We start from the raw sequence: 72089 nt of genomic DNA, 5'->3' as shown, positions 1-72089 counted from the left end.
ACAAAATTAAACATTGTTTTCAAAACAGCTTTCTGAAAACACCCCGTCTCTTGTTGATCAAACAAGCAGATAGTCCCACCCCCAACTCACACCATTGGTTGAGTAAATGTTGTCTCTCTTGAGATGGGTGGCTCAATAGAAAGAGAGGTATTTTCATAGTGCCATATAGACACAGTGTTTACAGGATTTTTTTATTTAAAAAAAAAAGCTGGATAGGAGAAATAATATTAATGCCGAAGAAGATACATACTTCAGCTTTAAGTAATTAAAATCTTTTAATAAATTAGCATATCTGTCATTAATTCAGCCGCAGTCTGACAGGGTTGGATAGAGGGCTGGAGCAGCATTCCACTTTTTCATGTGACCTTTTGTCTTGGTTCCCGGAGTTGCGGTGATTAGCATGAAAGCACCAAGAGTTTACCAATGACTAGCCAGGCTGGATTCTAACCAGCTGTGAAAATTATTAAGATCTCTGCAACTGGAATGGGATCATTTGGGAGCATGTTAAATGTATATCTCAGCAGGGCTGGCGTGGGCTGCACGGCATTAAGTGTCAGCAGAGGGTGAATGAATGATATTTGTGCCTGAGCCATGGAGGTGAATGTCAAGCGTATCAGGGCCCTGTGCCTTCGCTCCACGCAGCCATCAGTCAAATGTAGCCATCTCCGCTGCACACGGCAAGACATAAATGAGCAAATTCAGGCACACACAGTTACACACGTCACTGCAGTTTGATCGATGGAAGTGAGAAAGCTGGCATTTTCAGCACCTGTTCCCAGTGAAAATTTGTATTGCTTAGAGGTTGCTCTTTCATAGCTCACGGAAGGAATTTAAGTAATGTTTCATTTAAGTGTCAACTTTACCTCAGATGTTTCCTTTAAAATCTCTTAGGAAAAAATTAGACAATTATTAGCATACTGTAAAAGTATACATAGAGCTATACGTTAATATGGAAAGCATAGCCCAGATCACTTGTTTTTGGTTGAATATCATTTTGAAATCTCTGACTTTTGATTGCAGATTTTGGCATGTTGACGTTGTTGAGATATCTTCTGAAACTAAAAAAAGACACGTGTTAGATTACTAGTGTCTTTTTCTCAAAATAAAATTAAGAATGGGATCAAAATACTATAGTTCCCCTCAGCAAAAGTGTCACTTTACTTGTCATTTGATCTCATTGCTCTCCAGGAAAGACAACGGAGATATCTGTGATTTTTCTTTCATATGGGTTTCTGGCTGGTTTTGTGCTTACTTGGATGGGGAGAATTTGTGTGTGTGGGCAGGTTTGGGTGGTTTACGAGGAAATTCTTTTAGGATACAAACTGGCAATTACAAGAATATTATGCTATAAATGTGGTTTATGAGGACGTTTCTAGTGTCTCCATAATTTAAATCGCTCAAAAAAAACATACTAAACAATGTTTTTTTTTGTGGAAAATGTATAAATGCAATAAGTTTTTGTGAACGTTAATCTATAGAACAGTATAAAAATCATTATGTATATGGAGAGTCCAGTGTGTGTGTGTGTGTGTGTGTGTGTGTGTGTGTGATGTGTGTGTGTGTGTGTGTGTGTGTGTGTGTGTGTGTGTATGCAGCTGTGTGTATTCCCATTTGTTGCATATGTTTTGACAAATGTTTTCTTTCTAATTGCTCTGGTCAACTTATAGTTTGTAGAAGCCAGCCAAATGTTTTCGATGCCTCCCCAAATAGACATTATATTTCTATCCCATTCTTAACACACCCTGATCAGCAAAGAAGCCTTTTACTACTGATTAACCAATAATGTAATGTAGAGAGTGAATATGCTGTTCTCTCTCACTCTTTTCAAGGGCTCCCTAATTTTCTTGTTGTTTCCACTCAGAAACTTGAGCTCCAAAGTACGGGGCCCGGGAAGTCACCTGTTGGGGAAAAAAAAACAATCCGTGGCGACGGTTTTGCAATCCATCCGCTCAGTTTATAAACTGTACTCACGAATTCTCAAACTGTTCCCTCGGTTTAACAAATCGTGCTCACGGATTAATAAACCGTACCCACGAGTTCCTAATCCGCGCTCTCAGATTTGTAAACCGTGCATTCAGTTTTTGCAATCTGTACCCACAAATTCATAAACCGTGCCCACGCTTTCGCAATCCGTTCCCACGGGTTTGTAAACTGTACTCTCGGATTTGTGGCTCCTCCCCAGTCTGTGCCGGCAGATTCAACCAGGCCATCTGTTACGGTGCGGGATATATAGTACGGTGTTTATAAACTATATTTTCTAAAAAGATTTCTCAAATCTCAATTAGCGCGTATGGGGTGGAATATACGATTTAATATGAATGACGTGTATCAAAATCTTTTGTTTATTTGTGATAATCTTAGCACTTTATTATTATTGTCTAACCTGTATTATGACTGATATGACGAATTGCTTTGTTCCTTTTTTTGTAAGTTTTGGACAAAAGCGTCTTCTAAATAGCCTATGTAGCCTAAAATTTAATAATGATTATTATTATTAGAGTTTATAACTATAAATGAGCTCACTTAGTAATACAGTAATATGTTTGTCATAAAATAATTTATCAATGCTTTATTTTTATAGGCTATAACCTAACCTTTACGGGTTTGGATAAAATAGGCCTACATTTATTTTTGCTTAAAAATAAAGCATTCATAAATTATTTTATGATAAACATATTACTGTGTTAAGTGAACTCATTTATAGTTATAAACTAATAATAATAATAATTATTATTATTATTAGCCTACATTTTAGGCTACATATTTAGAAGACGCTTTTGTCCAAAACGTACAAAAAGGAACAAAGCAATTCGTCAAATATCAGTCATAATACAGATGAGACAATAATAATAAAGTGCTAAGATTATCACAAATAAACAAAAGATTTTTATGCACGTCATTCATATTAAATCGTATATTCCACCCCATACCCGCTACAATTGAGAATCACTTGAAGCATGCAGACGCAGTTAAGACAATTTTATGTAGGCCTATTACACTTAATACACATATAAAACAATATACAATAAGATTCGTTAACAACGAACGTTAAAAGCTTGTTCTTCGAAAATGAGGGCGAGCCACAAATATGAGAGTACAGTTTACAAACCCGTGGGAACGGATTGCGAAAGCGTGGGCACGGTTTATGAATTTGTGGGTACAGATTGCAAAAACTGAAGGCACGGTTTACAAATCTGAGAGCGCGGATTAGGAACTCGTGGGTACGGTTTATTAATCCGTGAGCACGATTTGTTAAACCGAGGGAACAGTTTGAGAATTCGTGAGTACAGTTTATAAACTGAGCGGACGGATTGCAAAACCGTCGCCACGGATTGTTTTTTTTTTCCCAACAGGTGACTTCCCGGGCTCCGTACTAAAGAGTTCGAATGGAACGAGTGGAAGTCCTGGGCCACTCAAGTACTTACATTACAGGACAAAGGAGAACAGAACATCTATTCAGTTCTGTTTTTGAGGAAGTCAAAGTGGCAAGAGATGGAATGTGTTCAATAAAAAGCCTGAAAGTATTACTCGGTCAAGCTCCTAAACCAGATACCACATCTAAATCGGGGGCTTATTCAAAACCACTCAATGTGGTCAAATATTGTGTCAGACCTTTGACCAAACAGTCCCACGTTCAAATCGACGTTAACGGTAGAGCAAAGAACATATACTTTTAATGCAACACTGAGCATGTTATATTGAACACAGCATAGCAAAGCTATTGGAGAATATCTGTCTATTTTAACGACAGTTTTGAACTCACTTTTCTAGTCAAACTGAAAATTAAGACAGACAAAGACAAAGCAGCCTTTCAGACAAACAGACAGAAAGAAAGAATGAAAGAAAGAAAAGAAAGAAAGAAAGAAAGAAAGAAAGAAAGAAAGAAAGAAAGAAAGAAAGAAATATTTGAGTGGCCAGAAAAGGCCATTGGTGAATCACTTGTTCCTTGTTCTAAACTTCAGGAAATGTCCTTGGAGGTCAGAGTACATCTGCAATGTACACCTGTCCCCACTTAAGCACCGGGAGCGCAGTTTTATGGTGTGTAAGGAAATCAGATCTGGAAAAAAAGGTGAGGTTGTCAGATGTGAGGGTGCAGCCTGTCCTCAGTAAATACAGCCCTGTTGATTCAGCTTTCAGAGCTAATCTCACAGCAGACATATTGGCAGTGGGGAGCCACTAAAACAAAGCTTAGCCTGATGTGAAAATGTCAGCATATCGCTTCTCTTTACGCAAACACATATTCTTCAAGCTACAGTACAAATGTAAGCTCGATTTTCTGAGTTGTTGTGTTCTAAAGTGTGTCAGGCTGCAATTCATAGCACAATGCAAGTAAGACTTGCGTACAGCAACTTCTATAGTTTTTACTTCTCTATCAAGTCAATTACTGTCATGGTGGAGCAACAGTTTGAAGAGAATATTGCAAGTTAGCAAGTCAATCTATTTATAGCAACTTACCTGAGTATTAACAGTTTAACAGAATAATCTAGTTTAATGCCACTGACCTCTGAAGGTAATTCTATAGCCCCCTTGAGTAATGAATGTTTTTACAGCCACATTAATGCAAGAACACGTTTAACTGGACCACACATTGGCCAAGTGCTTGCATCTCAGAATGCGTACTTACGTAAAGTATGTTTCTTGCCTTAGGCCATGTCCACACTAACGCTGTTTAATTTTGAAACCTCCATTTTCAGTTTCCTAATGTCATCATTTTCCAAATTATGTGTTTATGGAGAGCATTTTTGAAAGTCTCCATTTTCAGTGGAGAAAAACGCCATTCCAGGGAGGATGAGAGAGGTAAACATAGCAAAATGAGTGTGGGCATGGCCTTACACTCCCACTTAAATTACAATTCTATTCATATTCAAATCATATGCTATATTCACAACCTTTTAAAATCAAAGCAGACCAGTTTACAGACCAGTCTGTCCTGTGATGTGGCTCATCCTGTCATCTGATGCTTCTGGACAGGGAGCAGACAGCAGTAGGTGTCTCCTATAAAAACAGCCCAGGTTATTTACGAGCCCCATCTCTACGTACACGAGCCATCAAGAGCCACCCTTCCCAAACACCCAGCTGTCCCAATCATGTCATAAAACACCAGGTAAAGATGCTCACTGCCCAAGACAGCAGACACATCCAGGCAATGAGAGGAGAGAGATGAAAGAGAAGGAGATAGATTATGAAGGCCCAACAGCTAAAAGCAATGGCCCACATTTCTCTCACTTATCTGGGACGTGAAAGAAAGAGAGACAGAATGAAAGAAAAAGAGAGAGAGAGAGAGAGAGAGAGAGAGCGAGAGAGAGAGAACAGTTTGGCAGAGGAGGGTGCCAGCACTATGAATAAAATAATGACCTGTCACACAGCAATAGTATGAGTGGCAGACATTTTTGCCCTGTGAAAAAAAAACTAATCTGGATTGACTAATAGTTCCCTTCCCATCTCCCCTCTCCAAGACAACTCTTTTTCTATCAAACCTTTTCCTAATACGACCCAAACACTAAGTACATTGAGTGTATGTGGATTAGCAGATGGAGAAAAGACATGACAAGACTGCTAATACTGTAATGGACCATTTCAGCTATTAAGACTATTAAGGAACTAGATCTAGAGTCAGGATTTAGAGGGTGAAATCTGTTTACGACCAGTGTTGGGGAACATTAAGTTTAAAAGTAACATGCTACATCATTGTGTTACTCCTAAAGAAAGAAGTAGGCCTATCCAATTGTACATTGACACTTTTTTTTACAGAAAGTAATGCTATAGTTACTTATACATTAATTGTTTCACAGGTTTCTTACAGGTTTTCAAATTCATTTAATAAATAAAATAAATAGAAGAGCAATGTTATGTCAAAGCTGTGGCGCAGTGGGATTTGCACATGTAACCAGTAATGCTTGATCAGCTCAGAGCAGGATTCAAACCGGCATCAGCCGGCATTGGAGGCGGGTGCACTAACAAGGAGGCTAAAGGCTACAGCCCATAGCGTCAGTCGCTAATGCGCCTCTTGAGGCCAGGGGAGTGAGGTTTACACATACCGCACAGCTATCACGTACCAGCTGGCTCCCATTACACACATGCTCAGGAAATCTGCTCAAGAAGAGCTGTTGGTTCATAGGGACCCAGGTTTGAGTTCGTCTTGGGTCATGTCAATCATATTCCCTCTCTCACACCAACTTTTCTGTCTACACTTCACTTACCTCTAAAACCCCCAAAATAAAAGGCAAAACCACCAAAAATACAAAATAAATTGTGTAATTTCTTTGAAAAATTGATTCTAAGACAAAGTTACTGTATTCATCACTTCCATAAAAGTAATCTGATTATGTAATTCATATTACTTGTTATATGTTACCCAACACTACACAAAACACTGTATACACGTACAGTAGTATATCACTGATCAGCTGTCAGGAACTATAAAGGTAAAAACAAAACATACCAAAAATACTTCACAATCTCTTAGCTCTGTTGTATGTTTACAAAAAAAAAAAAAAAGAACAGGGTGTTGCTGCAGGCCTTTGGGGCGTGTTGAGCTGAGTTTAGCCAGGCTGTGTTAAGGTGTGGTGTTCAGAGCAGCTGTAGGGGCCTGACCGCAGGGAAAGCAGCAGTCATTCCTAAACTCCCTCTGAGACACATTCAGTCATCACACCCCATGACAAAACAAACAAGATCTGTGATGATTGGAGCACGGCCAGCTTTTAGGTGAAAAAAGAATAAATAAATCTCCCTCCATCAGCCCTCGTCATCCTGCCTAAAAGCTATTAGGCCACAGGGAGTCGCGCACCCAGGCAAATTAAATTAACCTATCAAATGGAGCAGGGTTCGGCTCCAGCCCTTTGGCCTATCAGACGATGTGTCCTTTATACACATAGGCACAACATACAGTTATGTAATTGTTTCCACCTTTCTCCTGAGGATGCAGTGAGACTGTGTCCTGGCTGTCTGCAGTCTCATCTGACTCTGGAAGGGAATGTCATTGAGGTCTGGCCAAGTTTTTCATGCCTTCAGAGAAATTAGGCCTTACAAGAGATTTATAAGTCATGGTTTTGCACAATAAATGTGAAACAGCTGTTCCATATTGGACGAAACTGAAGACATCATAGGGATACCTCAGTGTACTAGATGATATGTCTTCTAAATGTTTATGAACATCACTGAATAGCTATATGTTTGAACACAGTAAATAAGAAATACAGACATCAATAGACAGTAGGAGATAGCCTCTAAAAAAAGAACTGCAGCATCAGACATACACTTGTGACTGGGATAAGTCCATCATCGCATCTCTGACCCAGCCAACGTTACATAATTTATATCATCAGGGAGTTACAGGATATTCTCAGACTGTGGGGTGATATGTGATCATGCAACAACATTCCAGGGTCTGGAAGGTGACGATTAAGAAGCATAAACAGCATTCAATCTTGTATTCTGTGGTTGAGCCTTCCCATCAGTGTCTGGAGAGCATTTCTTTTCTCTTCCATTTTTTCAAAGCTTTTACACAAACGCAGTCCGGACAGTATGGCTGATGGACAGACGGTGAAAGCCACAACAATTATTCCAGCAAAGAAATCAAAAGAACACTGATATGCAGGACTCAAATCAGCAAAATACAGCCCTACTCTAACTGGTTTGGGGAAATCAGTGCTCAACTGCTACTTATTATTTGTCTATTTGAGCTACAGGTGACAGGAATAATAAACTTATAGGTGTGCCTATACTGTGCAATTATCACACATATCCTACAAATTGGTCATTACTGCAGTTATTTTAAGCATGGTCATGTGTTTTTGTAAAGTATGTTTATAAAAGCTAAAGAAAAAAGGCTATATTACTCATTTGAAGGCCCAATTGTGTGCATGCTCCGCATCAACAAGCACAGAAGATGTGGTTGCCATAGTGATTGCACAACATGAAATTAACCCCTGAAAAATGCTTCTTTTTCACGGTGACTGCAAACAGGTCTAAGCACATTAAATGCTTATGCTTTTGGGAAAGTCTCTGAGAGCAAATGTGTGCTCTCAACGAAAAAGTTTAAGCAAAATGTCTGACTCTGACTTGCATTATACTGTAAGTGGTTTGAGGAGTTTAAAGGCAACTTTAGAGTTCCAGAGTATTTAAACTACCATAGAAATGCAGGGTATGGAAAAGGGAGGGGAAGAGAACATTTGCTAAATTATCATCCAAAGGCAATGATCAGTAGACCAGGAACAGGCCTGCAGTAAAAATAAAGAAATACACAGCCATGTATCGCTTAGCCATTCCCCTGGGAGGGCATGGAACGCTACAGTGGGCATTTCACATTTATCCAATATTAGCAGCTGCTGGCTTGCCCTGCACTCCCTTTCACTCCCCTCCCTGTCCCGCTGGGGCATTCAACAGATTTTAATTTCACTTCTAGCTTCTGTTCTGCAGCTTGTGCTTTAGGCGCACAAAAGCCAGAGTTTCAAGTTGAACGTGAGAACCACCTCATCTCCTGAACCCTATTAGCATATGAATCCCCCTGCAAATGATGGAACGGAAAGAGGGATGGGAAGACATAAGAGTGAGACAAAACAAGAGGCAAAGTGTGCCGACCACCAGGTCAAGTTAAAATCTTAGTCAAAGTGCAAAACAGAACAAATAATGTGTTCAATTTTTCAATCTTTTCTTCAAGCTTGGTGCTTTCAAGTGCATTCAAATGTGCAACAGGCTATGCCGATCAATAGAGACACACAAGGCTTTTGAAATGTTCTTTTTCAAATCAAACATTTTCATGCACAAGAGATTGTTGAATATGGCCTCAGTGCACTCACTGTCTGACAGAGTTTAAACTGAAAACCGTGCAGGTAAACAAGATGTGCCCAATTGGACCTTGGAACTAACCGTAGCTTGAAGTGCTCTGAAAGGGTTTTGAAAAACTATTATAACTGCTATTTGGCATGGCTTCATCCTCACAGATGATAATTTATTGTCTGATTTTAGCAGCTAATCTGCTTGCAGACCCAAGATTGATGTCATTCTTCAGGGTTGATCTGATGGGTCTAGCTGGGGTGTTGGTGGGGTATACAACGAAGGAAAGAAATGACAACAGTGGCACTGACCCAATCTGTCTCTCTCAGCATGACAACAAGGGGCCCCTAACTTGTTCTTCTGCCCTCCAGCTGCAGACAGAGAAACACAGCCGTCAGCAGAGCAGAACAGGAGAAATTAGACACAGAACAAATTGCTGTGGAACCCCTTGTGACACTCAAATTCTATATGACTGACAGAATGAATGGTTTAAATTCAAAGTGTGGGTGTACAGTGTCCTTCAAAAATTTACTATGCAGGGCAATATAAATTATAGTCAAGGACATTCAGAAGTAAAAAAAAAAAACCTTGTTATCAAAGCATAAAAAGCATCCTGAAAGTAGTGATTAGCTGTGTCCCAAATAGCATAATTCTGCACTATTCTAAGCCATTTTATAGAGTGAATTCACAAAAACAATGAAACGAACAGAAGAGTACTATGAGTTTCCAGGCGACGTAACTGAAACATTAAGGAGCCAAATCACCAAATCACAGAATTGCTAGATATAGAATTAGCTGTTCAGTAACAAGATAGAAAGCATAAGAAAAGCATGACAGCTGATATCACATTAATCAGAGGTTTAATAAACAGTAAACAGAATATATTTGAGAAGATAAGTTTGCATTCCCTTTTGTCTCATAAATATTCACACCCCTTTCATAATTTATACAAAGAGATAAAAGATTATTTATTTAATACTGTTCTTCACAATCTACATTACATAGATAAATATACTATATAAATATAGTATGCATATAGTAATTTGTTGTCTTCTTGAGCATCAGATAATGTTTGCACCTTGTGTAATAGTTGTGAACAAATCCCTCAATTGTCTTACGCTCTAAAGATTTATTCAGCAATTCATAAGATATCTGACGAAACCACATTTGAACGCACACAACCCAACTGGAACCAGTGGCGACTAGATTTTAAATTATAGCATTTGCGACCATTTTAGTTGCAGGAGCCCTGGTAATTAAAGGCAAATGTGGCAACTAGTGAATCTTGTGTGAAGACAGCACCTTATAAATGTGAGCTGAACTCTTTACCATCAACCTACGCTGTGTGAATATGTACATTATTTGGCTAATGTGCCAAAGCAAGCAGCAACATATCGCATGTATTTAAAGTGTCAATTCCATCAGCTGAAAAGCAGCGAATGCTTCGGTGTAGTAAAGAATTTTTGTGTTTCATTTGAGATGATGCTACACCTTTAAAATGCATGCACTACACGGCTGTGTACAAAAGAGTAAGTGCATAGTGTATTGTGTGTCATTTGGGGCACAGCTCTTAATCGATATATTGGGAAGGTTGATTAATCAGTCCAACCATGACAGTGAAAACTGTAATCATAGTATACTTGTGTAATTTGTGTCACTGACAGTATAAGTATAAAAAATAATAAATACATACAAAAATACAATACGTTTAAGATGTGAAAACAGAGATATGGCTAATATAAGTTCACTGCAATACCCTTAATTATTTTAATATTAACATTTTCTGCCTCAGACAATGCATTAAACTTTGGTAAGGTTAAAATAGTAGACCTACAATAAAAATGTCAACTAAACATGAGGATTCAATATTAGGCATGTCACAATTATTACATCACCTAAACACTAGCTTTTGATTTAACCATGATTATTAAGTGCTTGAAATTCGAATCACATTGTACTATCCAAATGAGGGATTAAGCGAATATAGAAATGGCAGTAAAAAATAAATTATTTGGTGCAACAGTGCATTATGTTAGCACTCCAAATGAACTGAAGATGTCACCAACTGACACCGCAGAGTCGGACCATTTAGAGCAACTCCTGAAAAAAAGATAAATGCTAGCTGTGATGTGCAAGCGCCATTTAAAAGTTTAGACAAGCTTTTGGCAGCGAACACAAATACTCCGGTTTCACTTTAACATTTATGTAATGTAAATGTTTTTGGTTCTTGCGGGGTTAATGCATGCAGGGTTAATGACACGCAGTGACACAGTGGAGACGAGGATATGCTTACTCTTTTACTGTGGAGATGATACAATGGCAGCTGTGCAGTTGGATATGTCTTGACTGCTTTAGTTTTTAGAGCACTTGTCTTGCCGCTGTCAATTTGGAGAAAAGCATTCAGATTACTTCAGATTCACAGTTACATGGAAAAATTTTGGAAATTAAACAATTTTGCAAGCACCAAAAATAATTTGGAGATTGGTTGAATTTACATAACTATTTGCAGTCATAAGATCTCAAATCCCAGGAGGGACTGAATTAATCAACTGATATTTGGCCATTTTGACACTATCAGTATCGTCCAATAACCATGGCCATGTTGTTCTAATTTTCCTATTTTGTGTAATATAAGTACTCTTTTAGTTTAGCAATTTGGTTACAGCTTGTCTTATTTGCCTTCATTTGCACACGTAATAAAATTACATTGCCTTTAAATACGTTATCGGCCACTTTGCTCTCTAGATATCGACTATGGCATCGGCCACTGGAAATCCCATATAGTCAACCACAACCAGAAAAGATCCTGGAATATGTTTAGAGGTGTAGCACATGAATCCAATAAATGTGAAAACACATAAAATTGTTATACCAAGCAGATAGTTGTAAATTTATGATCTGTTTTTTTTTATCACTGGTGGTCTTCTGGACCATTACACTACACAAAGCAGCATCAATCTCCACTTCTGTCTGGGCATTAATGATAATGGTGGCCGCTTCTCCTCTCCCCTCTGGTCACATCAGCTTTTTGTTCTCTCTTATTTTACAATGATGAATGATCGATGTCATCGCAAGCTGAGAGACAGTCCTTTACAAGCATGGATTACCTCTGCACATGACCAAAACTACCAAACTATATGAGGCCAGGAGCATTAGATAATTCTCAAAGCTCGATACTCTGACAGCAGTCTAGATAAGCACAGCACATGTATTGGTATCGCATTTTCTAATGTCTTCTACCGGACATCATTTGTATGGTTTTTCTCCTATCTTTTTCCTCTGTCTGAGTTTGCAGAGAACTCGGAAAGCAGCACTATGAGATGTAAGCGTGGCTCGGAGCAGCTGCCTGTGTCATTATTGCACTGCACAGCTTTTATCATTCCCATAAATCTGGTTCTGCAGAGCCTCACAAAAAGATAACCTCTGGGATAGATTGAGATGGAGAGAAGAGAACCACAGGAGTCATTAACCTGACTAATGGCAAACTCCACTTGTGCAAATGCCAGGGCTGGATTGGTAATCTGGCATACCGGGCATTTTCCTTGTGGGCCGACGAACTTTGGGGCCAATCAGGGGCGGACTGGCCATTGGGAGAACCGGGACCAAGCTGAAATGAGCCACCGCATTATGCAGAACGGGCCAAAAAATGGCGTCACAATATGCAGAAAAGGACAACTTTTGGGCCAGTTTCTATGTTAAATCCCAGGCCGAATCTCTTACCATTATTAGAAATGACTATGACAAACAACCCTACAAAAAAAAATTGTAAGTGCTGACTAGTTTAAAAACACGTCTCTTCAAGTAAATAAATACACTGTAAAAAGGGGTAACCTGACAGGACATTTTGCATATCACTTGGTTTCTATTTCTGCAGTCACTTTGAGTTGTTGCATCCTGCCTGGTTAAGACAAGGAAGATAAATGAGAATTGGTGTAGATCTGTTAATCTCTGTTCCAATGTCTAATCTTAGATCACCAAAAATGTATTTATCTTAAAAACAACATCTGAAGACAACCCAAAAATATCTACAGCAAAACAGCTGCCAGTTGCAGTCCAAACACATACCAGAAGCTTGTATGTGAACAATACCAGTTTCCACTAATGTGGATGCTTATTTTATATATCAGCTGATCTCATTTCACACTCAGCCTTTAAATCCATCACAGGGACAGGTAAGAAAGCTGAGAAAACAAAGAGTTCAAGAATAATATTGTTTCCAAGGGTAACCACAGCGTCCTGCCATTGTGGGAAAGGAAACCCCTCATATAATGTTGGGGACATTCTTGAAAATAGGAAAATAACTGCTTTTCTTCAAGGCTCAGTGGCCCACGGTGTTAACAAGTGAACTCCCTCACCCCACACTCAAAACACAGAACTGATGTCAGTACGATAATGTTGCGTGAGCAATGACGTGAGTCTGCCAGACCAAACAAAATGTCTGACACATATGATGTACTTTGGCCCAAAGCTTTGTGAGCTAAGACATCATAACAACAGGTGGATGTCATCCTGCGGTCTGTTTGTTGCTGTCAAAACAGTCAACAGCTGTTCATTTGCTATACTAAGGTAGCCAAGAAATACAGCTTTTCTCCGAAAGAATAATGAACCAAAATTTTCAAGGTGAAACAGTTCACAGAGTTACTTTGAGCAGTGGCATCCTTTTATCCCTCTCTTATGTTAAAAACAGCTAAACACAGCCTTTGTTGATGAAATCTTGGTCACATCATCACTTAAATTCTGAAGACAAAGGACACTAAAAAGAGGTTTCTCACTCCTCTTCAACAATTGTGGAGGATACTGCCTCCTTCAAAGGAGAAAATTAGCAATTATTTTAGACAACAATAAGTTAATTACTTAAACACAAAAACAGAAAATGTGTTTGCATTGGACAATGAACAAGAAGCGCTAAGGAATCTAACAACCTCATGGCATCAGGCACAAAGGGAGTGATGTATTCTCTGTGAATTCAGTATATAGCATTCAGACTATACTATTCAGTCCAAATATGAAAATGATCTCCCATAGCTGCATGCATCTATTATCAAGAATGGTTAAAGGACCTTCAGCACATTCATTAATTTACTAAATGTTTTTTGGTAGGCTAGTTTTCAATAGTCAATATTAAATCCCAATGTTATAAACGATCAGAATTTTGAAAATATTCCTTCCCATGGAACTACCACTGATTTACCGCACATAGATATTGCTTATAATAAAAGCAAATATAAAAACTGACCCCTGACCAAAAGTGTTCATTAAAAAACTCTCTTTCTTAAGACAACTCGTTTAACTCAATAAATGTGCGTAATTATCAAGTGTTAGAACAAGTATTTAAGAGTCAACAATTTAGAGTACAAACGGTTTTCATATTGAATATGGCACAACAGCTCCTAACAAACAGTGCAAAAGGGTGCAGTGAAAATAAACCATATTAGGGGTTACAGGATTTTCAAATTTACAGCAGTTTAATGTGTTGGAAAAGCTCATCTCTAAAACCTTGCTGGAGAAGAGAGCAACCCATCAGCACAACAGCAGGAAGAATGATTTTGTTTCCCCACTGAACATGCAATAAAATAAAGGAAACGCATTTAATTCAGAAATGAAATGAACAATCACAACAATACAACTATAACATGTTTAATAAATTGCAAGAATAATAATTACTACTGTAGTGTTGATAGTGTGCAAACAGGAATTTTACCACTGAAACTGTGTAAATAATGCTATTGCTGGGACCTGGGTAGCTCAGAGAGTAAAGACGCTGACTACCACCACTGAAGTCGTGAGTTCAAAACAGGGGTGCTGAGTGACTCCAGCCAGGTCTCCTAAGCAACCGAATTGGTAGAGTCACATGGGGTAACCTCCTCGCCATCAGTATAATGATATAGCTGCGGAGAATAGCGTGAAGCTTCTACACGCACTATGTCTCCGCAGTAACACACTCAACAAGCCGTCAGATGCAGAGGCAACTGAGATTCATCCTCTACCACCCGGATTGAGGCGAATCACTATGCCACCATGAGGACTTAAAGCGTATTGGAATTGGGCATTCCAAATTGGAGAGAAAAGTAGATCACTGTGATGAGGAGGAGGGCGAGGCCGGGACTACGCACACCCAGCACCCAATCGGGCTAATCAGACGAGGAGAAGGATAAAAGCAGCCGGTTGCGGCAGCTGTGTGTGGGCTCTCTCTCTCTCTCTCTCTCTCGAACTGCCGCAACTGGCTGCCTTTATCCTTCTCTTCGGCTGATTAGCCCGATTGGGAGCTTGCGATTTAAATCACACACTGCTGATTTACTTGGAGGATTCCACACAGAATACATGAATTAAAATTAGACTTAAATAATGTCTCATTAAAATATTTTTGCACTACTTACACTTTTCAAAGACCAGATACGATGTGATCCTGGTAATAAATGAGCTTTTAAAAAATGGCAGAAATTAACCATCAGAATTAGACATTCAGATCATTGCTGTGTTTCAAAGTATGGATGGTCCATAAATGATGCAAGCCCTTTAAGTCTGCATAAATGTAATTGTCTCATTACTTCCGATGCAGCTCTTTTAAAAACACTTTTTAACACTGTCAATACCCCAAACAGCAAGCAGAACCATTCAAGGCTTCACAAAATAACTTCTAATGCAAAAATCTTTTCATCTTGTGATAAGATTTTCCCAAATTTGTGGAAAGTACACACACAAATTAGCCTGAGGCTTTGGTAAATGCACATGATTAGAAAGTCTACAAATGGCACAAAGCATTTGGAAAAACAACCATGAGAACAGCACAGCGCTTTAGAAAATTATTTGATATCATACCCACGTGGCCGCAGTTGAGACAAATCCCTTCCGTCCTCCCTTCACATCTCAGACAGATACTCTGATTCAGAGCAGTCACACATGGAACAGTGATAAGATGAATATGGAGCAGTTAGGTGAAAGTTAGGTGAGCCCTGTGTCAATGCAGGAGTTCTTAGAAAGTGTCCACGTGTCTTCCCACTTCATTACACAATTCCACACCTCCTAACCCTTTTTGCTAGCATGTAAACAGCACACAAACATCACTTCTCACTTTTCTTTTATAATTCACTAGTTGAAAGAGCTGACCTGAAGAAAACAAGACTTTTCTTTCTATTTGAGCTCCCAAATACTGATAAACACTTCAAACTCTGGAATTCTTTTATCTCCTTACTCAAATTTGTACAGAAACTGCCTTTCTGATAAAGTTTCCATGACGCAGGTCTCGAAAATAGACAGTACAGGGGCAAACACTAGAGCTATGAAAAAGAGCATACACTCATCTTGTTTTGCTTCTTGTTAATGCCATTCAACTTTTTTTTTTCAGTTAAATCCACATTCACCTTTTTCATCCTCTCTAACGGTAGAGCCATATGTGCAGAGGGAGCCATGCAGGGTGGGAGCGAAACATGCACAGAAGAGTGCAACACAAGTGTCATCGCTGTAGGTTCCCCTCCCTCCCGTTCAAATTTGGGAGCTGGATTTCACGGGAGCCGAACGTGCCTCAGTGAGCATGCTCTGAAATGAAAGGCACACTTTTATACGCACATGACAAGCATTTTCCAGCCCCTGGGTCCCTCCTCCCATCCACATCCTCCCTCCCTTCTGCCTCTGAGCTGAACAGAACACAGGAATGCATCTAAGACTAAAGTCTGGCCTTCATCAGGAGGAGGACAGAGTGCCCCCAAATCAATAACACATCCAGCTGCCTGAGGCAAACGCTGACGTTTATCATTCACACACTTTTACTTATTGGGGGCAGGAGGCTGAATGGCAAGAGGTCTGTACCACAATTGGGAGGGTCCAAGTTCCCACTGACACCACTGTTGTTGTGCATGGGAAAAAGGCACCTAACTAACCCCTGACCTTTCATCTGCTCCCGGGTGCACCCCAAATGACTGTCTTTCTCTCTGTTAGTTTTTATACAATGAACATGAATGTGAAAGTTAAAAATACACCAGAGTAGAAGTGATCAACTGGTATAGTAAGGTGTGAAAGTTTTACTCATGTAACTGTTCTCCTCAAGTTCTCTCATAACACAGGTTGACACGCCAGTGACGCGCCTTCCTTAGTTCACCTCCTGACTCCATTTACTGAAATTCGAAATGACATGGCAAAGATCTTACTTAAATTAATACTTTAATTAACCTCACCGCTGACACTGATTTAACTTTAAAGGTAAAAGTGTGATTTTTTGGGATGTTAAAATACTTAATCCTTTATCCTATTACAATTTAGTGAGCTGGATCAACTACAATAAGCCATTCTTAGGTTGATTCCTACAAAAAGTGTAAATAATGTGGCTTTGTTACAATTGTAAACACTGTAATGTGTGGTTCTTTTATTACTTTTATTCATAATTTATCCGGCCACTTTTGGGCATGCATCCTCTCATTCAGCCAGTTAGCAGATCTTCACTCATGAACGATACAACTGATTAATTCAGACTCAAATGACCTGGCTCAGTGAAGGAAGTTTTCGTTCTCTGGGTAAAACCAATGATATGCTCCTTCACAGCCCGCTGTCAAATGCAATTGGCTCATGCTTTAATCAGTCTTTACAAAAATTACAAGCCACTAGAGCAGTCTCACACTTCATTGCTCATTGGCTTTGAAAATTAGTAATGTGAGTCATTGTATGGAGAACTATTTGTCCACTTAAAAGATTAGTTGAATAAGACTAATTTGTTCATAAACAAAACATCACTAAGTGGGTGTGCTCGGGAAACCTGGTTGAAAACAGTAATTGAGTGTGATTATATACTGTACACAGCAATACCATGATTAAAAAAAAAATCAGCTTGTTTAAAAAAACAGACAAATAAGAAACATTAGATCGCGTTTACACTAGATTTAAAATTATCTGGTTATTCTCTGCTTCTGACATCAAAATGTATGCGTGCTTGTTTACAACACTTGCGCACATTGGCCAAGCAAATAAAAATGGCAGTAAATGTATTTACATGCTAATTAGGGTAATTAGCAAAAATGTACATGCACCAATCATTTTTATGCTACAGATATTTATGATGTTACACTGATAAAGGAAAAGCGATTCAGGTGTTTACGTGACCTTTCACGTTGTTGGCTTATTAAGCATAATCAGTGTAAGATTGTGCATGTGTAAATGGGAAAATTGTTCTGTAATTGCTCTATTTGGTGCAGCAAAAGGCATAGAAATTACACACTTCACCTTTCAGTAACTTGTAATTGAGCTTGTTTTGTGCTTGTGTACAAGTTTTGTGTGATTTTAAATTACAGTAAAAACATAAAAACACTAACTAGGACTTGTTCAGACTGCCACTAAAAATCAGATTTTTTGCATATCCAGATTGTATTCAGATGAGTTTTTGATAATCTGGACGCAAAAAAACACATAAAATCAGATTTTTCCTTTCCTTTTTCCTTGAAATCAGATTTTTCTTTTAATCTGATTCAAACCACATCGGGATGTGGTTTCAAATGCAATTGAAATCAGATTTTTTTCAGATGCGTCTCAGTCCAGATGCTCTGGCTGCTCAATTCGGATTTCAAATGATCTTTTGTGTCACTCTTAATGGACACACAACGCTGACGTCAAAAATTGGTGACTGCTGCACAGAACGTCACAAGGGCTGTGTCTAATTTGGAAGGCTGCGTCCTCCGGAGGTCGCATTTGTCAGCCACATACGTCATCGATGCTGCAAAAGCGAGAAGCACACTTTGAATGCAGCCTTCGAATGCAACCTTCTTTCACAGGAATTTGGAGGATGCATGAGGTGTATCCTTCGTGGGCACTCACAACCCACAAATCTTTGCTTCAACAGAAATGTCTAAAAGAAAATAACTTAAATTTGCCCGTAAATATGATGTTCAAACCTAAGTAATGTTCTTTTTAAACGAGACTTGTTTAAAAGGTGTACGCTCGGTATACTGCAGCCTTCAAAGGACACATACTACCTAGCATGCAGCCCTTGAAACGAGACACAGCTAATATTTAACAGTCTCCTCCGTCGCTGAGTTTTTCTTGTGCAACGGAGGAGTTCTGCACTGCGACTTTACAGGGTGCTTATTTGGAGACCAAGATGATGTACCTCAATTTTTCCCACATCTATTTTGAAAGTATCGTCATGTGGGTACTCCTACGTCGTTACCAAAGCAACCCATGCAGATAGGCTGGTTATGTCTGAACATACAAATCTGATATGATCACTTGCAATTAATAGTGTGGACAGTCTGCCTGAAAAGATCTGATTTGAGAAAAAATCTGATTTGCCTGCAGTCTGTACAAAGCCTAAAGCACATAAAATGAGCTCTAATATCATGAGAAACTTGAACAACACCAACATTTTGTAATTCATTTTTCAAATTCCAATACTTTGTGATCTCACTTGGAATTCTAGTATTACACAACACTGCTACCCTATCCTGTATACCATTTCATATTCATGTATATCTACCAGAAAGGGAAGAATGATGTACACCCCCACTGTAATTATCTATGTGTGTGCATGTGTGTTGTGTTTTCACTCTTTTATCTGTGTGCCACTCTCTGCATAACTCTGATAAAAGCCTTTTCACAGCCTACATGCTACTCTATTTACCATTTCACCAATCAACCGGATGAGACTTTTTGTTCGCCAAGTATAGCATAACAAACCTCTGCAATAGTCACACATACACACATACTGTACATACTTAGAGTATCACAGACCTTTCTATCCATCACAGACAACAACACACACGACCCATGGAATCACTGCTCATATTCTCCAGCTCACTCATACAAACACGCTGAGCTGATAAGACTGAAAAGCAAATAGACTCATTCTAGAAAATGTGATTAAACTGGAACAAGCTTATATTCAGAGAACAACAGCATAAACCAAAAGGACTTCTCCTTTTAAACACGTTAAAATACAGATTGGTCATTTATCTTTGCTATTTCAGCTGCTAAACTCTAAAAATGCATACTGTTTATTCACTATTGACCAAAATCACCTCTGATTTAATATATCTGAATTAGGAGGTGTTTTTGAACTGCAAATTTACAGAAGCACAGAACTTTTGAAGGAATCCATATCTGAGAAATGTAAGCTTAGCTGTGCGGGTCGGGTTGTTTCTACCATGGTCTGGTTTTTCTCTCTGCTGCCCTAATTTCTCAGAGAATCTGTCTGTATTCAAATCAGGTTGTACAGTGAGGACATTAGTCCTTAGAGATTCTCTCACCCTCCCTCTAACTCTCTCATCTTTTACAAACTCTCACTTTCTATCCCCCCCCTACTCACTTTTTTTTGTGCCTCTCCCTGATTGCCCACCCCATTCTCCATATTTCCCTTTTATGTCTGTCCATCTTACAATGTCCCTGTAGGCACCAAACAAAAGTTATCTTCTTACATCCACATTCCACATCTATTCTTTTTTATTGTACGAATCTTGAATAGTTGCTATCTAGAACCCTACCTGCATTTCAAATTAAGATCTTGCACCTTGCATTTCATTAACTTTTCCTCACCTTATCTTAAAACACAAAAAATACTTCAAAAATCTAAACTTTTCTAGAAAAAGTGTCTAAAATGGTTAATTCAGTTTAAGAAAATAGTAAATTAATTAGATAATACAAGTTGTTTACACAAAACTTCTATCTTTAGTTTGGTGGGTGTCTACAAAGGGGAGAATTTATTTATTTTTTATCTTTACTCCCTTTTCTCCCAATTTGGAATGCCTAATTCCCACTACTTATTAGGTCCTCATGGTGGCGCGTTTATTCAGCTCAATCCGGGTGGCCGAGGACATGTCTCAGTTGTCTCTGATTCTGAGACATTCAATCCGCACATTTTATCACGTGGCTCGTTGTGCTTGACACCGCGGAGACTCACATGCTACTCTCCGCAATCCATGCACAGCCCCGTTGAGAGCGAGAACCCCTAATCATGATCAAGAGGAGGTTACCCCATGTGACTCTACCCTCCCTAGCAACCAGGCCAATTTGGTTGCTTAGGAGACCTGGATTCGAACTCATGACTCCATGGGTGGTAGTCAGCGTCAATACTCGCTGAGCTTCCCAGGCATCACAAAGGGGAGACTTAAATAGGGGAGGCTCCAGATGATTGCAGATCAGCCAATAAGGTCAAAGGTTATGGGGAAAAAGGAGGTAAAAAGAGCACTCGTGCTGAGGTGAAGGTAGTTGTCTGACTGGGCAAGAACAAAACGGTGCATAGAGGTGCAGAAGTGGGGGAGGAGTATTGTCATTATGGTGAGCACAATAAAAGGCTTGAGCCTGTGACCCTTCAAAGCCAAAATAATGACAATTAAGCTTTAAGAGACCCTGGTGTGGGTTCAGCCAGTGGCTCTTAGCCCTGGCCCTATTGTCAGCTTTAATGGTCACTTTAGCCAGACAAACAGCTCACATTGTCCGTATATAAAAACTACATCAAGAACAAAGTTGGTACATTTACTGCCTTTCTCGAGTCACACCTTACCATAACACACCAGCATTGACCGGAAAGCCACTACACTGACCCTAATCAACTCACCTTAGAGAAAACAAATAAAAATCTACTTTGAGATGCGAGGGCAGCTGCTGCCTGTCCCATTCATGCCAAATAGCATGTAGGAATTGGTTTCATCTCCAAAGAAAAAGAAAAAAAAAACGTATTAATCGCCCCAAAGTTATCTTAAAAACAGCTAAATCTCAATCTCAAAATGGATCTGTATCAATTTATCATGGTAAGCAAAGAAGACCACAATCTCTCCCAGTTTTGTGTGCTACTAACAGAACACTCAAAAGCCTGACCTCAGCTGAAAAGGAAATAAAAGCTTGGAACAAAATTTTGTGTGAACAGCAGCAGCTGACGTACAGGTAAATGGTTTTAAAAACACAAAGAAAGGTGACATATAACACACTTTAAATATTTGCATTTTAGGTTTCCTAAATGACTAAAAGCTGTTCTGCTTCTCATCTAAACAATCCGAGACAGCAGATGGCAGTATTTAAGCATATCACTGTACAAAACTAGATAAAGGCCTCAATATACATCAGTAGTTCTTTTTCGTTCTTCAGTCAGGGGTATTAGGAAGTTATATACAGCCGAGCAATGGTATCCACTTTTTTCCTACGTCCCGTGATGCTTAGCGAGAAATATGGGTGTTACTTCAGTGGTGTTGGGATTTTGAAGAGAGTGTGTATGATTTTGTATGGACATACATCAATCACTATATCAGTGTGTTACTGAATGATAATAAACTGCAAATAAGTCATAGTGACAAAAGCGTGAACAAACCCAGTGTGCTGTTTCTCCCAGAGCAGTTGAGATTTAATCAAAGCACAAACACAACATCTCGGGCAAAATTATCAGTTGTTTTAGTGGAGCACCTGTAGTTCAGCTTCAGATGTGTGTGCTTGTCATCCCGCATGTTAAAATCACACAGACACCTCTTCTATTAAAATTAATGCGAGAAATTGGAAAGCTCAACCAAGGAGCTCTGAGCTCCCAACGGTCAATGGATTTAGAAAGGGAGTCCCGCCTGACAGGTAAAAGAGCCAACTACCTTTTAGATACAGACATCACCTGTCAATCAACTCTACAACGCATGCGCATTAGCTATACAAGAGAGGGAAATTACGTTTTTTAACGTAATAAGAGGTAAAGAAACAAAGAAGCACATTTTTGCTGTTTTAAAATATGTTCTTTGATCGTAATCTTGACCGAACAATCGTTTTTAAAATTTTTGGTCTTTCTCCATTGAAGTAGATAGGAGCTGCACTGGCATGACTGGAAATAGCCTCCAGAGAGCGTCCCAAAGATGGCTGGTAGTGGACTGATTGCGTTTGAGGCTTTTAGAAGTACATTTAAATATGAGGACGCTGACTTTATGTCTCATTCTGAGTACAATTCACATGAGGTCATTAAAATAAGCTGTTTTAACCACTCGATGATGATTTAAAGTAATATGCAGCACAACATTTTTAATTTGTCATTTACATTATGAATTAATGACGCTAATGCGCTATCAAGCTACATGCAGCCATAATACTCTGTTATAGTAATTTATTATGACACTAATACCATTGCAAAGACGATAGTGAAGTGTTTATGTGCAGAACAAATATAAAACAATTATGATTGAGGCATATCTTACTTTAGACAGATGTGTGAATGGCTTTTGCTGCAGATGGCACATGAGTGAATGGGCACTAAAAGATTAAGAACAAAACAAAAGTATTTTTGAACACTTATATAAGATTTGCTTCAACTTTTGCAACTTTTAATTTAAATTTTTACCAAGTACTAAAAAACAAAACCTAAATAAACAAGCATACAAAAACAATTTCCAAACTAATGTGCAAAGTGCTCTCTTAATAAAGCTGCATATTGCCATTTTTCTTCATGATAAGAAATGCATATGGACATATATATATATATATATATATATATATATATATATATATATATATATATATATATATATATATATATATATATATATATATATATATATATATATTGTAACGTATTTGGGTTGATGTTACAATACCTGATGGCCACTAGAGGGCACCCCTGTACTGTTGGTTGTTGATGTTGCAATGTGCCGATTAAAAACCAGTCTATAAACAGTGCAGACGTGTCTCCGGTTTCCCCTCGTGTATACTCTGAAACACAACAGAACAATATATGTTATTATAGCATATCGATGCAGACATAACATATATATATTGTTTAATCATAATATCTATCTATCTATATATATATAGATATTATGATTAAACAAGTTCTAATCGAGCTGCATTAAGCGTCCGCGCTCGAGAGATGAGCGTCCCCGAGGCAGAGTCTCTCTCAGCCGTGTGCAGTTTCAATCTCTCCCCCTTAGATCGGGACATTCACGTAACTCATTGAAGAGGCACCGACCACACAGAGGAATGCCAGTTTCTGAGTTTATAGTTATTACATGATCTGCTTCTGTGTTATTTGAACTTTAATAAAGCTATAACGCATTAAATTTTACTGCATTTAAGATGTAACGCCGGGATGTTTCCTTTAAAGAGCTCCGCCTCCGCTTATTCCACAAAGGTACATGCTTCTGAATGTACTTTTTTTTTTTTTTATTATTCCCTAATACTTTGGGATCTACATAAAATAAACTGTGAAAGTTTAGAGTGCATCTGGACTGTGATCTGTGTAATTCTTCCTCCATCAGGCGTGAAATGCTGCTCTCACGCATCATCGTTACAGTTTATTGTGATTTCATTTTACGTTAAATGAGATCAACGACTATTCAACAACGAAAATTTTTCTCGTCATTTTTGTATTTTCGACGATGTCGATAATTTCAACTAAACATTTCAGCCCTAATGCAAATGATAATATGCTTTTAAACTCACCTGCTTTAGTTGCTTGAATAAATCCAGGTGTCTGTCTTTCAGGTGCTTTATTAAGTTTGATGTTTCCTCTTTTCGTCAGAACATTTCAAAAGCAGCGTTTACAAATAGGTTTTTGCTGATCTATGATGTTTCCCTAACCTATGAATTTCCAAACCTGGCTTTTTCCACTTTTCTTTTCAACAATATTCAGTTGAGACTCCGCAGCAGCAGCAGCTTGTTGTGATCTTTTGCTTGTTGTGAGCATTCGAAAGTTCCCGACTGGGTAGACCCAGTACTCGGTATCTCCAGAAATTCTGGTATCCTAAATAATTTTTTGTTTGAGTACCGACTTGATACCGCAGTACCGGTAATTTTGACAACACTACCTTGCTCTGCTCCCCTCACATACTCTGTCCACACCTGTCATATCACTCCTGAGGATATGGATTAAAACACTGGAGTTATGTGGATTACTTTAATGATACCTTTATGTGCTTTTTGGAACATCACAATTTTGGCACCCATTCCCTTGCATTGTATGATCCTACAGAGCTGAAATATTCTTCTAAAAATCATAATTTGTGTTCTTCAAAACAAAGAAAGTCATACACATCTGGGATGGCATGAGGGTGTCATGATAAGAGAATTTTCATTTTGGGGTGAACTATTTGTTTCAGAGACCATCCAATTGTATCAAGAAGCTCTATTGCCTCCTACTGGAAATAGAATGGAAGTTCTTGAAGACTTTATTTCAGTCAGCATAATTTTGATATTTTCCCCCCTCATTTTTTTTTTACCAAACGTGAAAAAGAAGGAAGAAAACTGCAGGACTAACCTGAAATGTCCTGGACTGCATAAATATTAAACATCTGTCTGTAATTTGCAGAAAATGAAATTCCACTTAAAAGGCTAGCAAAACTCTAAATTTCCTTGAGCATGTTAACAGCCTGTGATAACAAAACATATAACAAGCTAAAACAAAAAACTCCCCTATTCTCTCTGAATTCAAAGTGAACAAGCAAAGAAGACAATAACAAAACAGAAAAGAAAACAGTCCGGTGAGACGTCTGTTGACTAATAATGGGAGAGCCAGAGGCTCAGTGTCTTTACACCCACTGTTGGTGTGTGTGTGTGTGTGTGTAAAAGCCTTTGTCAATGGCATTAGACTAATATATGTCTTGTCTTTAAGAGGGCACTTTCCTTTTTCTCTCTTTTTAACTGGAACCGAATTCAATGGTCATGCAAGTAATGAGAATGTGGATTTGTCAACCAACATCTGGCTAAATACCCAATAAGTTCAATAAGAGCAGTAATGCTGCTGATTGCCTACTATGGTCCCATCAAAACCAGAGCAGACATTTGTACGTTCCAGGTGTTTTACTCTCTCAAGAGGCAATATTGCATATTGGCAAAGAACATCGATGCTCACTCAAACGTCTCACGAGCGGCCTATTGACTCTCCACCGGGGAGCAGAGTCAACCATTTGGAAGTTATAGCTCCTTTCAAGCTGTTTTAAGATAGGAACAACCATTCAGAGCTGGAAAGTGCTGTCTCGATAGGCTCCGTCACCGATAATTAGTGATCAGTCACAAATTAGTTTAAAAGCTTGAAAAGAACACTGAGAGCATTATTAGATTGCAGAGATTCACTGCTCTCCAATAATGACTTGGATTATAGAGAAATGAAACCCTCCAATCGTTTGTCAGTCTCCTCTATTGCCAATCAGGCCCATTAATCAGGGGACAGTTCAACCAGAACAAGTCTGAAAGATCACAGGTGCCAACAAGAAGGGAAGGGAAAAAAGGATGCTTACAGCTTGTGTAATTAGAGTTTAAGGACATTAACACAGATGCAGTCAACTGCTTCAGGTTCATTACAGTGTGATTGCTGCAGTTCAACATCTTTAAGTATGTCATATTAATATGACTTACTTAAGTCTTAGAAATGGCTATTAAAGGCCTCAAAAGATTTACCAGATACATAATTTTAGCACCAAGACAGCAGACTACGTAAATTAAAAGGTATTTGCCCATGTTGGTTTCATATACCACAGTTTGATTTTCAATGCATACCGGTACTTAACCAATTCAAATGTGTTTGTATAGGTTTTAAAGTGTGGTCATCAAATACAGTATTATCGATCAAAGCTGCTTTTATGACCAAACAACTCACTTTCCTTTAAGAATATCTAAGAGTAGCTGGCCTGAAATGACCGGCCCTCTGTAATTGAACAAATGCAAATGCTCATTTCAGGATGCTACTAGAGAACATGTTAACAGAGAAGAACGAATTTGACTAATAGATAAGATTATCCCACAAATCACAGGGCAAAGAAGCAATACAAGAGAGCTTGATTTAAACCAGGGCATAAATGAAAGAGATAAAATATTATTGGCCTCCTGAACCTGACCCCCTTGGCATTTTAGCTGGTGGCTTTATGACCCTAAGTAGTCGGTTTTAATTTAAATCTATAACAAACAAGAACGGTTAAAATTTAATACCCCAGTTGTACTATAACCCAAACTGTTAACCTTTACTATTGAATAATAGACCTCTATTCTTTGATTGATCAGTTGCAAATAATTGGCTCCATTCTAAATATGACTAAGTAGGGGGAAAAGCTGTTTCCTGATAAAGGCGGGAAACAACTGATTGAAAAGATAATGTGCATGATAGTACAACTGACAGAATATGACGCAGTACCAGGTAAAGGCGCGAAATGCACAGACTACAAATTAAAGCTACACTATGTAACTTTTGGCCCTCTGGCAGTTAAAAAATAAAAGTGCATGTGTCTTGTGGAAGGACATTATTTTGGTAATGACGTAAGTTGTGCATCGGCTTTGCTCTGTGCGGATGAATGTTGTTGGAGGCACCGGTGTACACATGAATACAGAACATCTTATCAGAGTGAATAGACAAATAACAAAAGAAAGGAAATGATCGATATCAAAAAACATTTGAGCAGGTAAGTGCCATATCTCGTCACTAAAGTTAGGCAACATTTGTTCACATTAGACACAATGTTTGCTGGTCTGATGAGGTCAAATGTTGTAAAGTTTTTATAACTGGAGGATATTCTGGCCAAATAGACCACGGTAGTAACTCATTTATAGATTGTCATTGTTACCAACCAGTGGTCAACATCATTTCAAGACTCACATGTCCTTGGCAAGCCTAGGACGTTTTATATAAATTGTTACTGTTATAAAGAAAAATACACACGTGTGCTAGCAAGTGAAATGTTCTGCACCAATTACAGTATAATTATTGTATTTTACCCCCTCCCCCCCAACACACACAAAAAAGTTAATATTGTAGCTTTAAGCATGTGTTAATGGCACAAGACATTGCCTGTTTTCTTGGAATTTTACTCCTTTCAATTTACCCAGATAAATTTTACAGGATTATGAACAGTCTCAATTAAATCCACCCAGATTTATTTCAAGGTTAAAGCAGCAATATGTAATATAGTTATTGTACTAATGCATAAAATTATCATAATATATTATCAGAGATTTAGGAAACATGCTAAGCTTAAATACTGGCTTCTCCAAAAACAACGCTACATTGTTCCTTTCCGGGCTGGAATTTCTGTTTGTGTTTTGGTTACGCCCACTGCCCATTTCCCAATAGTATTTCGACACCCCGGGTTGCCAGATTTTAGCAAACACAGCATGCTGCAGTCATTGAAGACAGCAAACAAACTGTATCTGATAACAGATTCTGCCCAACCTAAAAAGCCTTGGCATCTGTCTAAAAAGCTCCATGACCAGAGGTGTAGTAAAACGTGGATAAATATTGGAGATGCATTTGGAAGATTGAGACCGCTTAAAGCCCAGAGAGACTTTAAAACGGATGCTGAGTTCTCAACCTGGCAACCCGTGTGAGCTTTGAATCTGGGGAGACAACTCTCTCCAATATTTTGACTTTGGACTGCAGTACCCATTTTAAACGCTTGATGTCAATGTTACATATTGGTCCTTTAAAGGAGCTATTTGTAATATATGTACTGTACTAAAGCATACAATTATCATAATATGTCATCAGAGATTTAGGAAACATGCTAAGTTGAAATATGGGCTTCTCCATATATGCTACAGCCAGTATATTCTACTTTGAAATGCTTTGAAATTCGACCCTAGTTCCCTATGTGTTCCCTATGTTTACCTTAAGTCAGACATGGTGCAATTTAAAGCATTTTATTTTCTAAATAATTTGTAGTATTCATTACTGGCATCTACTTTTCACATATTCTAGTTTTATCATTTTTTGCCAATGTTCATTTGGTTTTGAGACATTCATATAAATAATGTGACAACAGTATTATTAATTATCCTGATTGTCATCTATCTGTAAAATATTACAAAAGCATTTGAAATTCTTTCAGCAATGCTAAACCAGATATTAAACTTTCTTTCATGCATTCAAGTTAAGTTTGAGAGAGAATTCTGAGAAATGACTGACTGAGTTTAAAATAGATTATGTAATTCTCATTGCATGTACATCATATGTATGCATGGCAAAGCAATATCATATTCATGCTAAGCTGCATTAAGCCACTGTGAATTTTTACCTGCTAAAAGTGATAGCCAGTGCCCTGAGAAAGCCTGCTTAAAGGCTCAGTAAACACTACCACAAATGTTCATTAATCAGTGCAGTCTCCTCAGTCCACCACCTGCAAACAAAACCTTTGCCACATCCCAGATCAATATCTAAGTTACATAATTTGAATGGTACAGACTAGATCTATTTAAAAAGACATTCAGTTGTGTACTTCCAGTGCAGGTAACAGTCTTTTGTGGACAGACCATGCAGATATGGTCAATCTTGCTGTAAGGTCTCTTTCCAGCTGAAGCTGTGGTTGGGCCCATGCATTAGAGGAAGAATTGGGGGGTCCACTAACTGCCAGACTCCTGTGTCACCCTGCTCCTCACAGGCACAGAGACCCAAGTATGGAATCTGGAGGAAAACATCAGCCCCCATGATGCATCATGTTTGAAGGGAAACAGAGGAAAGGTTGATGAAACAGATGAGACAAGGAACATATGAATGACAGAAAAGATTAAACAAACCTTTTGGACTACTTGCACAAAGTCTTTAGGATTCTGTGGAGAGAGGCCCCGGACCGGGCGAATGCAGGCCTCCAATGAAGAAGCGTGTCCCACAAACAGAATGTTGTTTCCTATGGAGACATAGAAGAAATAGAAAAGGAGGACACATGCAAATATCAGCACCAGGAGACATACTACATACAATTACTTAGTTAAAGGAATATTCTGTGTTCTATACTTCTATTAAACTTTGTGTATTATTTGAGCTTAAGGTTTATGGTGTTATGTCATCATTGCAACGAAGTAGTAACATTAAATTAAACTACACAGAAAAGTTTAGTAAGTGATTTTATCACACAAAAGCATCTGAACATTTATGGATTGGCCCCATTAACTTCCTATGTAAAGAATTTTTCTTTTTTTTAAAGAAAAGGAGGGACAAATTGAAATACATTTTTGTGGTAATCAACATTATGCCATAAATGATGTTGACTGAGCTTAACTTTTATTGAACCCTGAATATTCCTTTATTAGTGCACTCATTATTTTTTTAATAAACTTAAATATGATGAACAACCAAAATGTAAGTCTCTATTCACCCAAAAATCAAATTAAATCATTAATTAAATAACCTCATTGGTTCTTCTGTGACTTGAGAACAAATATCTTAAACAAACGAGGCTTCATGTTGTAGAAGTGCCAAGATATTTTAGTTGGGCTCTGTATATAAGAGTTGATCAATAATTTGATTTTTAGAGTAAAAAATGACTTAGCCTAAATGTCGGACTGTTCATCAAACAAAATAATCATATGCCTTCAGTAGAAGATGATCCACTAGTCATACTGACAACTTTTATGACACTTTTTGGTGATATTTTAAGCTGTAAAGTGAGGCAAAATACACTGCTAATGTATGCAATTTGGTGATTGTGACACTCTTTAAAATATCTCATTTTGTGTTCCTCAGAAGAAAGTCATATACAGTATGGGTTTGGAAAAAATTAGGGGTGTGTAAACAATGACAGAATTTTCATTTTCGGACGAACAACTTTTAAGTTAGAAGCATGTTTTATACTCACCTTTATTTTTGCAGTAAGCCAAAATGTCTTTGGTCACCTGGTAACTCCGACTAATGTATGTGTTGTACCTCTCTGAGACTGTTAGTTTGCCAATGGGGATGTGAGGTCTGTGGAAGAGCAACAAACAGGCAACTGTTGCTCAAGGCTGAATATCAGATCCTACACAGCCACAGTATATGATCGCTACTGTTGTTACCTGTATGTTGTGTCTACATTAAGTTTGGCCGCAGCAAGATCTGTAGGAGGTATCCAAGCAGGCAAAGAAGATCCTGGGACCCATTTAGTCCACTCAAAAAGCCCAGGCTCCACTCGGATGCTGATTCTTCCATCCTGCTGCATTCCTTGAAAAAGAGCACATGACATTGGGGTCACACAGTGGGACAGTTCGCCCAGTCACCATTCACTTTCATTACATGTAAACAAATATTAAAGCAATATTCTGGGTTCAATACAAGCTCAATTGACAGTTTTTGGGCATAATGTTGATTACAACAAAAATAATTGAAACTCATCAAAAAAGGCAGTAATGCCATTATTTCCAGTAATGCACTTACAAAGGAAAGTAAATGGGGTATAAATCTATAAACATTCAAATACACAATGTTTCAAAAGTGTATCCCTTAGATATAAACATTATATGTGTAAACATAATTTTAGAGCAGGGGATGGCAACACTTTTGAAATCTAGTATAATTAAAAAGTGTCCTTGTTAATGACTCTCTTACTGTTGCTTGCATGGCAGTGATTACGTGCCATAGGTTGCCACCTCATGCTTTAGAGTAATAAAATCACTTACTAAACTTATCTGTGTAAAGTTATATCCAATTTTACAACTTCACTGATATGATTTAACATGAATTAAGGATGATTGTGATGCAGTTGGCCTTTGCGGACCCAAATTCTCACAAATTAGGTCAAAGAATGTGTCAATTTGGGCCTACTGGGAGATGTGGATATGTTCAATGTAAAAAAAAATTAGGAAACATTATGGCTTTACCCACAGATGCACTTTGGAGCAAGATTTTATTTTATTTACAGAGTGCTAATGCAAAACGTGAAGTAATATTTACAACAAATGCAGACCAAAAACCCAAAGTACCAAAAAAAAAAAAAAAAGTAAATATATAAATATACACATGGGTTTCCACACTACACACTCTTTGAAGTTGCTCATGGCACTACTACTGCACGCTCGCCTGGTTCACTCAAAAAGCCCCTATACTGAGTCTGGGCTCCCCTCTTATAGCCTCAGACTCCTCCCCCTCAGAAGCATACCACCGATCAGGTAAGTATCATTCAACGTAAGTACTGCATATACTTAATTAGATACACAGAAACAATCAACTTCAGATTTCTTCATTATCAGATCAACTGCTGACATCAAACATAACAATAAACAATATACCTTTTTAACAAACCCCCTTGTTGAGGAGTCACGTGACGCCATGCAAGGTTCAGACGTGTGAACATGAGCTCTGCGCTCATTAATGCCATAAACCGGTGAGATTCGATACGCTCTGTTCCATAACCATTCCATAACCATTCTAAGAGGACAATATGTCAAACAATTCAAAATCCTCGGGATCTGGAGACATTAAAAGACACTTACGTGTTCCAGCTGACACCCCCGCGAAGGCCTTGAGCCCAGGAGTCGATTTGGTTAGAGAGTTTTGGGAAATTCGGCGAGAAATGTTGAACATGTCGGCAATGCTCACGAAGGTCATTGCTGACTTGGAGGATCTCGATTATCTGGAGAGGGAATTATCTGCTAATCTGCTAGCAACCAAGGTGGATTTGGAGCGTCTCTGGGAGATGTTGGAGGACATGGATAACCGGAGCAACAGAATAACATTAGTTTTGTCGGAATTCCTTAGGCCGAAGAAGGACAGGATATAGTGAAATTCCTATATGGGCTCCTTCTGAATCTGCTCGACATAGCAGGACACAAGCTAGAAATTGAGCAAGCTCATAGGGTTCCAGCTTGTCGATCTGCTGAGGGAGACAGGCCCCGTTCAATTCTGGCCAAATTTCTGAGGTCATCCAATAAAGATATTGTGTTACATGAGGTGAGGAATAAAGGAAGGCTTTCTTGTATGAGCCACAACATTTTATTTTTCCCAGACTTTGCAAATTCGACATGAGAGAAACGAGATCAATTCAATGAATGCAAGAAACTCTTAAATTAACGGAAGGTCGCTTTTCCACTTGTTCCCGGCCAAATTAAGAATAGATGTTAAGGATGGCCATAAACATTAACATGTCCCCAGCAAGCGCTGTCCTTCATAAAGAAAATGGAGTACGTTATTTTGTGGTACACATGTTGCAGCCAAATGGACTGACTCTCTGAACATTCACTTGACTGTCCAAGGAAACAGAGTGCCTTTGTTTTTCTTTTTGTGCTGGTTCCACCTAGCAGCTGGAGTTTGATTTATGGAGAATTTCTTGCAAATTATTGGAATGATTAGGTCAGTTGTTGCACTTATGTAACAGCTGAATGGTCCAGCTCACTGAACATTCGTTTGACAGTGCAAGGAATCTGAGCTGATTTTTTTTAGTGCTTGTTCCGCCTAGTTGATGGAGTTTGTTTTGCGGAGGAACACTCCTTTGGGACAGTTATGTGGATGAATCTACATGTTCTTGTGTTTAATCCGCCTCTTGGCAGGAGTTTGTTTTATCGATTATATTCTGTTGTGTAATTCTGTCTCACACAATTTGTATAGAAACACCAGACTTGAGCAATCCAACAGCAAAGTTGTTGCAGGGGTTCTTGTAGGTGTACATGGACTGTTTGAGTTTAGAGGGATGGACACCAGTTGGCGCTGTCATGCATGGTGTTAATGTGCACATTTTTCTTTTTTCTGTTTGTTTGGTTCGGCCGGAAGTTTGGGGTTTGATTGTTGTACTAATGTTGGAATGTGGTCACACAATGTATGTTTTCTAAATATGTCAAAATTTGAAATGTTAATATGAGTCTCTCTCCACGTGGAATGTAAATGGGTTGGGGCACCCCATAACAAGAAGGAAGGTTATTTCTCTTCTTAAGTGTAACAAATATGATATAGTGTTTCTTCAAGAAACTCATCTGTCCCCGCAGGAAGCTGAAAAATTTGGGAAGATATGGGGTGGACATGTTTTCTATAGTGCTGGCTCAAGTAAGAGCAGAGAAATCATTACACTGATTAGTAAGCATCTTCAATTCAAATGTCTCAAACAGATTAAAGATAAATTAGAAAGAGTCATTATTGTTTCAGCAGAAATTCAGGCGCAAGTCATATTTTGGCTAATATTTACGCAACTAACGCTGATGATTGGGGCTTTTTTATAGATCTTGAAGGGATGTTGCAAGCTTCTTGCACCCGTCATGATATAATATTGGGAGGAGATTTTAATCTATTGATAGACTCATTAATCATAGTGAAGCAAAAGTGTTTAAGCCCCTAAAGCAAAATTGACGCTTTACAGGATGTGTAAAAATCTTGGTCATTTGAACCCATCTGGTAGGAACTATACATTTTTTTCATCAGTCCTTAAGATTTAATCTAGAATAGATTTTTTTTTAAATATCTAAGTCCCTCATTTAATCTGTTGTTGACTGTTCAATTGGAAACATCTTAGTCTCAGATCATGCCCTGGTGATTTAAGGGGTGACGCCACATACAGAGAAAAATAAATGATATAGTTGACACTTTAATGTATACCTTTTGCAAAGTCCTGAATTCCAACAAATGTTAAAGGCTGAAATGAATGTTTATATAGAGTCCAACTGGTCCTCAGTATCCTCTGTGGGCGTGGTTTGAGAGGCACTTAAGGTGGTTCTTAGGGGTTGGATCATACAGTATGCCTCATTCACCCAAAAATCCATAGCACGAGAACTCGTGGAATTTTAAGGGAGTATTAAAAGTTAGAGGCAGAGCTGAAGCACCTAATGTCGTCTGATGGCCTCAAAGAATTGACCTGATTGAAATACAGATATAATGCTATTTTGTTGTGGAAGGTGGAGTTTTGGCTTTATGAGTCGGGGGACAAAGCAGGGAAGCTTTTGGCTAGATATATAAAGCAGAGAGAGTCTTTTTCTACCATTCCCTCAGTGAAATCTGCTGGTGGTGAAATATTTACCTCGGATACTGATATTAATAATGCTTTTATAGAATTCTGTCTTGATATCTATAGATCCACGTCTTCGTCTACTGATATTAGAAACTTTGTGGAATGATTAGAACACCTTAAACTGATGACTGAGCAAAGGTGACTTTGCCGTAGGATTTTTTAGACCTTATAATACAGAGCTGCGCCACCTACTCTGCATTATTTTTGGGAGTAGCATTCACCCCCCTAAAGCAGCAGATCCTCAGGGAGTGGTGATTACTGCTTTTGGAAAAGGTCATGACACATCAGTCTATTACTGTTTGTTAATTCAGAGTCTGGGGAACGGAGCTTCAACTTCTCTCAAGAGATTATGGGAGAAAGATTTAAACTTGGTATTGAAGAAGGGAGTGTGGGCTAAGATTAGAGATGCAAGGGTGCGCCTGATGCAATTTAAGATTTTACATTGATTCTATTGGCCCCCCTCTAGATTGTATAGTCTTGGTCTTAAAGTCACACCCACCTGCTGGCAATGTCAATCAGAAGATCGGAACACATCGGTGGTTTGTTAAGATCCAAGAATTTCCAAGATAAGGGTTTAGAGCTTTTACGTATTGGACACTAAATTTTCCTTTTGCCCCAGACTCTGTATTTTAGGAGATGGGGTGGTCATTAATAAAGGGGATAGACATATAAAAAGTTTGGTTATGATCGGCAGACAGAGTTATGATCAGCAGACGGATCATTCTCAGGGGATGGAATTCGGCTAGAGCACCCTCATTTCAGGAGTGGTGCAAAGAGAGGTAACATATAGAAGGCTGGGAAAATGGGATTTGTTCAACAGGATGTGGGGTAGAAATGTGGCTTATTGGGGGGGGGTTCTTGGGGAGGGGTAGTGGAGAGGGATTTTTAATTTTAATTCTTATTTTTATTTGAAAGTATACTTTTTTTAATAATTTTTTTATGTTCTTTTTTAGAGCGTGTTTGTGTCGGAGTGGGGGGGGGTAGTGTTTGGGGGGAGGGGCTTAATGTATACAATTTGATTCTGTATTTTTTGTTGTTTAATTATTTTGTAAATGGAATCAATAAAAATTGTTAATAGCAAAAAACAAGCCCCCTTGTTCCCCTTGACAACACAGATGGTTTCATCAGTTTCTGTCTGCACTGCGCCAGCTTGATGCAGTTCAATGCTGTCATAACTTTTCACCATTCAGCCGCTCAGTTTGGCCACTGCAGCTCCACAACACGGTAGACCGACTATACCCACACAAGCCACAAAGACAAGACAGTCACATCAAACAAGACAACATGTGTGTGGGGATGGGGGGATGTGTGTCTGTCTGCGGGAGAGGGAGAGTGGTAAGGCTTGTCACCTAGACTGTGATTATCATTAACACCTGTCTTTTGTAATAGTGATGGTGGAGGGAGACCTGAAAAAGGCTGACAAAGAGCATCAGTTGGCAGAAAGAGAGGGACCAGAGAGAAACTGTGCCTGTATGTGCGAAAAGACTGCTTGACTCGTTTGTGTGTGTTTATTTGGCCATTGAGTGCCCTTTTGTTTGAGTTTTGTGAACTATGCTGAAGAGTACCGGCACATTGGATGCTGACCTCTCGCCTCCAGACCCACGACTGTTGTCCCCCGGCTGGCCGGTTCTGTTGAGTCTAGAGGACGCCTCCGTAGGACCTCCTCCTCAGTCACTAACCATTCGACTTGGTTATGCAATTCAGTTTTTTCAGTTAAGTTAATCATCAAAATATTGTTTATATCACCAGGATTATACACACCCGGTCCCTTATCTGGCTAATTAAGCCTCCGAGAGGGATAAAGGCCGATTGTGGACGGTGGTGCGAGGAGAGAGAGATAATTTACGGACATGTCCGTCATGTGTTTGTGTGTGTGTGTGTGTGTGTGTGTGTGTGTGTGTGTGTCTTTTGTTTAAGTTAATCATTAAAATATTGTTTATATCGCCAGGCCGGTTCTCGCCTCCTCCTTTCCATTGAACTGCTTTACACTGGTGCCGAAATGGAAGAAAACAGTTATTAAGTGTGACATCCCCCACCCAATTCAAGTTGTTCATAGTCTGCTAGTGTAGGGCCAGCTTAATGTTTACATCTTGTGGCTATACTTTTGAAACTGTATTTTAATGTTTATGGAATGTCCCTGTTCACTATCCATATAAGTGCCCTACTGTAACCGCATTTTGGACATTTTGTTTTAAAAACGAGGGATGAGTCAAAGTTACTTTTTGGTGGTAATGCTGTGGATTGAGCTTAACTTGTATTGAACCTGGAACATTCCTTTAAATGGAAGTGAATGGAGAATGAGGCTTTCATTCTGCCTAACATTCCCTTTTACGTTGCACAGTGAAAACAGGGAGTGTGAGTGAATGATGACCATATTAGACAAAAGGGAGTGAAAATATCCCTAATTTCATGGAACTATATTGTAAAATGTAATAGCAAATTATGGAACTACATTGTAAAAAAAAAAAAATTGATTATGTTGTAACATCTACATTTACTGGTTACATATTTTTATTTTTATTTATTTTGAATAAATGAACTCAACAAATTAGGTTACACCAACAAAAGTATTTTTTTTAAAGCAGAATCAAGTAGAAATACATTCTTGTGATAACAATTGCAGTTTACCGAGTTTCAGCATGTAGTGTCAGGGCAAAAGGTATGATCATTCAAACCATCAGTCGTCTGATACAATGTTATCCCCATCCGTTTCCTAGATAACCCAGTAGGAACACTTTGCTTACTCGGGTGGAGTCTTCATCCATTGCACTACTGCTGCCTACATATTTCAAACACAAGTTCTGAGTTCTTGACTGCAGTACATACCTTTGAGGATTTCATGAGCTGTCTGGACACAGCGGAGGCTGGGTGAGCAGTACACAAAATCTATAGTGGTATTACTTTCCAGCAGAGCCTCACCTTGAAGTCAGACAGATTCACATAAGTAAGAGCATGATGGACAAATCACCAATTGAATTGCAGGACACAGCAAAACACTGAATAAACAACATACCCACTATCCTGGCCTGTGTAGATCCAACCATTGTGATTGGAGTATCCATTTCATAGTCCTTCTGTGCTCCACCCCAGGCAGGTAGTTCAGAAGGCATATTCAGGTTACTCCTCACATACCTGCCTACAGAGACACAAATGGAGTTTGTAAACTTACTGTAGTGTTTAAGGGAGAAGCCATGATCCATTTTTGATTGACAGTCATTTGAGATTACCTTTAGAGTCTGAACACTGTGAGAACCAGTGTTTTCCAAACACAACATCCATTCTCTCTCCATGCCGACATACAAACAGGGTCCTTTTAGGAGGCAGAGACATGATGTTGGACCGAAGCACCTGTCATCAACAGCACAAACGTTCTTGAGTAAATGACAAAAAAAAAAAGAAAAAGATTTAATTGCTGTAATGTGATTCCTGGATAAGGCACCTGTATAGGTTGGTAAATTACACTCAAGACTGCAGAATCTCCCAGCTTTGAGTTATCCAAACAACGAATGTTGAGCAACCCATCCAATGATTTGCTCTCTTTGCAGCCCTTTTCTGGAGGAGAGGTACAAAAGAAGGACTGTGACCTGTGTAAGGAGCATGAGAAGAGTTAAATGCATTGCAAAACTATTTTTGGTTACTTAATATCATTAAATTAACAATTAAAGCTTATGTAATTTCTGCACCACCAAAGGGAATAGCAAAAAAAAACTTTGTTTTCAAAAAAAGCTTTCTGAATACTCCCCCCAAAGAGCAAGTCCCTCAAAACATGCGGGTCACTCAAAACAAAAAGAGCAAGTTTCATAGCACCCAGAAACAAAGTGCAATTAAGAGAAAATTAACCTATGAATGGCTTCCAAATAGTTGTCTTTGCATATTAGGCTGGGAGAGGAGAAAGTATTTTAACACAGAAAAAGGTACATACTTCAGCTTTGACACTTCATTAAGATGGATGTGCGAATGAGATTAAAAAGATAACTAGAGATTTCTAAATTTTCTGAAGAAAATTTGAGTTGTGCTTGCCCATGCCAAAGATGCTTCCATTATGCTAGGGTGTTCTGGGTGATGCTTTGCAGTTGCTAAGGTGTTATGAGTGTTAATTTTTTTAATGTTTTTAGAATGTTGCTATGTAGTTGCCAGTTCAAAAGCGCCCAACCCCAAGTCTCTATTATATTCTGCTTTAATCCATGCTTTGATATACATTAATTATTCATGTCAGTAGTACGAACAATACTTGATGAGTTACATGAAGTTTAATACTTGAGCAATTGTAACAGTGATGCTTGCTTTCAAATGCACTCCAATGAGTCTTGCTGAGAACTGATCATCTTCTACATCACAGCATTCGAGAGCTTACCCATGGAAGACCCATGTGTCAGACTCATCAGCAGGGCTGACATAGTTCTCAGGCAGCAGTCCAGAGATGCCTGTACCCAGAGATGTACCATAAACCCAGCCCTCACTAGTGCTCATTTGTTCCACTGTAGATGAGAAGATAAAATCTCCTGGCACAAGCTCCAACTCATCATAATTCTGAGGAGTGTAGGGGTACATCACTCGCAAAGTCTGACAATGAAAAAGAGGCTTGATTGCATTATACAGTGCACGTCAACAATTAAATAGCAAAACAAAAGACAATATTTTCATTTTTTCTAAATGACAGCAAGCTGAAAATGGGCTTCACCTCATGATTCGCAAATCGTAAGTCCCGTGAGAAGAGAACAGCAAGCCAATCACATCCTAATTGGACCTCGATCCCTTTAGCCAACTTGTCCAAGGAAGAAAAATGACTGGTTGGAAAGTGATAGGCTAGAGTCAAATGAAGCTGCTTTTTATGGGGTTCCACATGAACATCTATAAAATAAGGAGGAAACCCTGTATCATGATCACATCTAAATATGTTAGAATAGATTACTTCTGAAATCCAATCTGGTACTAATGACAAATTACTTTACAAATTGTAATCAGAAACAATCTTTTAGATTACAATTTTAGGTAATCATTATTTTAATTGTTATGTTTGGATTACTCATTGCAGGTTTTGATAAATCTATTCAATCATTTTAAATGTAACTCTATATTGTAACATTACTACACATAAAATCAAACAGCAACTAGTTATTTGTCTGTTGCTGAGTAAAACTCAAGGTTGAACAGATAAAATATCCATTAGACTTAAATTAAAGTACTAATCTTTGAAAATTCCAGTCCTAACACCAAGAGGGAAAATTAATCTGTGAAAAATGCTCTGATCATCATTCCCCACCAGCTTTAGTGGCAGCCTCAGCTGCAAAGTCGGCTGCAAACTTTTTCAGCGTCTCTGCCACCTGTTCCTCCACAAAGAGGCCTATGAAGTTGGTGGAGGTGTAGAGCTCCAGGGGCAGAGGGCTGGGAAATCGTCCTCTCCACTGATTCACAGCTGACTGCAGAGCTTCACACAGGGCCACCACTTTATTGTCTGGACACTACAAATAATGCAAATGAAGAAAAGAAAAATGTATCCGACCCTTTTTCTATTAACATGTCATTGCACATCAACATAATTAGGTAACACTTTACAATAATGTTGTATCCATTTAAAAATAGTTATAGTAAGCAATAGTTAAAGCTGCACTAGGTAAGATTTATTTGGTTACAATTAACAAAATTGTATTATTCAATGAGTACTGTACACATCAAATCCATGATCAATACACTGTCATCGTCTTACCCTGATTTAGTATGGATAGCCAACTTTTCATTAATAAATTATAATTTTAATTTAGAGCTGTCGGGACGGATTTGGCTGGGATATGTAATTTGTCTTTACGTCATGTTCGTAAGCTCTGAAAGAAAGTCTGGCTGTGAGTGTCTGGTAAGCGGGAAGTGAAAAATATAGAGTCTACAATTGAACTTTTAACTGCCATTTCACGAGTTTCACCTCTTAAATTGATATTTGTAGTAAAGTACAAACACTGATGTGTATTATGTAGTGGATAAAACACTTGAATAAATATATTAAAATATGTAGTTAAGAGTGTTGTTTATCTTCCTCAAATTAAGTAATATTTTAGGTTTAAATATTTAAATGAATAACATATCAATATGAAAATAGCACATCATGACTCCTGCTCTGCTCAAAAATGTGTGTGTGATCACAGGCAAGGCAGGTAACCTCAAACCACTATAATCGTTCGTGCAGAAGAGCAGTGCTGAATCAAAATGTAAAATGTTCCACCGCAAGTTGCTTGCAATTATAGGTTGCAACCACAGATAGAACTAGATAACTCATGACTTCATATCAGTGAAGCCACTGTGTCTCCATATAGACTTTATTCACTCTAGCGCCATCTTTTTTTTTTATGGGAATGACAACGAGGCTGTGAAGGATACATTTATGCCACTTTTCCAATGAACATTACAGTTCGACTCGCTTCAACTCTACTCGCTTTACTTTTCCGTCGGCGCCTCGTTTATTTGACCACGGCGTGGTTTTGCGCACAGCCATTTCTTTTCACAATTCCAAAGTTGCGTGAACAAATGATACTGTTATCGCTGTTGCTAACTTAAAAACTAGTGGGTTGATGTCATGTGTCGGAAATCCATTGACGCTGGTAGTGATGATTCTCCCTGACCAATCAGTGATCTGCAGGATTTTGACATCACATTTAGTATCGGCTTGCATGGAACATCGACCAAGGTGGTAATAAAAAATGTATCAGGTAACAGGTACTATCCACAGTGGTTGAATCGAGTTGTACTGTGCAGTGGAAAAGCCCCAATACAGTCTCTTCATTGGGCTGTACTGCCGTATAAAGTGTTTTTGGATCATTCCGTGGACAAAACATTGCTAAAATATCTGTCCAAGAACATTCACATACAAAGAACTCTACACAGCATGAGTTGTGGAAAATCAGATGTGATCTAGGAGCTTTTTACAGCTTTATACCATGCGTGCCATTGAAGAGAATAACTCTATCCCTCACAGCCTCGTTGTCATTCCCATAAAAATCAAAGATGGTGCCCAAACTTTCCAATGTCCCTATTGACTTCTATCATCTAATTTCAGCAAGTAAACGTCTTGGTTACTGTTGTAACCTCCATTCCCGGATGGAGGGAACGAGACGTTGTGTCAATGTAGTGACACTAGGGGTCTTACTTGGGAGCCCCAAACACCTCTGATATTTGAGAAAAGGCCAATGAGAATTTGCATGCCACTTCCCCTGACATTCGGGTATAAAAGGAGCCGGCTTGCAACCACTCATTCAGGTTTGTGCTGAGGAGCTGAGACAGAGTCCCAGCCATTTCAGCAGGTAGTTCAGTGTTGTGGCAAGTGTGACACAATGTCTCGTTCCCTCCATCAGGGAATGGAGGTTACAACAGTAACCAAGACGTTCCCTATCTGTCACTCACTCGACGCTGTGTCGATGTAGCAACACTAGGGTTCCCTAGACAAAACGCCACAACCAGCTGAACTGTGTTACGTGGATCGGTGGTGCAGATGCAGGCGGGCCACTGTGTGCCTAGTAGCAAGTGCACCGGCCCCATCGTAGCCTTCCCAATGCCCCACGTACGTTGCCAAGGACGCCATATGCCCAAGGAACCTCTGAAATTGTTTCAGTGGGACCGCTGTTTTTCCCCTGAATGACTTCAGGCAATTCAGCACCGACTGAGTGTGCTCGTTCATGAGGCATGCTGTCATAGCACCTTGTCCAACTCCAACCCGAGAAAAGAGATGCTTTGCACTGGGGAGTGCTTGCTTTTTTCCCAGTTGATCTGAAGACCCAATCGGCCGAGGTGTCTGATAGACACAATAGATCTCGAGAGTGAGCTTGTATCATCCAGTCGTCGAGATAATTGAGGAATGCGGGCGCCCACTTCCCATAGCGGGAAAAGGGCTGCCTCTGCGACTTTCGTAAAGATGCGAGGCGACAGGAACAGACTGAAGGGGAGGACCTTGTACTGATATGCCCGGCCCTCGAAGGCAAACCAAAGAACAGTCTGTGTCGAGGTAAAAATCGAGACATGAAAGTACGAAAAGTCCCATTCGGTGGTAAGGACGTGTTGTCACTAAACAAGCAGATATTACAGCTTTTCCTACATGCATTAAAATTTGTGGACAGTTTTCCCACTTCCATTGGTGATTGTTGTGCTGCACTGATAGACAGAACACCGGGCAGGGGAATGCCCTGACATCGCATATATCTTCTCCCTCATAATGAATATTATCCATAACAAGCTAATTAAACATTAAAAATGATTGTCACTAGAGGGTGAAATGACACTGTCGTATCCGCAGGTCGGAGTGAAACGGGTGTGTATTCGACTGTCAGTCATTGATGCTCTATGAGAGTTTGGGCATATTAAAACGGCTGCTCGAACACTTCCGATGGTTTCACCTCCTGCTGGTAGTTTACTGTTGCATGAGGATCCAGTTCTATAAATATATCAGTGGTTGCAACCACAGATGTCGCTAGATAGCACAAAGTCGAAGTGTGTAATTTCTGTACTATGAACGGAATTGAAAGAATAAATGTTTGTGTCAGTATAGATGGGAAACTCAAAACAAACAGGAATTTTTATAGCGCCACACATACAGTGTTTACAGTTTTTAAGAAAAATTAACCTACAAATGGCTTACTTACAGTTGTCTATGCATATTATGCTGAGATAAGAAAAAGTATTTTAACACCGAAAAAGTAGCAATACATTGAACAATACTTGTTTTTGTTCATTTATTAATCTTAGCAAAAGCTAATTTTCTACATATACTAAAACATATGCATATACTCATATAATATTTATTCATATAAATGTGTACATAAATGTATACTTACAGTATATAATGTACATATACTCATGCTTTTTGAGCTAACATGAATAAACAATTGTATATCTATAAATTTGCATTAACAAAGATTAATAAATGCTGTAAAAATAAATTGTTCATTGTAAGTTTATGATACCTACCTAATGCATTAACTAATGTATACAAATTAGAATACAAAGTTTTGCCTAGTGATCAGTAGTTGTGATTAAATCAGCAGTTGTGGCTCACCATAAAGAATTGGCAAAGTGTGATGTGTGGAAAGATATTGTGAGCTTTGTTCTTGCCACATGTCAACCGTGACTGATGCCAGAAATGGGAAAGTTGATTTTGTAAAGGGCCACTGGGGCGCAGATACAGCACATACTCTCTGGGTAAAGGGTCGTCAAGGAAAGGATCATCCAAATGGGAGAAAAGCCTATGAAAATCAACACATGCAAATACTCATAAATTACACTACAGAACGACTAAGCCAGGACATGAAGCATTTGTAATTCTGCAGGTTCTATACTACCAACTTGATTGAAAATGAATCAAAGTAACCACTAGAGGGCATTAACATCCTTTAATAATTACCCATTAGTGCAGATAAGTACAGAGTAATTGTGTGGGTGCACAACAAAATGTAACTTTTTTCATAGTTAAGAAAGCTCACCAGTCGCATGCTAGCTGAACATTTCTGCCTCCAGTTGCTGCCAGAGATTTTAATCTGTAATGACATTACATCTCAGAATTACCAGCAGCTACAAACTTTGCAAAATGGTGATCAAAGAATCAGCCATTTGAAAACAAATAAAAGAATGTAATAGGGTATTTGCCTTAAATATGGCAGTTTTGCTCTTGTTATTTCTATAACCAATTTACAGTCATTAGTCACATTTGTGACATAAGCTTCAATGAAACGCTTAAAGAATATGGCAATGATGATCATCTTGAGCTTATAATGCATGCTGTGGTGTTTGCAGGCCTCTCCAAGTGGTTGCACAACCGAGCCAAGATGTACTTCACAATTCTCTGGTGTACCATGTATTTTTTATCTCAGTGGCTATGTGCTTACACTGTATTACACCATGTTTTGAGGTCAGTAACAGTGGAGAAGTTGTGTAAAAGGAGATGGTTTATAATGTGTTTCTATGAGCCACTGAAGGAACTGATAAAATGCGTGGGTGAGGTGAACATCACACTTTTCTCACGCTTCAGTGTCTCTTGCTCTGTTTTTCAGCATAAATCTAATTTTACAGTAGCTATGACATTTTTGACTACAACAAGTAAAACTTAAGTAACTAAACTGAATCAAAGTAGCCTTTATTGAATGACTCTTTGTAGTGGTTTACTGAATGGTGGAAAAAAAAAAAACTTTAAAAGTGTGAAGCTTTGGGACCTGGGTAGCTCAGCCAGTAAAGACACTGACTACCACCCCTGGAGTCACAAGTTCGATTCCAGGGTGTGTTGAGTGACTCCAGCAAGGTCTCAGAAGTAACCAATTAGGCCCAGTTGCTAGGGAGGGTAGAGTCACATGGGGTAACCTCCTCGTGTTCTAGTGTTCCTCCTAGTGTTTGCTATAATGTGGTTCGCTCTCAGTGGGGCGCATGGTGAAAAATTCTAAAAATTCAGTAAACGGAAACCAAAAACACATCGCATACTAACCTTATCTTTGTACAGTTACATTCAATATTACAAATTCTTGTGATCACGACATCACACCATGACACCAATAAACCCTGCAATCCAAATAAGGGATTTTATCACACAAAAAACATGTTAAATTTATGTTTACGTTTGGTGGCTAAACTTTTATTATAATGTGTGTTTTAACATTTATGGACACAATTTATTACCCCAATCACTTCCATTAAAAATGCATAACTGTAATCATGATTTTTGCTATTATTTTATTTTTTACAAATTCGGGCTGATTTTGTATAATAATTTTCTGTGGCAGGCAACAATATGCCACAAATGCTGTCACTTGAGCTTTAATTGTACTTAAACGGGAACATTCCTTTAATTAATGCTTTGCATAGATACAATTTCCATTTTACTATATGCTTGGTTTAGCTTTGGCGTGATGGTATGTGGCCTCTCCATGCTTGAGCATGCTCAGTAATGAGATAATGCGAGTAGCCGCTTGAACTCTTTAATCAAGTAAGTGTGTCACACCAGAAGCCACAAAAAACAAGCAGAATTATTCAGATCTGCACCTCTGTCCTCAGGTACAGTATCACCTTAATGTTTCCATTTCTCTCAGAAACTACATTGAGAACCAGATGTCACTTGAGGAAGAGGTAGCAAATTAAACAGCATTTGCATATCTGTTCCGTTCAACAATTAAACAAAGAGTGAACTGTGAAATGGTTTCTGTTCTGAAACCACATAAGTGTGAGACAATAACTGCAGTCACATGGGATTGTTGAGTGTGTGGGTCACACAGCCTGTTTGAGCAGGTCAACATAAGACCTCATTTAGCATCATTTCAACAAATACCAAAGAAGCGAAACCTCAGGATATAATAGGACTTCCCCTGAGTTCTTTTCTGCAACTGCCTCAAACAGGAAAGCATTTACTAAACAGCATGGTTAAGTTTGTGGACAACGGTCAGTCTGTATATTTTTACGCTGTGAACCCGACTGGCTGCTCTCTTAGAATAAAAGCTTGTTAATAAACAGAAGCAAAGATATGGCTCACCGCATTTCATAACATGCAAATAAATGATGGTTAATAACAAACTTATCAGTTCAAAGGTTCCATGAGCTGAGTGAAGGTTAAAACAAAATGTTGCAAGATGCACACAGGCCAGCAAACATCTTTAGTCTTTATTTTGAAGCAGGTGTCTCATATTTTAAACAACAGTGTAATAGAATCTTTTAATTATAAAGATTCATTAGAGTATCTCAGCAGATGCTCTAACGTATTAAACTATAAAGCTTTTAATCTAACTTAAACATTCAAACTGTTCGCAGGAGTCTTACACAAATGTTTAGACAACATCTGATATTTTTATAATAAAATGGCCTAGATCAATCATCTCAATCTACTACATACAGTGATACCCGATCACGAATATGCTACTGTGGTAACAAGTCTTAAATGCAAACCACAAACATCCCTATGCATAGTGCACTGTTACAGCACAAATCCTATTTCACGGCAATCTAACTTCATGGAAAAAGCTTTTGACACCATTAAATATTAACAACATGCATATTAAGCATGAAGCTTGGATGCGAACACATCCACCCTTCAAAGTTTAAAGTAGGCCTTAATACTTGAAGTCATATTTTCCAATAAAAAAAAATATGCATCTTAAATCAAGATAGAAGAAATGAACAACCACCCACACACCACACTCGCAGCCTTTCAGGTCTTTATGATGTCCCTTTTTATGCATTACAAGCTATTTCCTATTTGCTACCCCATATTACTCATGTTCATTTTGCTGAAGATACAGAGGGGTGAATCTTGACAAATTCCAGTGACACATGTGCTTAATTATGACTGTTCATATGGAAAGCTGTGATCAGCAAACTCTTCCTCTCTTTTTTTACTTGATTACACATCTACACATATTGTATATAGTTCAATTATAAATGGATAGAAATATCCAATATTCTCCTGGTCTGTGAGACATAAAATAAATATAAAGTAATTGAGAAAAAGGTTGCTTGGATCATTTTGTTTTGAGACTATTTATATATATTTAAAATAAACAAACAACATTAGATTGAGTGTAATCAATAATTTGACCACAAGAGCAAACCCTTTGTGATATGATTTAAAAGGAGATAATATCTGGATATTTACAGTGTCTTGATAAAGCTTTTGGGAAATGCCAAAACAGCATGTAGCAGCAACTTGTAAAATTTACCAAGGTTTACCTTTCAAGATAAAGGGATAGTTCACCCAAAAAGGAAAATTCTTTCATCATTTACTCACCCTGGCATCTTCCCAGATGTGTATGACTTTCTTTCTTCTGCTGAACACAAACAAAGACTTTTAGAAGAATATTCCAGTTCTGTTGATCCTCACAATACAAGTGAATGGTGATTAAAACTTTGAAGCCCAAAAAACACATAAAGGCAGCATAAAAGTAATTAATATGACTTTAGAGCTTAAATCCATGTCTTTTGAAGTGATAATACAGGTATAGGAGAGTAACAGATCAATACTTAAGACCTTTTTTTACTATAAATCTCCACTTTCACATTCTTCATTTGTTTTAAGCAATTCTCATTATTTGTGCATTTTGCCACCTAGTGAGCAGGGAGGAGAATTCATAGTAAAAAGGACTTTGATCCGAGAAGGAATTTATCTGTTTCTCACCCACACCTATCATAACATTTCAAAAGATATTAATTTAACCACTGGAGTCATATGGGTTATTGTTATCCTGCCTTTATGTCCTTTTTGGAGATTCAAAGGTCTGATCACCATTCACATTCATTGAATGGATTTACAAAGCTGAGATATTCTTCTAAAAATCTTTGTTTTTCAGCAGACGAAGGAAAATCATACACATCTGCGCAGTAAATTATGAGAGAAATATAATTTTTGGGTGAACTATCCCTTTAAAGCTGAAGTATGTAACTTTTTAGTGTAAAAATACTTCCTTCTATCCCAGCTTAATCTGTAGAGACAACTATAAGTCATTCAGAGGTAAATTTTTTCAAAAACTGGAAAAGCTTCGTCTCTGTGGCACTATGTCATTTCTGTGTTTGTTTAGAGCGATCCACTTAGACCTGTCCCAATAATGTTACTCAACCAATGGTGTGAGTTGGGGGCAGGACTATCTTGTAGTTTGAACAATAGCAGACAAGAGGCGTATTAAGAAATCTGTTTTGAAAACTTTTTTTTCTTTTTGCAATTCCGTTCGGTTGCGCTAGTGTCGCAGAAATTACATACTTCAGCTTTAAGATTTACTTAACAAAATTAAGATAAACTGCATTGTGGTTCTACAAATTCTGTTCCATTTTTTTATTCCACTGTAATGACGCATCAAACTGATTTCTTTCGACAAATCACTTTTATTTTGTCACACAGCTGACCAAACAGGCGTGAACACACCATCCACTCTGCTCTTTGGGGAAAATCCCACATCTCAGACCCCTGCTTCCTTATATTTCCTGTTTACAGACCTTCCGTTCAGCCTGCTCCTTTGCCAAGAAGCTAGAGAGAGTCATTGCAATCCGATATAACACTGCAAACAACTTCTTTCTACATGGAGATAACTAATGTCTCTGTTGGACGAATAACTATTTAAGTGCTGCACTATTGGCACTCAGCTCATATCAGTTGATCGAGATATGTTTTAATTAACAATTGAGGACAATAGTAATACATTTATAGATTTGTTTCAAATATAATACAAGTATTAAAATTGTGCTGTATTTTTATATCAAACCACGCTTTTATATAATTTACAGAAAAGGTTTGAGGTGAAAGGAAGTGGCAAAAAGGAAGTAGGTTGTGAGGAATATATATATATATATATATATATATATATATATATATATATATATATATATATATATTTAAGTTTATATATCATAGAATCATAGAATTCCTCTAAAGAAATCATCAATGAACAACCAACATAAACTGCCTGATTTACTCAATGACCATGTGTAACCTGGATGAGAGCATGTTAAACATTTTAGGGGCAGGGTTAGCTGTAAAAGTATCAGGCAGGACAAAAACAAAACCTTCATACTTCCTAAATAATAAAATAAGATCCTTCCTGAATTTAAGATCTTATAATAGGCTGAAATAATATTCCTATCTAAATATACAGTATACTGTAAATCAACAACAGCCCAAATGAATGTTATGAAGATAAGAAATAAAAATGCTTTCATGGATCAAAAACAAACTGGACATTATGAGTTTAAGCTGAGGAACATATTGGCCAACAGCCCCCTTCAATGAAACCAACAATCCTGTCAAACTTAAAGGGGAACAAAATATTTAGCATGTTTCTTAATGAAATGTTAACCAAGAATAGTAACATGTGAACTTAAGTTCCCTTTCATCCAAATGACATTTGGCACACTTCTCTGATAATGGGCTTCTCCTCCTCTATCTCTGAGCACGGAGTGCACTATACTGCCATAACAAGAGAAAATAAAGGACAAATTGTACAGCATGATTAAATATATCTACAACTACAATGACCTACAGAAAAGATGGATGAGAATGACATCTCATGATGAACAGTAAACACCTGCAAAGCTGCTACAGTTCAGTGACCTCATGTGCGTTGAGCAATGGATACAGTAATTACGGAGTTACTGTTTAATATTGAGGGCAGATTACAATCATCACAACATAAAAAAAAATACTGTTCACAGTGGTAACAAAGAAACTTTTAGTTTTTGATAATAATGTAATACTTATTTAAAGGGATAGTTCACTCACAAATACAAATTAGGTCATCATTTTCTATTTTCCAAACCTGTATGACTTTCTTCTGTGGATCTGCAAAGGAGAAGTTCAGCATAATATTGAGCTGCTTTTTCCATTCAGCCATAGTGGATGGCAACCAGAGGCCATCATGTGCCGTAAAGTACAAAAAAGCCCCATAAAAACATCATGAAATAGTCCATATATCTTATGCACTACAAGTTGTCTAAAGTCATTTGATAGCTTTGTGTGAGGTGCAGACTGAAATTGTAATTATTCATGGAAGACTTACCTTGAAACCCATAGAATGACTCTCATATAATGAATTTTTCTGTAACATAACGGACTTTTACATGGCACTTTCTACAAATTGCTGCAGTTTCTTGGTAAAAATGAACACTTGAGGCATTACAACAACTGTTCGTTTCATTCACTGTCACACAAATCACGAGTACAACGGCTGATTATGACTTCATAAACACACTCTTTTACTCACACTGCAGTGTTATGATGTCAAAATTATAACGCATTATTTGAAAGACAATACATTTTAACGCTTGTATTACAGACCCACCTACATTTACGCACTTATTCCAGTGTAATTGCCTTCTATGGTCAGGGGCGCTGTAAGTCTCTGGACCCTTATCTTACTGCATCCGTACTTGTTTTTTTTTCATGAAAAGTTATCATCATTAATACTAAACGTGAACGTAATCATGATTGCATGAAAAACTACATTTGAGATTGAAAAGTTCATAAAAATTATGTATATACTAGAAATAACTATACAATAAATGAATGTCATTTTAGTGAGTTGCAACTGTTTATATGATAGAAATATTGGATGTTTTATATTTTAAATGTTGATTCAATCAATTTTAACACTTAATAAAGCACCTAAAAGTGTCCATTCAACTTATGTGTCATATACCAAGTCTTCTGAATCCATACGATCACTTTGTATGATGAACAGACTGAATCTCAAATCAAATCATTAATAAAGTCCATAAACAGAGCTGAAATCCAATATGGCGGCTATGTATAACATCAAACCTTAATTGTTATTGAGTGTATCGTGACCAAACATCATGTTGTCATGTCGCAAGAACCAATTGTGTTCCACAGAAGAAAGTCATAGGGCTTTGGAACAACAAGAGGATGAATAATGACAGAATTTTCATTTTTGGTTCAACTATATTTTTAACATAGCACACAACCTTAAATAAGCCACAACACCTTTCCTAAACAAACATTAACATGGTGGCAAAGGGTGAAGCTGATTCCTCATGTATTTTCCAGAGGTTCAGTCAGAGGTAATGCTACAGCAGCTCCTATTCTGCCAAGTGCACAACCAACACAGATGGTGGACTCACAACTGAGAGACACGCACACACCACCACACACTGATACAACAAGCCCCTTATAAACAGTGGAGGAGTTGATTGGAGAATAGAAGAGTAGACCTTTTAAACAACAGCCTTTGTGGAGCGCACTCTTGTCTAAATGATGTGTCTGCAGAATTATTTATTTTTTTTCCCAGCATAGAGTCACTGTCTCTATTGATGCTATTGTGCTGGCCTACATCTGTTTCCTTAATCCCATCAGACACTGAGGGATCTGAGCCAAAGAGGATAGAAGAAGAAAATTGGGTTGATCTAACTGAAGATCAGCAAGACCAATAAACAGACACTATCCCACAAGCCCAAGTATAGCCCACAAGTACCAGCTGCCATCCCTGCCACACAGGAGACAGGGCAAGGGGGTGCACAGCTGTCAATCCAAAAATATACCCAGCCAACACCTGTAGGCCTATCAACAAATGTGCCATACCCACAGCAAGTGACAGGGACAACTGGCGGCCATTGAAGAGCTAGAGAGGACCACTTGAAAAACATCACATCAGAAATGTCAAATGGATCCACAAGCTGCAAAGGACAACAATGTGGCCTCTCAATACAGAAAACAGTCAGGATCTCTGTATTTATACACCAGATGTACAGAAGGCCATGGTCGCTCTCTCATCTCCTGTGCAGTGTGTCATATTTCAGGAAGGAAGTTGATGACATTTACACAACATGAGCCTGAGTCAAAACCAAATTGATAAAGTGTTTTTAAGTGCACAGACTGACTACTGGTAAATGTTAACTTAAGACAAGGTAGTAACAGTAACAAGTGTCCCTATTATCCCTTTCTTTATACAGTGCTGATATATGGATGAGCAAGAGTGTAAAGATGGCAGAGTGATGAACATATTGGTTTACTCAGACTTAAAGGTCATTTTTTACTCACCCTAATGTCACTCCAAACCTGAATTACTTTATTTCTTCTGTGGAATACAAAAAGTTAATTACAGGGTTTAATTGCCATTTAATGAAATTAAATATGCCGGTTACGTCAATCAAACCTCAATAGGTTCTCACATCTTGTGGCATCATGTCGCAAGAACCATTGAGGTTTAATTTGATTTGTGAGTGAATTATGAATACATTTTTTATTCTGTTTATCAAACAGTAAATGGCTTCAGAAGAATAAGAACATACAGCATTTGTCATTATGGAATCAGAAATGAATGGGGGCTTGGGGCAGAAAATGCCAGAATAATAAGTTCTTATGTGTTTTATCTGATATATTGCTTAATGTGCTATTCTAGGCATAAATATACATATTATTGCATGAAACATTAGAAGACTTTGAAAATTTGTTAATAAATAGGTTCAATTCAACATATTAATGATTAGAAAACATGTGCCCTCATAAAGGTAACAAACAGGTTCCCTGTTAATTATATCCAGAGGGCAAATATTATATATGGAAAAGTTATTTTTTTAACACTGAGACATTTAAATAGCTTTAACTTTAAATTCCACTAAATTTAATTGATTAATCATTAAAAAAGTTAGATTAAATTAAGTTTGTTAAAAATTACAGACTTCAATTTGATGGTAATTTTTGTATGAAAATATTCTTAAAAATACGCTTTTTTTAGTGCGAGTAAATAATGACAGTGAAAATCATTTACAAAACAAATGTTGTCTAATATATTTTTTTAAAGGTGAAATGCACAATATCTCAAATCTCTTCATTGTCACCAAATGAAATTGCAAAAAATATGACGGTTTTTAAGAACTTTACCCAAACACTTCCCCCTCTTTCATTGGTTGGACAAGCAGGTATTAATGCTGAAAATGCCTGCCATTCATTGAGGCAATGTCACGGATTGATCGGGATGCTCAAACAAACAGAGCAATGTTTCAAAAGCAGGACAGAGCCAAAGTGTTTAAAATTTTCAGGAAGTCAAAATACGAATGGGCCAGCTTACTTATAGTTGACTCTGCACATTAAACAAGAATGAGATATAATATTTTTACATTAAACAATTACACACGTAATTGCAAATCTGAGTGCACATCAACTGCATTAGTTCATTTTGAACAGCTGCATAGTTTTTGGTTTTCTCATATATGCACCAAAAGAAGAATAAAAAAAGAAGCACCTTGTGACTTGCAGATCATTCATGCTGTAATGAGCACAGATGTTCTCTCCCACATTACAGGACATATACCATCTCTTTACACTGAATGATGTTCCTATGTGACTGGGTCAGTATGTTGTAGTGTTGTCATGGTACCAAAATTTCAGTAGTCGATACCGATACCAGTGAAATGTTATGGTTCTCGATACCAATTTCGATACCACAGCAAAAAAAAAAGCTAATAAGATAATGTGCTACTGAAAACACCAGTTTAGTTATTTTGAATAATTTAGTAATTATTTTAATAATTATAGTTTTATAATTATTATTATTTTTCAGAACTCCAAGCTTTAAAGTTTAATTTAATTTCATCATCAAAATGCTGTCTAATCAATTAATTCTGAAAACTTTTAATAAGTGAAAATATAACTTTTTAACATTCTTTTTTTTTTTTACTTTTATTCAACAGCTGACATGCTTGTGATATATTGCTTATTATTATTATTAGTAGTAGTATCATTATTACAGTGAATATTACATTTTACTATACAGTGGTAATATATTTTTATTTCATTTATTCAATTTTAGGCAATTAGATTTTATTCTGAATTGTTCTTTTATTATGACGTGTGTTTTTTGCTCGAAGCTTCACTTTTCCGGATAAACAGTTCAGTGTGATCATTGAAGACTTTTAACTCACGTCTGAAATCTCTGTCCTTTGAGTCAAATGTTGGACACAGTTTTGGAGTGTTTGTGTATCAGATTACTGGTGTTTGTGTATGTGGTCATTTTGAAATGTAAGGTTTTAAATTGTATTACTGTGAAGCACTTTGGTCAACTCTGTTGTTTTAAAAGCTTTAAATAAATAAAGCTGAGATTAAAGAGCAAATGCTGTTTTAATTACATAAATATACAACCCCAATTCTGAAAAAGTTGGGACAGTATGATAAATGCTAATAAACACAAAAAGGAGTGATTTGTAAATTATATTCACCCTTTGCTATATTGAAAGTACTACAACTATGCATTATATGATGTCTTTACTTGTGAATGTCATTGTTTTTTAAAAATGCACAGTAATTTCAAATCAGATGATTACAACACACTCCAAAAAGTAGGGACAATCGAGTGTTTACCACTGTGAAACATCAGCATTTCTTCTAATAACACTTATTAAGCATTTGGGCACTGAAGACACAAGTCTTTAAAGTTTAAAAAGCAGAATTTTCCCCTAATCATTCATTATGCAGGTCTTTAGGTGTATAATTATATGTGGTCTTCGTTGCCATATTGTGTGCTTCATAATGCACCAAATATTCTCAATTGGAGATGGTCAGAACTGCAGGAAGGCCAATCTAGCACCCACACGCTCTGCTTACACAGCCATGCACTTGAAATCAGTAGTGGTTTGAACTTGTCCTGCTAGAAAATGCAGGGATGTCCCTGGAAAAACTGTGCTGGATGGCAGTATATGCTGCTCCAGATTTTTTACAGACCTCTCTGCATTCATGGTGTTCCCTCAGATGTCCGAGTTACCATTGCCATGGGCACTGACACACCCCTGGCCCATACAGACACTGGCTAATAACTCACTACTTGACTAAGCTTGACACACACACACATATATATATATATATATATATATATATATATATATATATATATATATATATATATATATATAGAGAGAGAGAGAGAGAGAGAGAGAGAGAGAGAGAGAGAGAGAGAGAGAACAAAAATGTTGAAGCCATCTCAGGATAATTTCTTTTTCTTTTTTTTTTTACAGTAAAAATGACTGAATGTATATGATAAAGGTTATTTACATTAAAAAAAGTTCCATTACAGGTTTGCTCAAAGATATGGCACAACTTTGGGGTGAAAGACTCGTTTCGCACATTGCCGCTATTTAAACCTTGATGATTTGGAAATAGTTGTATTAGATTTAGCCTATATACTGTATAATAGCCCACTTACGCTCTGTGCTGAGGAAATCCCATCAACAGCAGCACGTCCAAATTGGACCCATGTTTGACAGAGCCACAACTGTTCTGTCGAAGTCTGCGCGGAATAATCTTAGAGTAAAGATCCTCCTTTGATGCCATCCTTCACAGTCCCATTAAACGATACTGTCGTATGTGACAATAGTCGAAGACAACGCAGCTATAGGAAACATCTGCTTATTTGACGATTTACACTATGACTAAACCATAAGCGGTCCCTCCTCCCAGACATCGGCGGCGTATATTTGTTTACAGTAGTAGTGTGCATTATAAATATTAACAAGCCTGAAATAATTGCTCAAAACCACGTGAGCCGCCTACCTAGGCAGCATTTTTGGCAATAAAGACGAGTTCCAAGTCAGAACGCGACAGTTTGGACAAAGTAACCTTGATGTCCAAAAATGATGTCTAGGGGGGCGTTCACATCGAACAAGTCCCTTCGCTGAAAGAGAAGAGATGTGTCTCGAGACATGTTTTCAACAGCTGAAGTTCTTTTTAACTTGATAGGACGTCTATAAAAAACGCGGGACACTAAACAGCGAGACGTGGTGCAACGATCGGAGTCGTCCGTCTAGCGCATTTTGGGAAAATACATGAATAAGAGCGCGACGGAAGCATACATGTTTTTGGTGTGAATGGCCCCTAGGTAGGCATGTCACGAGGTTTTTATACACAACTTAAGTTAAAGCTATTCTGGTAAAACCCGTTAACCATTCACTGCTCTCCCATGTTTGCCAACACCACCACACAGTAACTGACCTGTTTTAGCTAGTCTACCTCATTTTCATAAAAGTCGAAGGATGATCAAAGTGTTCATGCTACACATTTTAAATGTAGATAAAAAAAAAATGAACATGGCGATAAAAATAACAATTGTGTAATAACAAGCAGCTCCACAAAATAACCCAGTACACATTATTAATCCAAAAGTGAAAATTCTCCATAATTTATTCCCCTCATGCACTTGTATGAAAGTGTATGTCTTTCTTCTGCAGAACACAAATCAAGTTTTTTTGAAAAATATCTCTGTGGTCCATATATTGCAAGTGAATGGTGGCCAGAAATCTGAAAGTCCAAAAAGCATGAAAAAGGCAGCATAAAAGTAATCCATACGACTCCAGGGGTTTAATCCATATCGTCAGAAACTATTATGTGTGGGTGAAAAACAGAAGTCCTTTTTTTACTCTAAATCTCCACTTTCTCGTTCAGATATGAAAGTGAAACTAAACAGGTACCACATGTGACTTTCAGATGTAAAAGGGAAAGTGGAGATTTGGGTAAAAAGGACTTACATTTATATCACTTCTGAATACATGGATTATTTCTATGTTTCCTTTATGTGATTTTTGGCGCTACAAAGGTTTGATCACCATTCTCTTGCATTGTAAGTGTGTGGGTAAGAAACAGATTGATATTTAAGTCCTTTAATTTTTTACTAAAGTTCCACTTTCACATTCTTTTTTGTTTTTGGTGATTCCGCATCTGAGACCATCAATCCATGCATCTTATCACGCGGCTTGTTACCGCGGAGACATAGCGCGTGTGGAGGCTCCACGCTATTCTCAGCGGCATCAACGCACATTGTGCAAATTGCCACCTATTGAGAAAAAATAGACTTAATCTGTTTCTCACCCATACCCATCATATTGCTTCTGTAGACATACTCTGGTGATCAAAAGTTTGGAATAATGTACAGATTTTGCTCTTATGGAAAGAAATTGGTACTTTTATTCACCAAAGTTGAATCACAATGTATAGTCAGGACATTAATAACTTGAAAAATTACTATTACAATTTGAAAAACTACTTCAAAGAGTTCTCATCAAAAAATCCTCAACATGTAGCAATGACAGTTTTGCAGATCTTTGGCATTCTAGCTGTCAGTTTGTCCAGATACTCAGGTGACATTTCACTCCACACTTCCTGTAGCACTTGCTATAGATGTGTCTTGTCTGACACGTCACACACACCTTACAGTCTAGCTGATCCAACAAAAGCTCAATGGGGTTCAGATCCATAACACTCTTTTCCGATTATATGTTGTCTAATGTCTGTTTCTTTGCCCACTCTCTTTTCTTTTTGTTTTTCTGTTTCAAACGTGTTTTTGCAATTCTTCCCATGAGGCCTCCTGAGCCTTCTCTTTACTGTTGTACATGAAACTGGTGTTGAGCGGGTAAAATTCAATGAAGCGGTCAGCTGAGGTCATGTGAGGCGTCTATTTCTCAAACTACAGACTCTGATGTACTTATCCTCTTGTTTAGTTGTACATCTGGACTTCCACACCTCTTTCTGTCCTTGTTAGAGACAGTTGTCCTTTGACTTTGAAGACTGTAGTGTACTCCTTTGTATGAAATCTTCAGTTTTTTGGCAATTTCAAGCATTGTATAGCCTTCCTTCCTCAAAACAATGATTGACTGATGAGTTTTGAAAGCTGTTTCTTTTTTGCCATTTTTGACCTAATATTGACCTTAAGACATGCCAGTCTATTGCATACTGTGGCAACTCAAAAACAAACACAAAGACAATGTTAAAATTTATTTAATGAACCAAACAGCTTTCAACTGTGTTTGATATAATGGCAAGTGATTTTCTAATACCAAATTAGCAATTTATCATGATTACTCAAGGATAATGTGTTTGAGTGATGGCTGCTGGAAATGGGGCCTTTCTAGATTTGATCAAAAACAACTTTTTTCAAATAGTGGTGCTGTTTTTCACATCAGTAATGTCCTGACTATACGTTGTGATCAGTTGAATGCCACTTTGGTGAATTAAATTACCAATTTCCTTCCAAAACAGCAAAATCTGTACATTATTCCAAACTTTTGAATGCCACTGTATATTTAACCACTTGAGTCGAATGGATTACTTTTACGCTGCCTTTGTGTTCTTTCGGAGCTTCAAAGTTCTTGCCACCATTCACTTGTGTTGATGGGACCTAGAGAAATGAGATATTCTTCTAAAAATCTTTGTTTGTGTTCAGCAGAAGAAAGTCATACACATCTGGGATGGCATGAGGGAAGTAAATTATAAGACAAATAAATGTTTTGGTAAACTATACCTTTAATTTGTACTTACATATGTAATTACAATCTTATATGAACACTTATAAGGCATGACCCAAATTATATATTTGATTTATTCACATTTTAAAAAAAAATCATTAGAAAATTAATAACTTGATAAAATCAGAGATATACATTGTTTGTTATATAACAGTTAATTATTTAGGAAGAACTGAAATGTATAATTAAGATAAAAAAAGCAGCAACAGAAAAAAGGAAAAGAAACACTTTTGCCACCAAAGTTTGCACAAATCTTTTTTACAACATGGGCAGGGCAGGATGGGTGTGAAAGGCTACCATTAAAAGTCAATTGTTTCTCATTTCTATTTCAAATGTACAACAATTGTAGCCCCTCCCACTACCATCTACCTCTAAACAATGATGAAGACCTGTGCTGTGAATTGAGTCAGAAATAGGACACCAATGCCACATTCACTTACAATTAAAAACAATCCAAAAGAGGTATGTCCCTCTCTAGAGTCATCACAGCTTCTTAAACAAATCAGGAAACTCTTTCTTTGTTCAGCGAGTAATCAGTAATGACCTTGCACTGAAGGATCATATGGCATGATAAGACAAAACACACAACCAGCCACTTGAAAAGCTTTCTTCATCTCCACCTAGTGGCAAAATAAGCACAACATGATAAAGAAATGTTTAAGGTACAAAAAAGATTGTGTTCATTATAACTGACAATTTTGGTTTTATAAAATGTCTTTATTTGTTTTTAGTGTTAAAGCATGTTGCAGAATTCAGAAGTTAATTGATAAATCATACTTTCAACACTTTTGCAAAAAATTTATTTGCTGTGAAAATTACAGCAAATTCGACATCTCAAACTTAATTTCAGTTCTTAACTTAAATTTATTCTGGTGGCCCATTCTAAGTTGTTGTTTCGTTATTACAGTAATTCAGACAGGAACCAAATTTATTAACAGACAAACATTAAATTAGAGTCAAAAGACTAGCCATACCAGCCGTTCAGGGTCCATACACAAGCCCACCACAGCGCCACCACTGCCAGGCAATTTCACTGCAGATCCAAACTACACAGACAACAAAGAAAATATGCCTTAAAATGCTGCTTGCTTCATGGATGTTAAATGAATGCATTAGAAGCAAATTTATGGAATCTGTCAAGGAACCAGACCAGTAACATTTAAGAGAGAAGCTTGGTAAATGATGCATCTGTTCTCCTAGTATTCATTTACTAACCTGTCTCGCAAGCTGTACCATTTTCAGATTTCCTGGGCCCAAACAGTCATCAGTATACACGGACCTGATGGGAAAATGGCAAGTTAACCAACTATACCTACAGTATCTTGCTATTTATAAATCACTTCATAACCCACAGATTATGGGCATTATTTGAGAGTCTGATGGATGGACTCAGTAGGCTATTAATATTTAAGTATAAGGGACTTGAAGAGCATACCGCCTAAGCTCAAAGTTTTCATCCATGAGCTGAGAAAGTCTAGGCCAGTCCTTACACTGGAAGGCAGCCCTGCATTCAGTGAGAAAATCATCTTAAAACTTCACCAGTCATTGACCACTAGTTAACCAATACTTGGTGCTATAATATAACACAGACAGGTTGATGTGCTATGCACAAAGATGAACCAACCTGGCTTGATCTGTGAGGTCAGCAAATGACTTCATTGCTTCAACAACAACAGATTCACCTTTTTGGAAAGGAGAAGGTTTACAAAAAGACATGCATATCAGACATAAACCATAGATAACTAGCATTTAAACAGAGTAGATTTTACCATTCAGCCAGCGCTGTCTAACATTACTATGAATCCGTCCAGAATCGCTTGGATCACCCAAGTAGGCCAACCAAAATAAGGGGAGATCGTTCATTTCCAAGGGAATGTAATCTCCTTTGGAAAAGAATGGAGAATTTCAGTCATGTAGCCTTGTGAGCAAAGTTTCAGTAAGCAAAATGCCCTTATCCACTGCAACACATCTTAATAGTAATTCCAAAAATGAAAAATGCAGTTTATTGTGTGCCTCAAAAATACTTTGGTTTAAAAACTGTACCATAACCCCGCTCATCCATAAGCTGTTTGTTGAAGTCCATGTAAACCAAGCCTTCATAAACCTATATTAAAAGTTATAATAGTGAGACAAGAATGTTCCACAAAGTGTGGGTCAGATTAAAGGGATCGTTCACCCAAAAATCTAAATTCTTTTATCAATGTACTCACCCTCATGCCATCTCATGAGGGTGAGTGTATGACATTCTTTCTTCAGCAGAACACAAATATCTCAGCTATGTTGGTCCATACAATGCAAATGAGTGGTGATAGCTCAGCAAATCACATAAAAGGAAACGTAAAAGTAATCCATACGACTCCAGTGTTTAAATCCAAATCTTCAGAAGCAATATAATACACCTATTATTTAACAGAACAATATTTAAATATTTTTTTACTGTAAATCTCCACTATAATTTTCAGACATGAAAGTTAAACTAAACTGACTCCACATGTGACTTTCAGATGTTAAAGTGAAAGTGGAGATTTAGAGTAGACAAAGTACTTCAATCTTGATCTGTTTCTCACCCACACCTATTATATTGCTTCTGAAAAAAAAATATTTAATCACTGGAGTCATATGGATTACTTCTACGTTTCCTTTATGTGATTTTTAGAGCTACAAAAGGTCTGTTCACCATTCACTTGCATTGTGAGGACCTACAGAGCAGAGATATTCTTCTACACATCTTTGTGTTCTGCTGAAAACAAAGTTATACACATCTGGGATCACATGAGGATGAGTAAATGATGAGAGAATTTTCATTTTTGGGTGAACTATACATTTAATATCTGACATACCTGCACAACTCTGTCCTGTAAACCAGCTGTGATGAAGAGCTCATCGGTCTCAACACTGAGGATGAAGTTTGCTCTGACTGGTTTAGGAAGATCCTGAAAAAGGTCAAAGAATGCAAGTAAACAGTTTATTTCAACATAACATAAATGGGCTCTGATTTGTGGTGAATGATGAACATACATTGTCTGTGATGTTGTAAAACTTCATCAGGCACTTCAAGGTGGCCGACACGATTGCACTTAAAACACACAAAATGTGAATATCTATATGTGTCCTTAAAAAGGATAGTTCACCCAAAAATAAAATTTAACATTTATCACCCTCATGCCATCCCAGATGTATATTACTTACTTTCTTCTGCAGAAAACAAATGAAGGTTTAGAAAAATCTCTCAGCTCTGTAGGTCCATACAATAACATGTGAATGGTGATCAGACCTTTGTAGCTCCAAAAATCACAAAGTCAACATAAAAGTAATCCATACAACTCCAGTGGTTTAATTTACATTTATGCATTTGGCAGACACTTTTATACAAAGCAACTTACAGTGCACTTATTACAGGGACAATCCCCCCGGAACAACCTTGCTCAAGGACACAATGGTGGTGGCTGTGGGGATTGAACCAGTGACCTTCTGATTAACAGTTATGTGCTTTAGCCCACTACACCACCACCACCACTCTCTGTCACACCATGTCTTTAATAGGTGTGCATGAGAAACAGACAATATTTAAATAAATTTTTTACTCTAAAATCTCCACTTTCACCACATGACTTTCAGATGTAAAAGTGAAAGAGGAGATTTAGGGGGGGAGGAAAGAACTTACATTGTGATCTTTTTTTCACCTATTATATTGCCTCTGAAGATATGGATTTAACCACTGGAATTTTATGGATTACTTCTATGTTTCCTTTGTGATTTTTGGAGCTACAAAAGGTCTGATCACCATTCACTTATAATGTATGGACCTACAGAGCTGAAATATTCCTTTAAAAATCTTCATGTGTGTTCTACAGAAGAAAGAAAGTCACATGCAGTTCTGTTCAAAAGTTTTAGGCACTTAAGATGTTTCACAAAAACATTTGTCATAAGATAGTTATGTATATCTTCAGCTTTAGTGTGTCAATAGGAAATATAAAATGTTAGACTCTCAAACATTACTTTTGCAAATAGAAAAGCTTAGAATAGAAGAACAGGAAGCCCTGCAACAGATGTCATGGCCCCCACGGAGACCCCCTCTGAACATTGTGTCAGTCTGAGATAACATAGAAGAATTGTGGCATCTTATCAGCCAACCAAGAAAAACTGTGTCCAGGTGTACCTAGGAGAATTGGTGCTGTTTTAAAGGCAAAGGTGTTCACACCGAATATTGATTTAGCTTTTTTTATGTTTACTGGACTTTGTAGGACATAAAGTGATAAATGAAACTATTTTTGAATACATCTTCACTATGCAACATTTTTCAAAAGTACCTAAAAGTTTTCCACAGTACTGTACATCTGGGATGTCATGAGAGTAAATGATGAGAGAATTTGAATTATCTCTTTAAAAATATTTTTGGAAACCAAGCTCCCACTTCCATAATAAAACCCTAAACATAGCTCTAGCATATCAACTTGAATTATGTTTATCACGGTTTTAAAGTCTAAAGACAAAGGCATGAATGAGTTTTGGATTAACTGCTAAATGACTGCCATTTTGCCAGTGTTTGATAATCCAAGTCTACTTACCTACTACCAGCTAAACCCTAGAAACCAGAGAAATACAGTACATTGTTGATTTATCAAGACAACCAATACAGTTCCATTTTTATAATGTTGATTCCAGACAAGCGACTGCAAATATTACTGGTAAAGTCTTACCACTTGCCGAGGAATGTTTGTGTCATACTTCAGAGTAAAATTCTGCTTGGACAGAGCAATGCTGTAAGTATAAAAGGAGAACAGATAGAGTACATAAGTCAGTCTCTTAATCATTTCATTTAAACATAAGTGTACTAGAATTATTCAGTTATGTCTGTTTGCGGAGTATCTCACCCTTGCTCAGAGCAGAACTGGAAAAACTTTTTACAGGTGGCTTGCAGAAGTCTCAGACCTCCCAAGTACCTGGAATTTAAAGATAAATAAATGAATAGAAATAAAGGCAAATTACATCACTCCTAAAAATGCACAAATATGAAGCCATAAAAACCAAAGGCAAACCCTTCTTTACGACTAATCCGAAAAAGATCCTGCATGCTTCCAAACTCTGTTGGGTCGTTCAGAGGATGAGGTAAAAGGACCTTAATGAAACCAGCAATATGAGTGAATAACAGTGCTTACCTCATGACCTTAACAATTGATCTCAATCTTTTTTATTTACCAGAGTCTGGCTTTCCATGAGTGTGACCTCAGCCCAGAAGTTAGCGATGGTCAAAGCAATGGTTTTCCCATTGAAACCATCAGACGGGTTCCCCATGAGTCCAACCCTAAGTCAACAAACAGCGTGGCAATACATAGCCATGTACAGACATCAAAAACAGGAAGGCTACTTTTTTAGTGTGAATGGTTGATATTTCTTTGATATGTGGATAGCTAATGTGTTCTGCCTGACCTGGCATATGAGCGGCATGTAATAGGTTTAGATGGAGATAACTGTTGCTTTGAAGAATAGTGAGCAAGCCATTTCGTGTAATCAGACAGACCCTGTAACAACAGCTGTTAAAATGCTCACTACGCATTAAAACAAAAGTCAGGCATAGAATAATGTAGTATATGAATATTATACAGTATAATTATTATTTATATACTCAGAGTATGTCAAATACATTAAATCATATTAATATATACCTATCACATTATGTTAAATTTACACCCACCACTTGTCCAATTAGTTGAAAACCTGTTGGTAGCTTCATCCCATAAACAGGCACTTTCTCCTCATTTACAAGCCATTCCTAGAATCAAAGAAATCATGACATATTTGAAGTGTAGGTTAAATCATTAGGCGTAACATTTTAAGAGAAGCAAATTCAAGGGCACGAGTTCTCATTAATAAGTTAAAACTACAGTGTGTAATTTCTTCAATTTTCAAATCATTTTTCCTTTCTATGCGGAGTAGGTTAATGTAAGCCAATTGTAGGTCGATTTCATCGAAAAGTGTAAAACTGAGGCACTATCAAAACCTTCCTCTGTAAGTTTGAAACAGCAACATTGGCTTGACCAACTGAGTGAGTTTGGGGTGGGACTGTTTATACAACCAATGGAAGATGAGGGTATTTCTGGAATCTGTTTGAAAACATCAACTAGTCTTGCAATTAAATTTGGTGATGCTAGAGGCAGAGAAATTACACTCTTCAGTTTTAAGCAGAGACAATTTAAACACTGACCCAAAACATGCCAAAGGTTCTATCTTTAACGTCTGGATGATTGCAGAGGAATTCTGAGATGTATGGTAAGGACTCTTTGCGTAGGCAGTAGAATACCACACTGGCAAGGCGAGATGCAGTGACGCCCTCCTGAGGCTTCTCAAGGAAGCGCATGACTCTGGTATGCACATAGTGTGAGACAGAATCCACTTGTTAGACATTTTAGATTTATCAAATGAGCTACTTTTTCCAATGTCACCACAAAAGTTGCTTTCAAACTAAATTAACCACAGTTTTCTGTTTAGAGATCATAAGTGAACACCCTGTTTTGAAAGTTCCACTAAATCTGCTCTGGCAATATCCCTTAATGAAAATTTGTGACTTTGCCTGAAAAGTTCAGTTTTGATGCAATGTGTGAACAACACCTTAAGATTGGAGGTTTGAGCACGACTCGGAACAGAGTGGCAGCAACGGCAGCACTCCCATACATACTGTAAATCTGTGTTTGTTTACATCTGTCATGTGCCTCCTAGAACAAGGGATTGTGTTTCCACTTGAGTTTGTGATCAAATCGACTTGACAGTCGTTTAGTGTGTGATGCCCAGTTTTTGTCTGTAGCCATTTACAGTCAGTAAATGTTTGATACGGAGTAGTTTTAGATTACATTTTAGAAATCCAGCTTGAAGAGAATCTCTTTATCCGAGTAGATGAAGAAATGAGTCGAATGATAAAATAACTACATCTCAGAGTTTAATGGCATTTTGGTATTGATGTGTGAATGGTACCAAAGTGGGAAAAAGACAGAAGGATGTTGCATTTGAGAATAGCAGTAAAGGCTACCCGTAAATCCAACAAATTTACAGCAGTTTAACGGGTTTCATGTGTGAAGTGGCTAATGTGTCTTACCGATGAGTGTTTGGACAAACTTCAACAATTCCTCTGGAGAAGCTCTTCTCCCCAGACTCCAACTCATAATATATAGCAAGTTCTCCAGGCTAAAGAATCAGAAATGAATGAGAAACCATTTAAAGAAATAAACTTTTCTTTAGGTGATGAGTTCACGGCAGTTTTTGACCACTTTGAATTAAATGAATAATTAATCACAGAATGTATTGTGACATGTTAAATGCATAAAAAAAATTAGATTGTTATAGCATAATGATGAAACCATCTTTTAAAGCAAGAGTGGGGATCCTTTATCCTTTTAAGGGACATTCAAGCGTTTACAAAATTATTCACGGGCAATACAATTGTGTGCAATTTTGGATTGAAATTAACGTACGCATTCCGTTACGTAATCATGCACCAATATTTTTTTATAAAAGTCTTTCCATTTACAATATTTTTTACAGTTAAAGGGATAGTTCACCCAAAAATGAAAATTCACTCATCATTTACTCTCCGTCATGCCATCCCAGATGTGTATGACTTTCTTTATTCTGCAGAAAACAAATTATAATTTTTAGAAGAATATTTCAGCTCTGTAGGTCCATACAATGCAAGTGGATGTGATCAGCACTTTAAAGCTCCAAAAAGTACAGACAATTGTACCAAAAGTAATACATTCGACCCCAGTGGTTAACTTAATGTCTTTTAAAGCGATAAGTTTTAAAGCGCTTTGGTTGAGAAACATCAATATTTAAGTGCTTTTTACTATAAATGTTTACTTATGGTTTCTCTCCGATTGCATCCATGAGGGGAATCAGTTCATGCTGCCTCTTGCAGCATGAACTGAGATATTCTTCGATAAATCTTTGTTTGTGTTCAGCAGAAGAAAGAAAGTCATACACATCTGGGATGGCATGTGGGTGAGTAAATGATGAGAACTTTCATTTTTGGGTGAACTAACCTGTGAGGAGGAGGAGGGCATGGTTGGGTTGTGAGGATGCACGCTCGGTGCAGAGTTGCCCAATAAGCGGGAGAGAGATAAGGGAGGAGCAGGAGATGCCAGAGAGAGAGAGAGAGAGAGAGATAGAGAGAGACAGAGAGATAGTCTGTGTGTTTTCTGGTATGTTTAAGTTCCTTTGCATCATTAAAGTTTATGTTGACTGCTCAGCTGGTTCCCGCCACCTCCTTTCCCATCCTTGAACCGTGTTACATAACCCTTTAATGGAATCAAGGCCATTTTTTTGCTTTACAGATTATTCTTTGAATGGCCTCGTGGGCCGGGTAAAATGATCTCACGGGCCTTATTCCACCCTGAGGTCTGACATTCCCTACCCTGTTGTAAGATAAGAATAAATACTGTTGTTAATATACAGGATGAGTGGACCACTGGTTGGATCATGGTTTATGACATCTTGTCCACTGAATCAACATGTTTGATGATTATCTCTTACCTTAGATCTAAAAAAGCGAATGACCTGTGCAATATCAAAGTTCTGATCAGCACAAAGCATGTCTCCTGCAATCTGTAAATGCAAAATATGATTACACAATTCAAAATAGCCCAGTCAAAGGCCATCAAAGAGATGAAAGTTTGAGGAAATGAGATCTGGAAAATGGTTCTACTACATGGATATTAATACACATTATGTAAAGATTAATAGCTAGATGTTGCATCTTACCACCATGATGTCATCTTGTAGCTGCCGGCTTCGGATGGCCAACTCAAGGTCTGCCACAGCCCCAAGCCGGTCATCTAAAGTCGTGCTGCCATCATTCACAACATTCTGCAACGGAAAGTCATTTGCTGTTGCCCACCGTTCATAATGCTTGTATCTGAAATTAATGCAATTTTATGGTTAGTATAGTTTGAAAGATGTTTGAAATGGCTACTAAAACATACCATTCATTATGCACTAATTTACACCAAGGGAAAAGTAAATAAATGACACAACAAAAACGACTTACTTGTCAGCATTCGTGACCAGATGGACTTCACTGAAGAGCTGACGCCTATAAGAGAATATGCAGTTACACAGTTTGCATGGAAAACACCATTAACAATCCCTCTAAAAGTACACCACAACAAACATAATGACTCACGTGTTGACGATTTCCCACCAGAAATCCAATATTTTCTTTCCTCCGACTCCAGGTAACAGAGCTTTGGGCACTCCAGTCAAATGAGAGTACAGACCTGTAACATCGCTCTAGCGACACATGGACATTTTTAAGTAATCTGAACATGCTCGATTGACAAACTACTTGATGAGTATCACATTTGCTCCACTAGGTGTATTTTTTATGTTTTCTTTTTAAAATGATGAATTCGTGAACAGACAGCATCAATACGCAAAACAACACAGTACGATATTAACAAGAACTGACACGTTCAAGATTCGTTCACACGAGCCCTTAGAAATGTTAAGAACCCCGTTCACTGCAGTTCAAAGAAAACATATATGGTTGTTGATTTACCTTAATCTGTATCTCTAAAACCGTACCGTGCCCTGCAACTAACAGGATGCAGATCATTGTTCTGGCTTGTTATTTATTTGAAATAGCGATGCATAATCCTTCTAACACAGAGAAGCTTGAAAGTCCGGAGTGCAAGTGTGTGAATCGCGTCACTGATCGCCCAGTGCAAGTCGTTAAAGAAACATGCTCACAATTTAATTTCAATGTTCATGAATTAGGACCATGTCTCTTTAAGGGGGCGTTCAGACCGCCCTTGCTGTTTTTCCAAATGTTTTTTATGCCATGACTGGTGCAGTGTCGCAAGCCGTTTTGGAATTTAAAGCTTTTGTCTAACTATCCATACATATATTTTAGATATCTAAAATTGCATTTTGACGAGGTATAATGACGACAATTATAATTTGACTTGTCAAAATGGTATTTTGCAGTATCTGCAATTATAATATGTGTGGCGTTGCCAGCTTAGCGCTGTAAAATTGCTGGACACCTGTCAAAGACCTAAAAACGTGTTACTGACCATCACACAAGAAATACAACATATCATTTATAATTGTTTACTCAATGACTCATTATTATGAGTCACTGACAAATTACACCACAAAATTTAATTGAGAAACCTTTTAAAAATCTAGTTTAAAACACTTATGTCATATTCTCAGAAATGTAATCTTTGTCCAACTTGGTTTCCTTTAATATAGCTAATGCTATTAAAAACCTTAAATATAGTAACGAGTACAAGTTCGGAGATGGAGAGCAGTGATGCAGTCAAGTAAGGCTCTTTATTTCTCTGCCTTCAACACTCTGCGAGCACTCTCCTCGGTGCTTTTCTCAGTTCAATCATATCAGTGTCACACAAACTTTATCAACAAATGTCTATTGATTCTTCAGCTTCACAATAAAATAAAACAGTCAATAAGACACACGGTCACTGGTCACTCGTGTCGTTCTCTCTCTCCCCCCTCTGGCGGTGGTGTGGCTGTATGTGCCGCTCATCTCCCCTCGTGCTAGAGACAGGCGTTAGTCATAATTGAGCTCGGGTGTAAGCGCCCTTACCGTTTTCTCTCTCTCAGGACGGGCGCTCGACCATGCCCCCGCTGCCACAAATATCAATATTTTTTCGCAGGGTTACTCCACATGAATAAAATGTGCCATTTCATATATGTAAAAAATATCAGGTGTTTTTAAACATCTTCCTTTCTACATCGGTTGACTGCGGAGCGCTCCAGTTTCTCCTATTCATTTTGATAGAAGAGGCCCATCTATACTAAAGTCTCAGTATCAATGTTTATCTCAGCAAACGAAATACTGACAAAACACTATTTTACTGTTTTATAGTTTGTATGGTCAACATAAACAATATGTACTGGATACCTACTGTACATGTTGGTTAAACCCAAAGATTTTGATTTGGTGGACAAAAATAATTAAAACATTTGAATCATAGTTTAAAACAAATGTTTCACTGTTTATTTTATTTTTTTTTAAAGAAATTACAATAAAATATTATTCTGCACTAGACATGCCAACATTTCTTTTGTCAGGATGTTCAGATTTTAAGGAGATTTTTATGTCTCTGGACACCACATCACATTTTTTACTTTAAGCCTCAGAAAAAAATATCAATATGACTTTAAGCTCAACAGTTGAAAAATGTTCATCACAGAAGAGGTTTATTCAAGTAAATGGTTTGTGTGAATTGTATTTTTCATGTATTTTTAATTTAATAGATCAGGAGAGAAATGAGTGTCGCTTCATTGACCTTTAGGACACGTGGCCACGATATGCACCTGTTGCCCTCTGTAATTGTATTTTATGATTAATTTTGTGAAAATAATCCACATTATGATCATGAGAAATGTTTTTTTTCTAGATTGCTCGCCCACTGCAGACATGTATTTTCCTACTCCAGTCTACTTCTTGACCATGTTTGAAAGTGCGTGAAACATTTGAAAACTTGTGGTAAGTTTCATGTGAACAGTAGGAAGGACAAGTCAACCCATCGCAAACTCCGACATACCTGCCAGTGTTTTTAGAAATCCGGCGTCTTTTCACAGTGGAGAGAGAACTTTAGAGAACTAAATGGGATGTAAGGGTGGATGGTGGTTTTACCAGGGGATGTCATCCCCTCGCATCCCACCTCAACTGGAGCCCTGTGCATAGTTGTGCATATATATATATATATAATGTGGGTTTAGTGCAGCACCTGTTGAAAAGCATATCTTTGGATCAGCGTTCAAGAAATATCTGAAATGGCAGAGGAAACAGAAAAAGGGAGCTTCTGGCTATGGTTAAGGAGGAAGGGTGAAAGGTTGGGTGTTCAGAAGTCAGATAGTAGGAATAGGGAACAATTGTGATATGTGTGAGGTAGCATAAAGAGGAGGAAAGGGGTAGGGAGGAATTATTTCCACTGACCCACTTGGTCCTTATCTGGGGGTTTCTGGAGAGGGACTGAGTGGGGGAGTGAAGCCAAGCTAGGCATTGGAGGGGTGGCTGACACAGTCTCGTGGCTCGCCTCTCACATTGCTCACTTAATCTGTTGAAGGATTGGTTTAAGGATAGGCACTGGATGGATGGTAGGCAGAGATTGAACGCTTATGTTTTTCCAGAGAACAGAGAAGTGGCCTTGGATGTAGGGTAGGTCTACTGATGGAGGGGGTGTATTAAACCCTGGTTATATGGTATGTCTTGACAGGAAAGGAAGAATGTCTTGATGGCAAAGCAAGAATGAAAGACAATCGAAACGATCCGGTCTCCAGCTGTGGGTGGTGGCAGGGAGACGTCCCTGCCTACTGCCCCACCACCAGGAGATGTTCCGGGATTAATGGGGGGAAACATCCGTGATAGGTGGCTCCCGGCTGATGACACTGTAACTCGACAACTGAAGGCGCCTGCGGAGGTGTGGCAGGCTGTAATGACCAGCAGGTTTAGACATTTACTTGTGTGTCTAAATTACTATCAATATTCATGTGAAGACAAATTTTAGCCATTGTAAAAGCTCAAACATAGCAATAAATATGCATTTTCTATTTCCCTGCTTTGTAGTAAACAGCTAATACAATAAATGTAACCATTTTAACAAATGTTTGAATTTACGTTTACTAGTTTAAGAATAGTACAATGAAAACCCCTTTTCTGTCGACCACTAATATGAATATTCAATTAGGAACACATTACATGTACTCTAAGAAACGATGAATTCAGTGTTTGATTAGTACTTGCAGGCAAACATAATATCTCGAGTTTTAATTGATTGACTCACTTTGGACCAACAGAGCTGAAATATTCTTCAAAATAAATCTTAATTTGTGTTCTGCAGAAGAAAGAAATTCATACACATCTGGGATGGCATGAGGGTGAGAATTTTTTATTTTTTTTTGGATGGACTAAATCCATTGCGAGCAAAATGACAGTTCATCACGACTGCCACTAGGGGAAGAAATGCAACAGCCGTATTTGAATATCAGACAGTGAAACGGCAGCTTAAAGGGATAGTTCACCTATGAAGGAAAATTCTCTCATCATGCACATAAAAAAAGCATAAAAGTCACCCATAAGACTCCAGTGGTTACATCCATATATTCTGAACTGATATAATAGGTGTGGGTGAGAAACAGATCAATAATCTGTTTTTACCATAAATTCTCCTCCCTGCCCAGTAGGTGGCGATATGCACCAAGAATTCAAATCACCAAAAACAAAAGAATGTAAAAGTGTAAGTGGAGAGTGACAGTAAAAAAGGACTTAACTATTGAACTTTTTCCTCACCTACACCTATCAATTCTTTATACATTTGGCTTGCCATAGTGTCAGTGAAGCATATGGCATTGAGATGACTTTAGAAGAGAACATTTTTTTATTTTTCTGACAAACCCTTATTCAAAGATTCCACATTTTGTACAGTTCAAGTTTGAAATGTATCAGTACCTTGAAGCACTGAATAGCCTTAAACATGTATCCTTCTTTAGAGACTTCTGCAATGAATGGCTCATTTTAGATTATTTAAATACATTTTCCATCCATTTTCTCACATTTGTTATGTGCACTGCTTTGATTTAACATCCAAAATAATAATAGGTCACAAAAAAAGTCAGAAACACATCAACATGTCTTGTCATTTCTACATGGGTGGAGGTTTTTGGCTTCAAGGGACAAGGTAATAGTAAACAATGACTACACCACTGCTCTAGATGGATGTCTTTGACCATTGTGCCTCATCTTGCTGCTTTTACAATATTAGTCTGAGCCCTTCCAGTAAAGACATTTTTAGTATATAACATAAATATAAATATAAAGGATTATCTTCTATTCCAGTCAACACTTGTAGCTTTTCAAAATACTTTCAGACATGACTCTATAAGAGTTAAGAAAAGTGGAGTGGGAATATTAATTTCACTGACTATTTATTTTAGCACTCTGCTGGGCATTGCCATTTA

At 37.8% G+C, this 72089-nt stretch overlaps 3 protein-coding genes across 8 annotated transcripts in view; all 3 read right to left on the bottom strand.

Moving 5' to 3' along the window:
* Positions 1-27373: 27373 nt before the first annotated feature.
* ubash3bb (ubiquitin associated and SH3 domain containing Bb) lies at positions 27374-56509 on the bottom strand. 2 transcript variants are annotated; one of them, XM_052110023.1, is made up of 14 exons: positions 55019-56505; positions 43832-43885; positions 43408-43594; positions 39637-39835; positions 39055-39224; positions 38728-38936; positions 37813-37957; positions 37601-37721; positions 37387-37509; positions 37200-37292; positions 30463-30607; positions 30267-30373; positions 29209-29318; positions 27376-29095 (listed from the first exon to the last, which is right to left on the bottom strand). In XM_052110023.1, exons 1-14 carry the CDS (start codon positions 55144-55146, stop codon positions 28958-28960), a joined length of 1929 nt encoding a protein of 642 aa, XP_051965983.1. In that variant the 5' UTR covers positions 55147-56505; the 3' UTR covers positions 27376-28957. The 2 variants fall into 2 exon arrangements, with proteins under 2 accessions (XP_051965982.1, XP_051965983.1); XM_052110022.1 differs by having other exon boundaries at positions 27374-29318; positions 55019-56509.
* A 300-nt stretch (positions 56510-56809) lies between these two features.
* On the bottom strand, positions 56810-67811 carry gkup (glucuronokinase with putative uridyl pyrophosphorylase). Of its 2 annotated transcripts, XR_007969007.1 has the most exons (24): positions 67657-67811; positions 67282-67388; positions 67147-67191; positions 66861-67014; positions 66633-66704; positions 65200-65288; positions 64315-64471; positions 63805-63882; positions 63540-63631; positions 63309-63414; positions 63149-63228; positions 62984-63052; positions 62810-62870; positions 62678-62694; positions 61128-61185; positions 60950-61042; positions 60153-60213; positions 59879-59992; positions 59734-59791; positions 59545-59613; positions 59325-59388; positions 59084-59155; positions 58550-58729; positions 56810-57982 (listed from the first exon to the last, which is right to left on the bottom strand). XR_007969007.1 is itself a non-coding variant. In XM_052110024.1 (23 exons), the coding sequence occupies exons 1-23, from the start codon at positions 67711-67713 to the stop codon at positions 58643-58645; spliced, it is 1860 nt and encodes a 619-aa protein (XP_051965984.1). In that variant the 5' UTR covers positions 67714-67811; the 3' UTR covers positions 58054-58642. The 2 variants fall into 2 exon arrangements, 1 of the variants encoding a protein (XP_051965984.1); XM_052110024.1 differs by lacking the exon at positions 56810-57982 and having other exon boundaries at positions 58054-58729.
* Positions 67812-71005: 3194 nt separating this feature from the next.
* The window catches only part of LOC127631724 (upstream stimulatory factor 1-like), a 7540-nt gene continuing 6456 nt past the window's right edge, over positions 71006-72089 (bottom strand). For all 4 annotated transcript variants that reach the window (XM_052109978.1, XM_052109981.1, XM_052109980.1 and 1 more), the window contains exon 11: positions 71006-72089. This exon is cut by the window's right edge and continues 510 nt beyond it. The gene's annotated coding sequence lies outside the window, so the exon portion shown is untranslated.

Source organism: Xyrauchen texanus, chromosome 38, assembly GCF_025860055.1.
Source record: "Xyrauchen texanus isolate HMW12.3.18 chromosome 38, RBS_HiC_50CHRs, whole genome shotgun sequence".
Classification (NCBI taxonomy): Eukaryota; Metazoa; Chordata; class Actinopteri; order Cypriniformes; family Catostomidae; genus Xyrauchen; species Xyrauchen texanus.
Note: the sequence above shows the minus strand (reverse complement) of the source record. Positions and strands in the feature narration are given on the sequence as shown.

Coding starts and splice junctions, on each gene's coding strand:
- ubash3bb (XM_052110022.1), bottom strand. CDS start 55,146: ATGGCATCAAAGGAGGATCTTTACTCTAAGATTATTCCGCGCAGACTT. Junction 43,886..55,018: donor GGATTTCCTCAGCACAGAGC/GTAAGTGGGCTA, acceptor ATGTCATTACAG/ATTAAAATCTCTGGCAGCAA. Junction 39,225..39,636: donor TGAGGCTGCCACTAAAGCTG/GTGGGGAATGAT, acceptor CTTATTTTATAG/ATGTTCATGTGGAACCCCAT.
- gkup (XM_052110024.1), bottom strand. CDS start 67,713: ATGATCTGCATCCTGTTAGTTGCAGGGCACGGTACGGTTTTAGAGATA. Junction 63,229..63,308: donor TCATGGAAAGCCAGACTCTG/GTAAATAAAAAA, acceptor GGTTTCATTAAG/GTCCTTTTACCTCATCCTCT. Junction 60,214..60,949: donor TACAGGACAGAGTTGTGCAG/GTATGTCAGATA, acceptor CTTTTAATATAG/GTTTATGAAGGCTTGGTTTA.